The sequence below is a fragment of the Antechinus flavipes genome, chromosome 2 (genome assembly GCF_016432865.1).
Source record: "Antechinus flavipes isolate AdamAnt ecotype Samford, QLD, Australia chromosome 2, AdamAnt_v2, whole genome shotgun sequence".
Classification (NCBI taxonomy): Eukaryota; Metazoa; Chordata; class Mammalia; order Dasyuromorphia; family Dasyuridae; genus Antechinus; species Antechinus flavipes.
In genome coordinates, this window is record NC_067399.1 from 272,442,817 (window position 1) to 272,514,905 (window position 72,089).

Sequence of the window (72,089 nt, forward strand, 5' to 3'; positions counted from 1 at the left end):
TGAATTTTGGTTTTGTTATTTTTATTTATTTGTTTATCTTATTATTTTAAATTTATTTCACAAGTTCTGAATGGGGAGGCAAGATCAGATGGCAATTTATCTGAAAAGGATCAGAGTATTTTCATAGAGCCAAATTCAATCAGAATCAATAGTGTAATGTGGGAATCAAAAAACCTGATTTGGTTCCTATTAATGTTATTAGCAATATCAGGAAAGTTGATTAACCTAATTTTTAAAATTATAATTTAAATACTATAACTTAAATTATTATAATTTAAAATTTTATAATTTCTCCAATCTATGCAAATATATTTTAAATGCAAATAATTACAAGCAGATATGATGATTTTACTTTGAAATAAGAATTTTCATCTTATTATCTCTACTTCCTTTGCCTTATAGCTTAGAGTAGCAGGCATGGAGTCAGAAAGACTTGAGTTCAAATCAGACCTCAGATACTTACTAGCTGTGTGACCTTGGGCAAGTCACTTCATTCTATTTGTCTTAGTTTCCTTATCTGTAAAATGAGAAAAAAATGGCAAACCACTCCAGTAGTTTTACCACAAAACCCCCAAATGAAGTCACCTGCTTTTAATGTTTTAGGCAGATACCAGACATATGTCAGGAGATGCTACTGTTGAAACTTTCAATACAAAAGATTCTTAGATGGAAGGTTCCAGAAAAGAGATAGATGGAGAGTGTCTAGGACAGAGGTAGACAGCACACCTTAGCCTTGTGTGCTATTCCTACTTATGACTAGTTCTTATAACAGGCCGCTAGAGGGCAGTGTATTAAGTCGGACTAAGCTCTCTGAGTTCAAATCTAGCCTCAGACATTTATGAGCTATGTGACCCTAAACAAGTCACTTTACACTGCTTGTCTCAGTTTCCTCATCTGTAAAATGCGATGGAGAAGGAAATGGCAAGCCATTCCAGTATTTTTGCCATAAAAACCCAGATGGGGTCACAAAGAGTAGGACACCGCGGAAATGACTAAACAACAAGAAGTTCATTTAATCTTGAGACTGGCCTTTAAAAAAGGGACTGACTGCATAAGAAGTAGAGGCTGCATACTACAGAAAAGAGAAACAGAAAAAAAAAATCAGTCTACAAAAAGACAATGTTTGTTCATCTCTGCAAACTCTAGAAGATAATACATCACATATCCAGCATCTGATGAAGAAGACCAGGTAGAGTAGTTTCTAAACTAATTAGGAGCTGGAGCTGATGATCGGCAAGAGGGAGTAAATTAAACCCTTCTTGGAACTGTAAGATATGGACTAAAAAGGTGGGGGAGAGGGGAAGTATGGGAGAGAGGAGATGGGTGAAGGATCCACTTTCATTTCCCTGAATACTTTTCTCTCAGAATGTTGGTGGGAAGGCCAGCCCTTGTTAGTAATCTTATTATGAATGACCTTTCAGATTCTTAGAGAGGTGGGACTTGCCAAGGGCAAGAACTGCTGGCCTTTCTGGTTAACTACAAGTTTTTTTTTTCCTTTTTTTTTCTATGTCAAGGTAGGATAGAGTAAATCTGGTAGCATGCTGGTTTCTGGGAAGTTGAGACTTGCTGGAGAGAGAGGCATTGTCCTGTCTATTCAATCAAGAACAAGTCTTTGTATTTTCTTTGTCAGATAGAATACATTCTGTTTTATAGTTCTATAGTTCATATTACTAGCCTATATGCTTATGTAGGAAGGAAGGGGACTTTTTCTTGTTTTGGAGACATGTTTCCAGAGGAACTTCTTAGTAGGGATATGAATAAAGAGAAATGATTGTTTTAGAAGCCCCCAAGATAGAATCTGGTCTATGTAAATCCAGAACTCCACTTCTGAGATACTCATTCTTCCAAACAAAGAAGACTTTTGAGGTTTATTCTCTCATTGCAGTATAACTCTTATGATTCTTTTAAACATGGCCAGGCCAAACAGAGACACCTTAGTAAAATGGAAAAAGCACTGAATTTAGAATCAGAGGACCTCAGTTCAAATCTGAACCCTGGCATTTAAACCAGGGTTTAAGGCATAACTTTTGTGTGACCTAATTTCTGCTTCAAGTCAGATCACCTAACTTCTGAGGTCCCTTTCAGTTTTAAACCTATGATGCTGAGAACAGAAGCTAAATAGCCCCAGACAGTGAAAATGAATGTATCTTCTTAGAATGAAAAAGTCCCCAGTGTTTATTAAGTGTTGATTCCTGAATGCACTATATCCGAGAAGCAGAAATAGGGAAGTTTCCCCTGGGTATTAGTCAACAACCATTTATTAAATGTCCACTATGTGTCAAGCAGCAACCTTACAATTGAATATCCTGAATTTTCTCCACACTGACCTGGCTTTCTGTCATTATCCTGGGAATAGATGGGTCCTTTCCAAATGAGAAGTTTCACTTGCAAACTTAGGATCAAAAACCAATTTTCTCTACTGAAAGTCCAGAGATGGATTTGTTGTGGGAAGTGAGATATAACCCAGTTTTAGTTCCTAGCAACCTCTCTCTAGGCTACATATACTGCCATCTAATAAACCCCACAAATATTTATTAAGGATCTACTGTGGCCAAACACTGAGCTGAGTTCTAGGTGAGAAAGAAAATTTAGCTAAGATACACTTCCTGCCTTTCTGGAACTTAGAGTGCCATCATACATGGACCATCGTGGGCTTAGAATAGAACTTCCTAGCCAAGAACTGTAAGGTTCTGATATTTCCCCTTCTGTTCCTCCCTCTATGGTCAAAGGGAAAACAATTGGAGGAAATCTTTTTTTCCTTCATGGTTAACATGGGCTATGGGACTATGCATAGTCTGAAAGAAAGGGGGTCTCCTTGGGGAAAAGCTGAGAAAACCCATTCCTTTTGCCCTAGACAGAGGGTCTTAACCTTTTTTGTGTCTTGGACCCCTCTGGCAGCCCAGTGGAGCCAATGGTCCCCTTCTCAGAATCATGTTGTATTGGGGGTGTTTTTTTTTACTTCATAATGAAAGGAAATGGTTGATTTTTTAGTTAGAAGTTAGTGAAAATAAAGGTAATGGGTTTTTTCTCAACCACATTGATGGGCCCCCCTGAAATCTGTCTTATGGACTCCAGGTTAAGAACTCCTGTCTTAGACTATCTAGATCAGCTCTGACTCCCTTGAATGAAATCTTTCAGAATATATACATATATATCTGTATGTATATAAGTTTGTATTTCTATTATATATTATATTTGTTTTAACATATACATTTTAAAACAAGTGTGTATGCTTGCATATCTATATATAAACACCTATTTTGATCCTCATAACAACCTTGTGAGGTAGATGCTTTTATTATTCCCCTGCTATATATGAGAATAGCAAACATTTCTCTCAAGGGCTTAAATTTAACAGGTCCTTACCTGATCTAACTGGATTAAGTTTCTTTAGCTCACATTTTAGATGTGAACTCCTTGAGGGTAGGAACTCTGTTTTTGCCTTTGTTTGTACCCCCAATATGCTAAAGCATATTGTCTGATCCATAGTTGAGCTTAATAAATGCTTTTTGATTAACTCACTGAAATGTAGAACAATTTCCTCCTTCATGGTTAAGATCTTGCCCACTACCTGCTTTGTTTCCTGCAGCCTCTATGCCAGGCATCTGGGTTCCATGAAATGAGGCACTGGAAACAGAAAAAGCATTGAAGGCTGACTACCATCAGTGGCAAGAGTGTTTATCCCCCAGAGTTGCTTCCCATAATTCTCAAAGTCTTCAAGTTATGCAGAGGGAAGATTTGTTATCCATTTACCAAAAGCCAAAAGTCTTTAACTGACAGGAGTTTTCACTATTGTTGCTGTTTGGAGTTGGCTTGGCAGATGTAAACAGGGTCATTTGGGGCCACCGAGGGTGGATGTTTAGTTTGAAAGCACTGAGGTTAAGAGTGAAAGCATGTGACTCCAACAGAGCAAGGGACAGAGGAGCCTTTGTGTATTCCATGTGTCCTGAGGCTAAACAGAGGGAGACAGAGGAGAGAGAGAGAGAGAGAGAGAGAGAGAGAGAGAGAGAGAGAGAGAGAGAGAGAGAAGAGAGAGAGAAAAGAGAAGGAGGAGAGACAGAAGGGGGGGGGGGGAGAGAGAGAGAGAGAGAAACGAGAGAGAGAAGAGAGAAAGAAGAGAGACAGAGAGGAGGAGAGAGAGACCGAAGGGGGAGAGAGAGGGAGAGACAGAGAGAAACAGAGACCAAAAGACAGAGATAGAGGCAAAGAAAGAGAGAGACAGGGAGAAAGAAAGGGAGAAGGATTGGGGGGAAGCGAAGGAGAGGGAAAGGAGGGAGAGAGAGAAAGGGAGAGAGAGAGAGAGAAGGGGAGAGGAGAGACAGAAAGGAGAGAGAGAGAGAGAGAGAGAGAGAGAGAGAGAGAGAGAGAGAGAGAGAAAGAGAGAGAGAGATAGGGACACAGATTTCAAAGATGAAAAGGAAAGGAGGAAAGACTTAAAATGACTATCAGAAGAGATTAACTCTTCAGCCAGAGCTAAAAAGCCTTCTGTGAGAGAGCTGGTATTCCTGCCTGCAACACTTTAGAGCAAAGAGCTCTTAGATTTTGAAGGAGACAACGAAACACATTGCAAATTGAAGGAGGCAAGAAGTGGGAAAGAGGCAGGACAGAGAGAGGCAAAAACAAAAATCAGAACTTTGTCCCAGAGGAATTAAATAATGTAAGAGCTTCGCCATCCCAATAACCTACCTGGGAAAAAGAATTGAGTGTTGGGGCCTTCTCATTCTTGTCCCTCCTCCCCATCCTCCCCCAAGGAAGATGTCTCGAGGAAAATATCTGGGAGGTAGGGGTAGAGAGTGTTGGTATAGAGTTTCCACCTCCTCTGTCCTGTTTTAAGTTGGAATTGTCCCCTGAATGGCAGCTTCTGCATTTTCCTAGGAGTAGAAGAAACCAAGTAGGCTATAATCCCCTTGTCTCCCATTTACTATCCATACAATTCAGAGATATTTCATGACCTCCAAAGGCAGTTAGTTTATTCCAAGTGCTTCTCCTTAGCCCAGAAATCAGCTTATGTGAGCCAGTACATTCTTATTTCTGCCCGGAACCCTACTTCAGGTCCTCAGTATCTCTTGCCTTGACAACTGCAATAACTCCTAATTGGTTGTGTGTCTCTCTCAAACCTCTCCCCACATTAACCCATCCCTACTCAGCTGCCAAAAGGGTTTTTCTAAAGCTTAAGATTTGATCATATCCCCCACATCCCTGCTCAGCGAGCTTCAGTCTCACCTATATTCCAAATTCAAGTGTAGTATCCTCTGACATTTAAAGCTCTCCACAACCAGGATCCAATCTTTTTACACTTTATTTTCCCTCTCTGCCTTCTCCAATCCCTCAATACTGGCTTACTCACAATCCCTCAAACAACACTGAGCACTGGCTAGCTCTCCTGCAGGCTTATGCTGGAGCCAGCTGGAACCAGATCACAAGAGACAATTGTTAAGTTTTCAATGTGAGCATTTCCACCTAGGGAATGGAAGTTCTACAAATCAGGGTTGATTTATTGCTTTGTTGATTATCTAGACTTAATAAAATGATAGTGCATATTTAATTCAAATGAGTAACAGACATAACATTTTCACCAGAGAGCTGGTTGTTTAAAAACAAACAAACAAACAAACAAACAAACAAACAAAACTATTTACTGGCATACCCCTGGCCATACCTGCAATGGTTTCACTTTTACAGACAACTTGTATTTTCCTTGGCTTCCTTCAAAATTTAGATCAAATAATCCTACCTTCTTTTGTAGGAAAAACCTTTCTTTATCATCCTTTCCCCAGTATCCTCCTTTCCCTTTTCCCCTTCTTTCTCTTCCTCCCTCCCCTCTTTTCTGCACAACAGCTACAAATGCCTTTCCTCTTGAGACTGCTCTCAATTTTGCTATCTATATCTTGTATGTAGCTGGTTATTTCACATTATCTTCCTCATTAGATTGTGAGCTCCTTGAGAACCTTTTATTTTTAACTTTTCTTTCTATCCTTAGCACTGAGCATAATACATAGCCCATTTCTATGGGCTTAGTAATTGTTGCTTGACCCTAATTCTTACTAACAACAAAGTTAGAAACGACTTGTTAGAACTAAAAGGAATAAGAAAGGAGACATAGGTCTGGGCCTCCATTCAAAGTCCAGTTCCAAGGACCTGTCTGTTTTGTTCCAGCTTAAGGGTTAGCTAGAAAATATTGTGGGCCAACATGACAAATATGAAAATATGTTTTCATTGATTGCATATGTATAACCTATATCAAATTGCTTACCATCCCAGGGATCGGGGAGATGAGAGATAAAGGGAGAAAATTTGGAACTCAAAAAGATTTTAAATGAATGTTAAAAATTGTCTCTCTGTAGGAAATGATGAGTTGGTGGATTTAAAAAAATATGGAAAGACTTGTACTTTAGAAGAATTATACTATCTATCTTCAGAGAAACAAGTGTAGTAAACCTTACATGGATATTTTTTTAGGACCTATGATTTCATAGGTACAAAGATCTCCCAGATTAGAAAACTTTTTCTACCAATCAATGCAAGCTGCACCTATTCTTCAACTTTTAGACGAAAGCAATGGTATTTAACTCAAATACAAACGGAGACATTAATCAATACATAAGGATCCCTGTGCAGAATACTGACTTCTTTTAAAATGTAATGCTATTTAGGTTTTATTGTATTTGATCTCTTTTTTAAGTATTTCTCAATTACTTTTTAATCTGATTTGAACCTCACTCAAGAGGGCTGTCCATTTATGCTGCCCTGCCCTTGGCCCATGTGTTTGTGCCTCTGCTCTAAAACACTTAGAAGTTAAGTGCCTTGTCCGTGATCTCAATCAATATGTATCAGAGGTAAGGCTTGAATCCAACTCTTCCTAGCTCCCAGACCCACTACTTCCTACTTCTCAAATCAAAGGCTGTTTGATATAGACATTTCCAAGAAGCTACTGATGTGATTGCTTACCACTGGAATAATAGCATGTCCCAAATCCTTCCAACTTTGAAATTTGAAAGAGAGCAATGAGGTGGCACTGTGGATGGAGCATTGGGCTCTGGAGTCAAGAAGACCTGATTTTAAATTCATTCTCAGATAGCTCTGTGACCCTGGGCACAAGAAAGAAAGGAAAGGGAAAAGAAAGAAGGAAAGAAGGAAAGAAGGAAGAAAGGAAGGAAGGAAGGAAAGAAGTAAGGAAGGAAGGAAGAGAGAAAGGAGGAAGGGAGGGAGGGAGAGAGGGAGGGAGGGAAAGAAGAAGGAAAGGAATTAACTGATAATGATGGAGGAAAGTGTATAGGTGGAAGGCTGTAAGAGAAGATGCTTCCCCACCCACAATCCTTTAGGATTATCTCCTAGAATCCTGAATAAAAATGTAGTATCTGAATTCTGGAACCCCAACATGCCAGTACCAGTAGGGTTTAAGAGTAACTACAGAGCTTATTTGAGATTTAGATAGATAGATAGGTAGGTAGATAGGTAAATAGATAGATGGATAACTGGATGGATAGATGGATGGATGGATGGATAAATTTATAGATTTGTTGTTCAATTGTTTCAACTGGGAGCAACTCTTAGTGACCCCATTTGGAGATTTCTTGATAAAGATACTGGAGAAGTTTGCCATTTCCTTCTTCAGTCCATTCTATAGATGAGGAAACTGAAGCAAACAGTGTTATATGACTTGCCCAGAATCACACACTTAGGAAGTATCTGAAGCCATATTTGAACTCAAGTCTTCCTGACTCTAGAGTCAATACTCTATCCACTATGACAATTAGCTGCCTTTAAAATGGTATAGATAAATCAATACATATATATATATATATATATATATATATGTATATATGTGTGTATTGATTTATATGTAGTTTTTATATTGATTTATCTAAACACATATGTATATATATACATATTTTAAAGATATGCACATGTGTATATATAACATTATATATATATATATATATATACACATATATATGTATGTGTATATATATATAAAATTTATATTGTCCCCCATCCCCATCTCTAGGAAAATATAAAATTCTAGATAATAGGGTATGCTTGGATTTTGTCTAGCATAATAGTAGGTGTTGAACACAATCTGGTTGAATTTCATTGAATGGAATGCTGATGATCCAGTCTTAGAGGTAGATTTTTTTCTATAGTTAACTGGTCCACAAATTATCAAATTTTCTTTTGCATTTAGCAGGATCCTCAAAATAATGTGTCTAGTAGCAATAAGCAATGAAGAATAGCACGAGTGCTAGAAACATTTGGTATTTTGAGTTTTTCTTCCGATTCTTACAGCTTTCCCACCAGATGTTGGCCATGTATGGATTTTGTGTGAGCATGGCTACCATTCACTAGGTGTGTGTTCATCAACCATGAATATAGAGACTCATGCTTGAGGGCACTTGGTAAATGTAATGATGGATTTTAAATGAGGTTGTCACTGTGTGATGCCCTGAACCTATGCAAGAAATGTGTCCCTAAACCTTAAAGTCAGACTTTTCTGGTCTACTAGCTTTATATCTATGCAGGGAGGATAGAAGTGCTTTTGTTAGTGGTAACCAGGGTTCTTTTGCCATTCATTCTGCAACTGTTCCTCTAACATAAAGTCATCATTCCTTATGTCTCTGATCTCTTCTCTCTTTGTATCACTTCCTATAAGACAAATCTCCTGAATCTAGGAATCTTAGTTAGCTCACTGGTCCTTTTTCTATCTGTCCCAGTAGATGGACATCTAAGACATATATCTGGATACTTTACAGAAATGGAGCTCTGACTACAAATATCCTGGGCTGATGTCCCTTCCCCTAGGCCCCACCAATGTTCAAGGTAATTTTAGAAATATTTAACTCATTTGTAACATGAAGAATTTGGATTCTATGTTCTCTAAGGTGTCTCTTTGAACCCTAAATCCTATTATCCTTATGGTCTTAGGCAATGACTCCAGATGTGCTGGAGGAATTCTTTGTCTGAGTTCATTAATAAAACAATCCTTTAGGCTGGTCAAACAACTTCTGGGATTACATCATTAATTAATCCATACAACACTCTATTAATCCATACAACAATCCAACCAGTTAACAGGATTCAAACATTTTTGTTTTATGGGGAAAACGCAGGTGTAGAATTCTGACTCATAGATCAGAGATCTCAGGATCAAAGGATCTCAGAGTTTTCTTACCTTTCCACTGTATCCTTGGTAAGTGGTTATCGATAACCTGATGATTCTCATCTCTCAACAAAAAAGATGGTAGACCATAGATTTCAGATGAGACATACATTATCAAACTTTGCCAATGGGTTGATTTGTTTTGCTTCACTATTCTGATTTGTCATTAAGTAAGGTTCTTTGGGGGAAAGGAGGAATCATTGAAGAGTGACAATGGTGTAAAGGAAAAAAAAGAGTATCAATAAAGAAAAAAGGGTGTTTAGTAGTACAAGTTCTCAAACTATACTAAAAATTAGTAACCATTAAAATGACTTGGTATTGGTGAAAAAAAATAGAACCTTGTCAACAAAAAAATAGATATACAATACACAGAAAGAAACAAACAAAATAACATGATGCTTTTGATCAACCAAAAAAGCCCAGTTAGCAAAATCAGGACACTGACAAAAAAACTTCTGGAAAAACGAAACAGCTCCCTAATAGAAATTAGATTTGGACCAATATCTCACATCTTATACCAAGATAGTCTCCAAATATATTCATAATTTAGACATAAAAGGTGACATTGCAAGATAATTGGAGAAACAAGGAAAAAAAATACCTTTCATTTCTATTAATAGGGGAAGACTTCATGACCAAACAAGGGATAGAAAGTATCACAGAAGATAAAACAGCCAATTTAGATAAAGTTAAAAAGTTTTGGCACATACAAAACTAATACTATCAAAATTAGAAGGGAAGTGGGGGGAGGGGTAGATTTATGTAGGAAGTTTCTCTGATAAAAGTCTCATATCTAATGTATTTAAAGAACAGAACCAAGTTTATAAGACTAAGAACCACTCTCCAATAGAGAAGAGAACAAGAGAAGAGGCAGTTTTAAAAGAAAGAAATCCAAGCTATCAACAACCATATGAAAGAAAAAGTGATTCAAATCACTAATAGAAAAATGAAAATTAAAGCAATTCTGAGATTTCACCTCCAAACCATCAGATTTTCAAAGATGACAAAAAAGGAAAACGATAAATGTTAGAATAGCTGCGGGAAAGCAGTCACCTTGATCTTCTGTGGGTAGAATTGTGAATCATCTAGCCATTCTGGAAAGCAATTTGGAATTATGCCCCAAAAGATGTTAAATCAAGCATATCCTTTGACCTGGCAATAGCATTATTAGACCTATACTCCAGAGAATTCAAAGAAAGAAGAAAACGGCTCATATATAAGAAAATATTTTAACGATATTTTTAGAATAGAAGATCTTTTTATGATAGCAAAGAATTAGAAGTTAAGAGGGTGCTCACCTACTGGAGAAAGACTAACAAATTATTTTCCCTGCTTCTGACTTTTTGGACTCCAAAACCCATACCTTGGCTATTTTTTTCTCCTGGATCATTCTCCAGTACTTGGAATTTCCTTTCTTTGGAAGATCCATCCACCCTTGAAACCATCTCATCCTGGAATATCCCTCCAGCTCCCTTCTCCCACTCATGATTCTTAGGGTTTTTATTCTATTTAACGGCCATTTATCTTTCAGTCTTTTCCTGGCTCTTCCCATGACTTAACACTATGCCCTAGATGGGTGCACTTCCCCCTCCATTTCTGCTCTCAGTGATATGTTATCTTCCCTCATTTGCAAAACATATTTTTCTTTCCCAGTGCTTAGTACCATGATGGGCATACAGCAAGCTCTCAATAAATGCTTGTTTTTTTGTTTTGCCTTGCCTTGCCTTGTGGTATGGGGATGTATTGTAATGTATTATTACTGTGTCATAAGAAATTATGAAATCAACCGTTTCAGGGAAAACTGAGAAAACCTCTATGAACTGATGCAGAGTGAAGTGGGAAGAACTAGAACCAATTTGCACAATGACAACAACATTATAAAGGGAAAAAAAACAACTTTGAATGATCAGAACTCTGGTCAATGCAATGACAAACCACTATTCCAGAAGGCCAAAGTTGAATCTCCATCTCCTGCTGTGGAGAAGAACTTGAAATGCAGGATGAAATGCACATTTTTGAATGTGGCTAATGTGGAAGTCTATTCTGCTGAACTGTGTAATTTTGTCACGTGGATTTTTCTTTTTCTTTTATTGTTCAATTAAGAAAGGGGTAATAGAAGGGAGGGAAAAATAAACACTTATAAAAATTGTAATAAAAAAGTGAGAGTAAGAGAGAGAGAGAGAGAGAGAGAGAGAGAGAGAGAGAGAGAGAGAGAAATTGTGAAAATCATATAGTCATCCAGGTTCTGCTTAAAAACCTCTGGTGTTTAGAAAGAAACCTCTTCTTGAGGCAGTCCATTCCACTTTTGGCATATAAGGAACCTATGTCCCCTCTCTGTTGTTATATCATTTAGACACTAGGCCTAATGTCTAAATGTGTTTTCCTTTACACCATTGTCTGCTTCATGTAGAAAAGGGAGTTGAACTGGATGACCTTTAAAATCCCCTTTACTTCTTGATTTATGATTCTATGATCCTCTCTGGGACTCAGTTTCCATTTTTGTAGAATGAGGGGATTAAATTAGAAAGCTTTTTAAGCTTCCTTACAGCTCTCAACTTATGATTCTGTGATCATCTCTGAACCTCAGGTTCCCGATCTGTAAAATGGATGTGGTGGATTAAATAGCTTCTAAGATCCCTCACAGCTCCCAAACTATAAATAATTCCTACTTTGACAGTTACAGATGAAGGAAATTGAGGCCCAGAGAGGGGAAGTGACTTCCCACAGCAGAAGAGCCAGAATTTGAATCCAAGATCTCTGAGTCCAGAGTCAATGTTAGGGCCCCTCCTCTGATTCAAGCAGAAGACTCAGGGCCATGGACCAAGGCTTACTAGACTAAATATAGGTTCTAGCTAAAGAATGGTAATTTTTGACCCTGCCTCCATCATGACCTTGTTATATGGCCACTCTATTCTTTATCAGTAGAATGGGGTTGCTGACCTTTATCTCAAGTTTAACTTGATAAGTAATGAAAAGTATCTTCCAAATCAGCACTTAAGTCAATATTTACTTCCCTGGTGCCTGCTAAGCAATGTCCATCTACAGGAAAAGCAGGCTCCCTGGAATACAATTTAGGCCAATGAACCTAATGTTTACTTCAGAACCAACCTAGAACAGAATGTTGTTTGTCCTTTTGGTCTCAAAGATGACCAATGACATCACGAGGGTGATATCTTAATTTGTAGGTGGGTTGGATTTCTGTGAGGCAGAGCAATGCAAAGCCACCAGCTTCACTCTCTCCTCCAGTCCCCAAAGTCCAGTGGTAAGACAAAGGTCAAGACAATGGAGTGACAAAGTGCCAGGGAGTGATAAAGGGATAGTTTGTTCACTAAAAGCCAGGATGAATCTTTTAAGACTAAAGCATGCTTGACAAAGGTCAAATATGGTGGATAATGTTGGTATGATTCTATCAAGTTTGAAGCCCACATCCTTTCTTTCTGTAAATAAGTAGCAGCAAAAGTAGGAAGGGACAAAATAATGTTATTAGGTAGTTTTTACTTAGTTGTTTAGGGAGAATGTTTTTTGTAAGTAGAGTTTATTTGGATACTTTTGGGGAGAAGTATCTTGTATCAAAACAAAATTTCACAATATACATTTAAAAAGGAAAAAAAAGAATGTTCTGCTAAACTAACGTTATTTCCTTTTTTAAAATTTCCAAGTAGAAATTGAAGATCAAAGGAATATACTTAATAATAACTAGCATTTATGTATCACTTTAAAGTTTGCAAAGCCCTTTACAAATATTATCTCATTTTGTCTTCACAATAATAAGAGCTTTTGTTCTCTCCATTTTAAGTATCTGAGGCTAGATTTGAACTCAGGCCTTCCTAACTCTTTACTGTTCTATCCATTGTGCCACCTAGCTATCTGTAAAATATAATGTAATGAACAGCAAGTTGACAAATGAGATCACATAGTAGAGTTGTAGTACTTGGGTTCATGTCTGGCTCCGATGTTTACTGTCTTTGGGACTTCTAAAAGGTGATTTCACTTCACTAGACCTCAGTTTCCTCATTTAGAAAATTAGTGGTTTGGACTAGATGACCTAAATCTGTGAACTTTATACTCACTAATGTTCCTTCATACATTCTTTTTCTCTCTCTTTCTACATACATAAAAGATATATATGCATGTAGATATAAATATATAGATCAGAGAGAAGAGGGAATCCCTATACATGATAAATTCCATTTTAAAAATGTTTGTGAGTTTTGATGGTATTTTATTTTTCCAAATATATGCAAAGATAATTTTCAACATTCACCTTTGCAAAACATTGCGTTCCAAATTTTTCTCCCTCACTTCCCCCAGCCCTCTCCCCAAGACAGCAAGCAATATGATATAGGTTAAATTTGTGCAATTCTTCTAAATATATTTCCATATTCATCATGCTGCACAAGATAAATCAGATCAAAAGGGGGAAAAACATGGAAAAGGGGGGGGAAGCAAGCAAACAACGACAACAAAGGTGAAAATGCTAAACTTTGATCCACATTCAGCCTCCATAGTTCTCTCTCTGGATGCGGATGGCACCTTCCATCACAAGTCTATTGGAAATGCTTTGAATTACCTCACTGTTGAAAAGAGCCAAGTCTAGATGAAACATTCTTACAGAAGTGTATGGGGCTGCTCATGGACGACTAGCACCTTTGGTGTGACTTGCTGAGCCCTTTTCAGGTTATTCATCCATCTTTGCTCATGCAAGTTTCACCCAACTTTCACCTGTGGCCCCAAAAAGCTGTAGCATGAGCAGCAGCTCATAAAACCAAAACCCCAATAAAACCATCTTAAACCAGGTTAGGGGAACTGATAGGTCTCAAACCCATCAGTGAGTTACAGGGATGTCTATTCCAAGTATGTGAAGACTTCCTTTATTGGAATGGGCAAAGAACAGTTTGTTCCAACAGCCGTGAAGGCTGCTGAAACAGGTGCTGTGGAGGATTTGGAGTTTAGTCAGACAGCAAGACGCCAAGGCCATCCACTGCATCCTTGGTCACCACCAGTCATCTCGGCTTTGCTTCTGCCACTGGACTGATGACTCAGAAAGCGAGTGAAGCTGACAACTTTGGGCAACTCTGCTTCACATAAATCCAATTCACAAGCAAGTCAAGACATCACCCCATGATGTCATTGGTCCTCTTCAAAAACAAAGGTTGAACAACATCAACAAAGCCTTACAAATGTTCCTAAATGTAGGTATCATTACTTGGATTGCATCAAACTCAGGAACACCACAGAACCTCCTAACTGATTTACAAAATCACTCAAAAGGGTTTAATCTAAGTATTCTCATAGGAAAAAACAGGAGGATAAGAAATAGGTATTGTCCAGACTGTGCTATATCATTGGATGGACAGTACATAGTGCCAGTCCCTCCCCACCCCTCTCTCTCAGTCTCTCTCTCAGTCTCTCTTTCTCTCTCTCTCTCTCACACACACACAATATATATATGTAGATATAAGCGTTTTCATATACCATCACTTCCCCAATTGAGGAGATTTAATTAATTTCCAATTCTTATGGCAGTCTATTCTTGCTCACCATGTTCTTGTGTGTATGAGATATATTTATATATCTATATCTCCATGAAAAAAAAAAAGAATAGGCTGAGAGACAGAACCAATTAAGAATTGTGCATGAGAAGCATTTTAGGGAAAATCTTTAGTAAAATACATGACCTAAAAAAAAAAAAAAAAAAAAAAAGGATTATATAGTATGAGGATCAACCCATCGGCAGCCCATGTGCTCTATTGGTGTCCATGAAATATCAAAAGATCTAGAGGGAACCCTTCCATCTACCCCACTTACTACAGCACTTTGGGCAGACTCTCAGAAGGATGATTTATGGTAAATCCTAGTCACACAAAATGAGATGTAGATAGGTTACAATCTGAACTGATGGAGGCAATTCCCACATTATTGATGACATGAAAAATCCATGAAAATTCTGAAACATCCATTCTGGACAAGACTGAGAGAGACACATAGTATAAATGTATAAATAAGATGTTTGCATGGTATAGTTAAGTGGGTTTAGAAGAGTTTGCCTTTGAAGAGTATGTGGGGAAGGTTTTGCTTTTATCTTTGTAGTCACAGGTCCTAGTATAGTACCTGAAATAATAGGCATTTAATATATACTTGTTTATTGATTGACATAAAACTGGCAAAGAAGTCTTTACAGCACCAGTACTTAATCCTCCAAGGTATCCATGGATTAGGGTCTATGAAGTTGGATAGAAAAAAAAATTATATCCTTATTTTCACTAACCTTTGTATTTTCTTCAGTTGTGAATTTATATATATATATATATGCATATTTGTGTGCATATATAAGCATTTATGTATATATGTGTATGTACATACATATATATGTGTGTATATATGTATGTACATATACATATATACACATATACACACACTTATACATATAAATATTGAGGAAGCTAGGTAGTGATATGGATAGAATACCAGGACCTGAGTTCAAATTTGACCTCAGACATTTGCTGACTATGTAACTGTGAATAAATCACTTACTGCCAATTGCTTCAAAAAAATTCTGAGAAAGGATCCGTATACATCACTAGACTGCCAAAGGAGTCCATGACCAAAAAATCCCCCACCACATTAAGAACTATTATTTTAACTGCTTGTCCTACCTTCTGTCCTTGACCCTATTCCGACCCTTTTATCACTGACTTGACTGAAAGCATAGATAGCACACCTATTGAATTTGTGGATAACATGAAGCCAAATAGGAAAGTTAACATATTAGATGGCAGAATCAGGATCAGAAAAGATTAGCAGGCTGGAAAGTGAGGATGAATCAAGTTAATAAGATCAATTTTTATGTGTCTGTGACTTCTTTGGTGTAAGCAGGATGAGGATATTCCCACCACTGATAACGTTCTGCAATTTGTGAATCTGAGATTAGTTGCCAGGGTCACTGAGAAGACAGATGATATGCCCAGAATCACACAGCCAGGATGTATCAGAGGAAGAATCTGACTTTATGTTTTTCCTATGTAGGATAGCTCCCTATTCACAACAAAACTTACTGGAGATGAGTTAAAACTCCATTCTTGAGCTCAAAAAAATCAACCAGGTAGTACCAAGAGAGGGAAAATGTATATTCACTTTAAAAAAAAAAAAGATCTATGAGTTATAATGGACAAAAAATTCAATATGAATTAGTGGTAAAAAAACTAATGTGATCCTGCATTAGTAGAAATAATAATGTTCATGGTGAGTCTTTGGTGTCCAACCGGTCACCCAACTTTCGCCTGTGGCTCCAAGAAGCACAGCAGCCACACTCCAGAGAAAATTATCTTGGCAGGCAGGCTGAATCAGGCTGGGGGCAACTGACAGACCTCAAACCCTTCAGTGAATTAGGGGATGTCTATCAAGAGCATGTGAAGACTTCCCCTAAAGAGGAATAGGTGGATGAGAACAATCTGTGCTAACGGCCACAAAGGCAGTTGAAGCAGGTGCTGTGCAGCACTGACAGCTTGGTCAAACATTGAAGACTCCCAGGTCAAACACCGCATCCCAGACCTTCACCAGTTATCTTGGCCTTTGTCTTGCCCTGAACTTCGGTGACTCAGGAAGAGAGTGAGGTTAACTACTTTGTGCAACTCTGCTTCCCTTAAATCCAATTCACAGGCAAGTCAAGACATCACCCCATGATGTCATCGGTCCTCCTCAAAAACAAAGGTGAACAACAACAAAGATGCTCTTGCTAAGGGTGGGAATGAATGTCTTGGTCAGGTGAACAGTACCTGAAACACAGTAGTATGTGTTTGTTAAACCAGCAGGACGTTTTTTAGAGCAAGGTACTTGCTCTAAATTCCCCCAGCTCAGCTCCTGTTTGAGAAATTGCATCTGGTTCTAGGTACCATGTTTTAGAAGAGATATGGACAGACAGCAGAGCTTGTTGAGGATAGCTGGGATAGGGAGGATGCTCAAAATCACAGCAGATGAGGAATAATAGAAGTACCTGAGGCTGTTTATCCTGAGCAAGAAACTTGGTTGAGGAGCTGTCTTGCACTATTTGAAGGGCTGTCATATGGAAGAAGGATTAGACTTGTTCCACTTGGCCCCAGAGGAAAGATCTAAGATTACTAAGGTGCAAATGATATTACAGCTTACTAAAAATGAGAGCTGTCCAAAGTTAGGATGGGCTAACTTGGAGTATAGCAAGTTTCTCCATTACTAGAGGTTTGCAAGGGAAGGCTGGGATGTTCTATATAGGGTTCCCATATTTGGTTAGGGGTTAGACTAAATGAGCCCCAAAGTCTCTTCCAAGAGTCTATGATTCTATGGAATACAGAGTGGTCAGAAAATAACCAGGTTTTACTGGGTTAAAGGCAGTTATTTTGCATTAAAAATAGACTAGGCTTGGTTTCCTCAAAGAATTGGGCAAATGCGTTGTAATTTACAAATGGAAACACAAACAGAGGTGGCAGCCCCTATTGGACCAAGTCATTTCAAAACCCAAATTAAAAAAAAAAAATCATTTCATATCCCTTGGTTTCTTCAACTGGAAATCAGGAAGTTGGGCTGATGACTTAGCTCTTATGAAATGGACAATCCAGTAAAGTTGTTCTTCATATTAGGATCCAGATTTAGAACAGAAAGCCCTCATTATATGGAGGTCAAGTGTGATTAAGTTATTTGCCCTTGATCACATAAATGATAAATGGCAGTCAGGATTTGAAACCAGTTCTCTGGCTCCAAATCTAGAGTTCTTTCCACTGAACTGAAAATTTACTAAGTTACGATGGCTCGGGAGCTATAGGGTCCAGCCCAAAGGCAGTGAGGAAGAACCTTAGAACCACCATCCTATCCACAACTGCTAAGAGTAATGTTTGGTTTTCCCCCCCTTGGGAGCCCTCTGACACCAGATTTTAAATGTTTTTTCAGAGCAGAAAAGATTAGTAAAAATAGCAACTGTCTCTCCCAAGTCATCTGACAACAAACACACCCCCTCAAACCTTACTATGGTGAAAGGAAGGAATCTGACACCATCAGTTTGATTGTGGCTAGTGCTGACGAGGTCACCCTTTGGACCCGGCTCTCCCTCCCCTGCTGCCTTGGTGAGAAATCACACAGCGGTCAGAAGGTCAAGACTCCAATTTTAGTGAGGGGGATCTAGGACTCAGAAATGAGTGCTAAAAGGAATTTTCCAACTTCACCTAATCGTTACACCACAGATCCTAGAAGAGGTCTCAGAAGTCACCTCAATCAACATTTGCCTTTTACAGGTGAGGAAACTGAGGTCAGAAGGAGCATCACGGGAAGCATTTGAGTCCCAGTTCTCTTAGGTTTAGCACTCTTGTTCTTTCAACTTTGCCACCTCTGCTGATGAGAAAATGAAGGTCCAGAACTGAAGTAACTCCTGTAAGATCACAGAGTGAATTAGCATCCAAGTCTGACCTTGAATCCAGGCCTACACAACATGCTTCTTCCCCACCCTAAGAGCTGTCTTCTTGTTGTTTTGTTTTGTTTTTTCACAACATTGAAAAAAATCAGATTTCATGTGCAGGTGTTTCTATTGGGCTTATATCCCAAAGAAATACTAAAGAAGGGAAAGGGACCTGTATGTGCCAAAATGTTTGTAGCAGCCCTATTTGTAGTGGCTAGAAACTGGAAAATGAATGGATGCCCATCAATTGGAGAATGGCTGGGTAAATTGTGGTATATGAATGTTATGGAATATTATTGTTCTGTAAGAAATGACCAGCAGGATGAATACAGAGAGAACTGGCGAGACTTACATGAACTGATGCTAAGTGAAATGAGCAGAACCAGGAGATCATTATACACTTCGACAACGATATTGTATGAGGACATATTTTGATGGAAGTGGATTTCTTTGACAAAGAGACCGGAGTTTCAATTGATAAATGACGGACAAAAGCAGCTACACCCAAAGAAAGAACACTGGGAAACGAATGTGAACTATCTGCATTTTTGTTTTTCTTCCCGGATTATTTATACCTTCTGAATCCAATTCTCCCTACGCAACAAGAGAACTGTTCGGTTCTGCAAACATATATTGTATCTAGGATATACTGCAACATATCCAACATATAAAGAACTGCTTGCCATCTAGGGGAGGGGGTGGAGGGAGGGAGGGGAAAAAAAAATCGGAACAGAAATGAGTGTCAATATAATGTAATTATTAAATAAAAAATTAAAAAAAAAAGATTTCATGTGCAGCATGATAATTGTGGAAATATGTATAGAAGAATTGCATATGTTGAACATATATTGGATTATCTGCCATCTAAGGAAAAATGAGGGGAAAGGAAAGAAAAAAAAATTTGGAACACAAGATTTTGCAAGAGTGAATGTTGAAAACTATCTATAAATGTGTTTTGAAAATAAAAAACTTTATACATTTGAACAAAAATAAAAATTATTTTTCTAAGCTTTCCAAAAGAAGAAAAACAATCAGAAATATTCTCATTGCCAAGAAAGCAAAAGGAATACCAACTTCCTCAAGCTGCCTACAAAGAGGCAGCTGAGAATTGACTTTGTCACCCTGGCCATCACTCATATTATACCACTGCTATTACTTTAAAATAAATAAAACACAAACAACACAATGGAAAAGAGGACATCCTTGCTTTAAATGATTTTATTAAAAATTGTACCAGTTGTTGAAAAAAGACTCCATATATATACACATATATATATGCATGAGAAGAACATAAAGCCCAGTATACTGTACAGATACAAAACAGGCCCTCTTCCCCCAATTCCCCTCCCCTATTCCCCTTCTCTCCCTCTCTTCCCCTGCCAAGTCCCAGGAGGCAAAGGGCAGAGTCCTGGAGATCCATCAGCAGGGGAACAAAATGCTACATTCTCACTGGGTCTCCATCCACAGCAGAGAAATGGGGCCCGTGCCTCGTGGGGACAGCCTCGTTGGTGTGGACTGAGGGGGAAGGAAGAGGGGAAAGGCAGGAGGTTACTCAGCTGGCCAGCTTCTGAGAGCAAGGGCCCTTCGGCTCGAGCAGATGAGGTCTGCCCGCCGTGGAGAGAGGCTGTGTGGAGCATGTGCCCCAGGGCCTGCTATCTCCAGGGGGCACTGAGCACCAAGGGGCCAGCACCAGTTAAAAAACCTCTGCCCAGAGTGGGCAAACAGCCCGGGAAGCAGCAAAACCATGGCATTCGAAGCGAACGAGGAAGTCAGTCACATCCACGAGGGAAGGCTCTGGGAAGCTGCTAGAGTTGCAGCCCCCATCCAATCCTAAATACCCACTGCCACTCCCGGTGCCTGGGAATCCAGAGGGCCCTACATAGGGAACAAACTGTCTTAAGGCCCTCAGAGGGATGGAGGGAGATTCAAACCACCTCCCTCCTATCCTCCTGAGAACTGGGATCCTACCCTGTCCGCCCTGACTCAAGGAAGTTCCAGGGCAGCCCTTCTAACAGGATTTGCAGCAAACATCAGACATGTGCCCTAAGCCATCCCTTTCCCATTTCTTCTTACTCTTCCCCCAATTAAAAAAATAAACAACTCCCCCTAAAGGCAGCAAATCTCATGAAACTAAAGGCATAGAAATGGCTTTCCTAATTCTCACTTCCCAGAAAGTAGCCATAGTGAAGGGCCAGACCCTTCCCTGACAGCTGGCAGGAGCACCAAGTCTGTCTGTGTCCCTTTCTCACATATATGTACACACATACACACATACACACAACACATATTCCAGTGCATTCAACGGAATGGGGCCGGGGAAGAGTTCTGGTGGCTGCAACAGGCCAGTGGGGTTGCACTGTGTCCTCCCAGTGCTTAGAAGCCACAGTTGTCTGCTCTGAACACAAACAGACACCTCTAGGGGACTGGTTTGTAGGTCATTGGGAGGTGATTTTTTTCCACTTTGGATTGAGCAAGACTAGGAGGCTGCAGAGAGGTCAACTCCCTAGAGACCCAAGAGTGGGAGGCTCACACAGACACTTATTTCTGCTTCTCCGATCCAGGGGGGAAGAAGGGGAGGGTATGTTTCAGACACCCCCTCCCCCTTTCTTTTCAGATCCAACCAACTCATCTGAGAAAGGGAGTCCCAGAGTTTGGCCCCAGGCTGCCATAGGAACCATCCCACTCCCACTTCTGGCTGAGCTATTCCAGCAGCTCCAGACCCCCTTTAACTCTGGGACACCAGGCTCCCCAGAGCCAGGAGACTGCTCTGCTATAGAAAAGGGGGCTTGCCTCTGCCACACACCCCCCCCCGAAAAAATTCTAAGATGAATAATATGGTTTTGCCCTCCTCTCAGAGCCCTACTCCGGCCTTCAGCTGGTTACAGGTCACTTCTCAAGCTGCCTTCCCTCCCCCTCTCTTTCCAGCCTTCAGCAGGTTACAGGTCACTTCTCTGCCTTGCTCCCCTTCCACCTCCTCACCCCAGGAGGCAGCCAGGCCACTGGGGGAAGGGAGTGTCTCAGGGGCCTGACCTAGGAACCATTCCAGCCTTTTCACACAGCAGGAGGTGGGAAAAGCAAGGAACAGAATCCTAAACAACACAAAATCAGCCCTTTCCACCACCACCACCACCCTCCCCAGTCCCCTCCATTTCGTTTTAAAATTTTGCCCAGTCTTGCCTGAGGACTCAGTTCCTGACCTCACATCGGCTAGCAATTTGGGGGTGGGAGGGGGGAGAAAGAGAGGTTGTAGAGGAGGGTGGGCTGGGTAGGGTGAATTCAGGGAGTCGGTCGGTGAAGAGTTGGGATGGGGGTGGGAGTGCCTGCTGTGGCGTGAGCAGCCCCTGCTCCAGTCACCAGGACTCTATGGCTCAGCTTGAGAGAGAAACCACAAGAAACCAAGCACTGATCCCACACATATGGGATAGAGTGAAGAAGGGGAAAGCTTCTGCAAGACAGGAAAGTACGGATTTTAAAACCTTCAAATCCCAGTTTTAAGGGCCTCGGGTAGAAATGAGGCATAAGGACAAAGCCACCCCACTTTTTCCTACCCTCCAGCATGGAAGATTAGGGGTAGGCTGGTTAATTTAGATTGCCTGTAAAACTATAGTCAGAGCACTCGGCATTATGGCCTTGATACACAGAAGGAAGAAGATGCACGTCATCCATGACACACCTGGGAAAAGATGCCAGAATATACTGGAAACATTCAAAGGAAGAGTAGTGTTGGTCAAGAGATGGGCAGGCAGAAAGAACCCTTCCAGAAGTCCATTTGTGAGACACTTATTTATAAGCCCTGCATCCCAGTCCCCTGACTCACTTCCCTAGGAGATTTCTCTTTGTTCATCACAAGCTAACTTTCTTAGCAGAAAAAATACAGTGTGTACCCTGAGATGAGATTCAGGCTATGGTAGGGTAGACGTTGGGATGAGACACCATCAAATCCAAGCAGAAGGGAGCAAAAGCCAGGGAGCTTCACGGTCTTAGGCTCAACAAAAGCATCAAGTCAGCAGCCTGCCCCAGAGACCGACTCCCTCCGCTCAAAGGACTAATTACCTACCGTCTCCCTCAACCCCACTAGTCCTGAGGGTGATCTGGCGCTGAAAGTGGAGACAGAGAGCAGCTCATCTTCCATTTCTGATGGGAGCCTTCTCTAATGGGAACATCTTCCACGAACCATGCTCCTTTAGCACCAAATGGTTTTCCTTCTTAGAGATTTATTTTCCCCAAAGTATAATTTAAATTCTAAATAGTTGATTAATGTGTTTCCTGTTCCCTCTCCAAACTAGACCTCTCTCAAGAGATGCCAGGCAGTCACTCTGATTGTTTTCTTTGGTGGGGACGAGGAGAGAAAGAGATGGACAAATACAGAAGATTTATACCCAGGGGAAGCTGGAAAAAAACAAGGAGCCCCTGAAACACGGCCTTGAACTCAGCTCCATCTTTTGTCCCTTCCCCTAAAAAATAAACCCCAACAAGAACAATAAAAACCACAGTTTGGCAGATAAAAGCCACTAGCCACTCCAACCCCTAATGCCTTGCTTTTTCCCACCTAGCATTAGGTACAAAGAATGATGGAAAATTCCACAGAAACAGGAATTTCACCTTCTGAAAGGCATGAAACTTCTTTCTCACTAAAAAAAATGGGCCACCTGTCTAGTGCCTCAGATAACAAGAATTTCCAACCAGGGCTCTCCTTTACCAATAGGGTAGCTTTCCAAAAAGAAGCTGACAGTCCTCCCCCTCTCCCTTCCTTCCCCACAAAGGAAGCTGATGCAATAAGCTGACTGACCACTCCACTTATTTCAAGATGAAGGTCAATTTGCTTTTGACTGACTCTAGTCCCTCAAAGAAAATGTTCTTATCAATTCTGGCTAATTCACTGCCAAATCAGATCCAAAGTCGGCTTATAAGTTTGGTTCATTCGGTAGCAGTTTCCTGTGGCTGTGGGTCCAATTTGACTCCTGGGAATGCCACAGTAGCCTTACCCACCCGCCCCCCAGTCCTTGAGAGGGATACTAGAAATCCTGAGGCAATTATACGTGGGATTATATCCTCGGGGCTGCCACTGGTCAGGGTGGAACCTGGATTTGTCAATGACTGATGAACTTGCTAACTAACCCTTTAGTGCCTGGTGGCTGTATGTCCAAGATGGAAGCCCATAGTGAGTAAATTTCCTTTACACTTAAATGATAGTGTCCAGAGCAGTGCTACCATCCAGCACTGGTCTGCACTAGGCTCAGCAAACCTATTTTCTCTTCACTCTGAGGGAAAAAATTCACAGCCACAATCTGCAGTAAGGAGCTGTTGGGAAGGGAATCAGGAGAAGCTGGGCAAGGTGACCCACCCAGGGCTGATGTCAGCACATCTGGTTTGTTTTTTCTCACACAAACCCAATCTCCGAGCTTGGGCAAGAATGGATGCCCAACAACAGCCTCGGAGAAGAGGTGGTTCTTGTGAGCGGGGAGGAGTCAAACCCAGCTCTTTCTTCATTAGTCAGCACTGTCCTTCCTTCCCAGAAAGGCATCTTCAGCACCCGCTGCCTCAAAGGTCCATTTGCCAGGAGCCAGCAGAAGGTCTCATCAACACAGCTACACCAGCTTTTCCTTCAACAGTGTTTGACCAAGGCTTCCCAGCCTGGGGGATGGCTGGGAGCAGAACAAATGTCCCTTCTTGAGTTGGTCTTATGTACATAAAGATAGTAAAACAAACAAACAAAATCCCAGAAACAAACAGACAAAAAATGTCAAAATAATAATAATAAAAATAACTTCACAAGACACAGTGCCAGTTTTCCTGGAGTTCTCCCCGGTGTCCTGCTCCAGGCGTGGGGTGGGATTCTCCCTGTGGTCCACACACAGAGAGGGACAGCAACGTCTCACCTAGGGCCTGCCCCATTCCTGTTCTCCTCTCTGTTCAAGGCCAAATTGTGAAGGAAGAGGAGGATCTGCCACCACACATGGTTTCGGTTCTGTTGGTGCTGGAAGACAAAAAAAAAAAATACATACATACATACATACATATATAGAGAGAGGGGGGGGAGAGAGAGAGAGAGAGAGAGAGAGAGAGAGAGAGAGGAAGAGACAGAGAGAGAGAGAGAGAAAGAGAGAGAGAGAGAAAAAAAGAGAGAGAGAGAGAGATATCCACCTAAGTCCCACTCAGACTTCTTATCAACTCTAATAAAAGTTCAGTTCCACATTTCTGGGGGCAGCATTTTAATCCTATCAGCACAGCAAACTGAAAGAATAAAAAAAGAGAGAGGGGAGAAAGGAGTGATAGGGAAGAGAAAGTTAAGTTCTCCAAAAACAATTGTCATTCTAACATTAAAAAGAAAAGACCAGACTCTTTAGGCATTGTGCACAAGAGGATTAAACTTCTTTCCCCCTCCTGCTTGCAGGATTTTACAGAGTTTAGCCAAGAGCTGCTTTTAATCAGATTGGCTCCTGAGCCTCTCAAACCCCAGCTGCACTAACAACAAACTTTTTTCAGAAAGAAAGGGAAAAAAAGTGCCCCTTTCCCCCCAAAGTAACACAGAGAACAAGGGAGTGGGGAGGGAGAAGGGAGGGAGTCTCCATCTGCAAGTGATTTGACACTGTGAAGGTCAAAGGGTTAATCTTCAATTTAAACCACACTGCTGAGGCAGCAAAATTCTGATTTCATCCAGTGCAAATACACACACACACACACACACACACACACACACACACACACACACACACACTTGTGCACCCTCCCGCTCCCCCTGCTTTCCCTTCCCAGCATCTCCAGCTCAGTCCTGCCCTTTTTATAGCTATTCTTGACAGTAAGCCATAAATAATCCCTCTTGGAGCCCTTTTCTACTGACTGGAGCCAATTAAACCTTAAGCAAGAGCATACTTGAAAACAAAACAAAAACAAAGCATGCACACTACACTCCCGGAGGTTATCCCAGGTCCTACTGTTAGGCAGAGCACCGGAGGCAAAGTTCAGAGGTCAGTGGTCTCTAAGATGCCCGCTGGTTTCCTACCCAAACAGGTAACATTTCTCGGGGCTCCCCCACTTCCGATCATCCACTGGCCAGGAGGGGCTTTGTTCTGGAAGATAAGTCTCCCCTCTTTACCCAGCCAGTAAGGCCCAGAGGACCGGGCTGGGGGAGTGTGCCCCGGAGGGAGGATGTGGTGGGAAGCCCCCATCAGAACCTGCAATGAGGAGCCCTATGGACTGGAGCTTTGCTGATGGCCCAGACATCTGAAGAGAAATTTCATAAAACGTTTCCCCAGGAGCCCTGAACCTCCTCTTTAACGGAGGCTTCAACCATAGGACCGGGCAACTTGGGGATGAGTCAGATGGCCCGAAAATCACATAGTGAGTCAGTTCCAGCCAAACTGGGAACTGACCCCAAGTTTCCTGACTCCCAGGCCAATAGCAATAGCAATCCCATCTCAACCAAGCTCCCCAGCCCGTTCCCTCAGTGTCTTCCTCAGGTTCTTCCCCCCTTTGGCTGTGGCCCCAGACAGGAGGCCTTCTAGGGACCAAGATGAACAAAGAGATGCCTTTGGGAGAGTTCTTAGAGTCCCACGGACAGGAGCATTCCTCTCCCCTCCCCACAGGGATAATCAGCAGGAAAGGGGGGTTAGCAATCATACTTAGGAACCCAAGGGGAAACAGGGATGAGCCAACGAAGGAGGCCTGCAGATATGTGCCAGGGGGAGACTGACAGACTTCCTCCTGTTTTGTAAACAAAGACATTAAATGAGGAAACACGCGCTGGGCTTAAAATCTGGTTAGAGTAAAGCAGCGTGGAAAAAGGACTCAGATGCAAACCTGACTATTCAGGCAGGCAGCAGCCCAGCAGAGCCCTCCTGGCCCCTTCCCCCAGCTGCGAGGGAAGACAGGTGCTAAATCTGGGGAGTGCGCAAGCAAGGAGGCAAGAGGAAAAGCTGCTCCTCAAGTGGGTCGGGTTGCCAGGCTGGAATCTCTGCCTCTCCCCCAGTGAAGGCTTCCCCCATTTCCCTGCACACAAACAACGCCCACCTCCAAGGAAACGATAAAGCTGGATCCCCCTGTTTCCACCACCCTACCCCCTTTTATTATCAGAGCAGACCACCTGGTCCCTCTTCTCACTGAGAATGAAGAACATGGCAGGAAACCAACTCAAAACCACAGCAGAGACAGCAGGGTACGGGGGGAGAGGTCTGGCTCTGCAGACACATAACCTGGCTTCAAATCCCTCTGGGAAGTTCCCTCCCTAGGTCCCGGTTTACTCATTCATGAAACAAGGGGGTTTTAGGACTGGATGGCCTCTCACAGGAATAGAGCTAAAAACCTAGGACCTGCTGGCCAAGCAGCTCCAAGATCTTGGCTCTAGAATGCCACCTAAAACATTTATCAAGAACCCCACTACAGTATCTTCCAACAAGTGATCAAAAGCCTTTATCAAAGGCCTATGTTCTAAACATTATGTTGTTAATGCAGTCTAAAATCACATAAAGCCTTTATGAAGGCTGCTCGTTATACTTCTAGGTAACTTCCCAACAATAAGAGGATTTTCTTCTACTCAATTAAGCCTGTCCATTCTATTCAACCAAATCTGTCCCATCTCCAACACTGCTCTTTGCCCTCCTGTCAGATGACCTTCCAAGTGACAGCCTTTCAAATTTTTGAAGATGGCTGCCGTGGATCCGAGTGAGTGTTCTCTTTCCAGGGTAGACACCCCCCCTCTAACCACAAAGTCCTGGCCTTCATGTCCCCCATCGTTGTGGATTCCAAATCCCTCGGGTTTTCAATGATGTGTCAATAAGTCCCAGCCTAAGCATCACTTGGTCATTGGATTTCAGTGGCTCAGAGTAAACGTAAATAGCAATTGTTTCTGTTCTAGCCAAAAACTCCAGGTCTTCTCCCATCAAGATCGATTCTTTAACTTAATTTAATTTTTTGAGATAATATATTTTTATTTAAGATTGATCCTTTTGTAAAGGCCATTTTTTTGCCTTAATTCTTACCTAGCCTTTAATTATCGAATGGATGTTGCCTCACACAAACTGAGATCCAGGAAAGGCTTTAGCTTGAAAAGGCCAAGGTCTCCCACTAGATGGGCAGTCCTTTCTAGTCATCCTGACCTACATCTTTCCTGGAGGAATGAGGCGGATGACTTGGTCCAGCTCTGTCCCACTTAAATCCAATTCACCTCCAAGTCAAGACATCATCCTGCTGGTGCCATTGGTCCTCTTTGAAAACAAAGGACAAACAACAACAGCATCATGAGTTCAGAGGATCACAGATTTAGAGCTGAAAGGCTCAGAGGCCATTCAGTCCAACCATCTTCATCTTCTAGTGAGCAAGCTGAGACCCAAGGGTAACAGAGTCACACAGGTAGTGAGTGCCAAAGGTAGCGTTGGCACCTAGGTTAATAAATGAACGAATAAATGAAAAAATCATTCACTAAATACTTATGTGCCAAATGATATATTAAGAGTTGTGAATAGAAATACAAAAAGCAACTCAGTTCCTGTCTTCAAAGAGCTTGCATTCTATCAGGGAAGACCAGAATACAAGGAAGTGCAGTTGAAGGTGGGGAAAAGTGTTTTGTACTAGAAAGTTACAAAGATAATAGGTGGAATCATAGGACAATTGAGTAAAATGTTCTTTACAAAAATGGCAATTTGATTACTGAACCCATGGAAAGCAGGGAGGGTGCAAACACTGAAGGAGGATGGCATCATGGAAGTGGATAGCAGAGGATCTGGTGGGGAAGAACCTACATAAATCCTCACCAATAAGAACACAAGACCCCAAGGTGAGAGCTGGAGTGCTTGGTTGAAGGCAAGCGTGGAATGCAGAAGCAGAAGATGGTCTGACCACTGTACCAAGCTTCCTTCCAGTTCACCCTGTTCTTTCTAAAATGTGGCACCCAGACTGGAGTGCAAAACCCTAGATGTAATCTGAACAAGACAGTATACAGTGAAATTTCCTATGTTCTAAACATTATGTTGTTGTTAATGCAATCTAAAATCACATAACCTTTTTTTGGCTGCCATTTAGAGAGCTATTGCATTGAGCTTGGGGTCTACTAAAACCCCAGAATCAGGAGTGCTTAATTCTAGAGTCTATTTTTAAAATACATTTTGATGACTCCATTTCATTATGATTGGTTTTCTTTTCAATCCCATGCATTTTATTATTTTTGCATTTAAGAACATTCTCCTGAGAAGGGGGGGGGGGGGGGGGGAGGGGGGAGGTCACACAGGATTCACTAGACTTTCACACAAAGATAAGGTAAAGAACTAAGAATTTCTGAGGGATAATCTTTATATGATTTTCTAGCTATACCTTGCCCATCTCAGTTTTCCCAAAGTGATATTCTCTCTCTCTCTCTCTCTCTCTCATATATATATATATATATATATATATATATTAGATTTCATCCTATTCTTTTCAGCCCACTCTTTGAATTCTAATTCTACTTGTAAAAGGATATGCTATCTTACCACATCTATATCTTCACAAATATGACAAGTAAGTCTCTATGGCTTCAATATTTCTCACATTGTCAATAAGGAGCCTATTAATCTGTCTGCCAAAAACACTGATTAACTACTAAGGATCAGGTATTCCATGGGATCAGTGTTTTGCTGAAAAGCAAAAAGTGAAACAGTACCAACCTTCCAAGAGCCCACATTCTATTGGGGAAACCAAAATGCATATCAAAATGCTGGAGACAATGCTCACCGATGGACAGAAATACCAGCATTCCCCATTCCCCCACCTTAATCAGTCCCTGAGGAATTGTTCCAGTTTCCTGTTAAATTGTAGTGGTTCAGTCATGTTCAACTCTGTAACCTCATTTTGGGGTTTTCTTGGCAAAGATATTGGAGTGTTTGGGCAGCTCTTTTTCTAGCTCACTTTTACAGACGAGAAGCCGAAGCAGAATTAAGTGACTTTCCCAGAATCACACTGCTAGTAAATGCCTGAGTCTAGATTTAAGAAGATGAGTCTTTGTGACTCCAGGCCCAGAACTCTATCCACCGTGGGTCCTACCTTACCATCCTGTTAAGTAAGTATATACAAAGCAGATTCGAGGTGATAGAGAAGGGGGTGGGGGAAGGAACTTGGCAATTAGTGGGGTTAGGAAAGGCTTCCTTCTTAATGGTACAGAAGCTGAATTCTGACTTATAAAGCAACAGGAGCTCTTGGGAACCAAAGTATTTATAAGTTCATTTCTGGAAAATAGTGGCAATGTTGTATGTGTGGACACAGAATTAGATAAGGAACTGAAACTGCTGCCCATCAGGGAAACTGAGCTGATTCAGGAAAGGGAGGATCTACAGGGCAAGACCCTAAATTGCTTACTTGGCTTCACAAAAGCCAATGTAGTGGACAAACTAGATAGATTTAGAGCTGGAAGGGAACTGAGAGGCCAGCTAGTCCAATCAGCCATCCTAATTTTACAGATAAGGAAACCAAAGCTCAGTGAGGTGATGGGAGACTTGGCTGAGATCATGTCAGTAATAAGCGGCAAGAGCTGGGACTTGAAACCAGGTCCTTTACTCTAAAACTAATACCTGGGCACTCTACTGTATTTATTCTTCTCAGATAGATATTCATGTACTTCTTGGACAGATGCAGCATATAACAATGAGCTGGGCCCAGAACTGAGTAGTCAGAAAAGATCAATTGCTTGATCATTTGCACTGTAGTGCAATGAGGAAGTAGAGAAAGAAAATTAAATCTTTATTTTCATTCATCTCTAATTTCTTTAAAAAAGAAAAATTATTCTGAGAAGGGAACCATAGATGCTTGATCAGCTGTCAAAGGGGTCTAATTAAGAACTCTTGACCAAGTGAATGATCTGAAATCTGAAGTTCAAATCCAACCTCACTTAGTGGATGTAAGATCCTGAACAAGTGACTTAACCTCCTTCAGCCTTGATTTCCTCACTGTAAATCAATCAATAAACATTCATTAAGCTTACTATGTTCCAGGTACTTGGTAAGTTCAGGGAATACAAAAAGAGAAAAAAGACAAAATTATCTCAAGCAGCTTACACTCTAATGGAAGAGACAACATGCAAACAAATATATACAAAATAAATAGGAAATAAATATATACAAGATAAATTGAAAATAATAAATAGGAAAAGCTTTGGAATCAAGAGGAGTAATAAATAATAGCACTTACTTGCCAGGGTTGTTATGAGGAATAAGAGATATCCATATAATGCTTTGCAAAACTTAAAAAGAGCTTTAAAAATGCTAGCAAAGAAATGAACTGTGCTGTGTTTCCAATGGTTTGCAAAAGTGCCTGCTAACACAAAAGCCAATCTTTTTAACGCCATCAACCTTTCAGGAATATTGTACATGGCAGGGGTCATCACAGAATGCCAGAATCTCGGGAGTGAAATTATCTTACCCAAAGGGAAATGGAAAAGCACAGAGTGGAGCATAAATTAGATGCAGCATGTTACCAAGAACAATCTGGGCCTCAGTTTTTTCATGTGCAAAATGAAAAAGTAAGACTAGATGATCTCTTAATTCCTTTCTAGCATTACTACATCTATGATCTTATATATGAAAAAATGGCAACATATACCTTATCTAGGGCAAGGATAGCCAAAAAAGGAGATAAGCCTGTCAGATGGAAGGAGAACCAGAAGATAAAGCATCTACTATGTTCATTATGCTGGTTCCCTCTAAAATATTAAAAGATAACAGGAAAGTCAATAAGATCATAAGCTCTTTGAAGGCAAGGACAGTGCCATTTTAGTCTTTGTATCCCTAAGGACCAATATAGTCTCTGGCATATAGCAGAAGCAAAATGGTGGGTGACTGACTTCATCATATTAAACAGAGCCTTTATGGGAATTTATGAAATTTATGGGAAAAGATAGAAAAAAATGCATAGATACCAGATGAGTTGTAGAGGAAGTTCTTATCCTGATAGAATCCAGATTCCAAAGTAGATAGTTAGAGTACTACAGAACCAAAAATCTCCTACCATGATCCACCTGGGAGCCAATCCAAAGGTAGACCTTCAAGTGAGAGAGAAAATACCAGGGTTTAATCTGTGCATCAAACTGAAAGCATCCCCATCAGCTGGGAAACAGCTGAATAAGCTAAGATATACGAAGGTAACGGAATATAATTGTTCTGTAAGAAATGATGAGCAGGCTGATTTCAGAAAAGCCTAAAAAGATTTATATGAATTGATGCTGAATGTAGTGAATAGAATTCAGAGAACATTGTACACAATAACTACAAGATTATGAGATGATCAACTATAACAGACTTAGCTCTTCTCAGCAATTCAGTGATTTTAGTTAATTCCAATAGATCTGGGCTCTTCTCAGCAATTCAGTGATTTTAGTTAATTCCAATAGATCTGGGCTCTTCTCAGCAATTCAGTGATTTTAGTTAATTCCAATAGATCTGGAATGGAAAATGCCACCCGCATGCAGAGAAAAAACTATGTATACTGAATGAGGATTGAAAAATAGTATTTTCTCCTTTTTTTTTTTTTTCTTTCTTTTTCCTCTTTTGGTCTGATTTTTCTTGCATAACATGAAATATGGAAATATGATTACAAGGAGAGCCCATATTTAACCTGTATCAGATTGCTTGCTGTCTTGGGAAGGGGGGAAAGTAAGGGAGGGAGAGAGAAAAATTAGAACAAAGTTTTACAAGAATGTATGTTGAAAACTGTCTTTACATGTATTTGGAAAAATAAGATACTATTGAAAAAAAAACCTTACTCCATCCAAGATCATAAAATCATATATTTAGAACTTAAAGGGACCTTATAGGCTCATCTAGGGTAATATCCCTTCTCCCCTTTTTTTAAAATTGAGGAAACTGAGGTCCAAAAACTGAAATTGCTTATATCACATAGATAGAAAGTGATTGCAGGATTAGAATCCAAGTCCTTTGACTCCAAATCCAAGATACTTTCCATTCAAATATGCTGCTATCTTGAGAGATGACAATCTTTGTGGTGGACCCTAAATACAAAACTTTGTATTTATTGAACTAAACTGAGATTAGAGCCTTGATTTTACAAAGGAAAGAAATTTAGTGTAGAGGAAAGAATAATAGAGAATGAATCTAAAGATTGGGAACCATGGTCTCCTTCACAATAAATTGAGAAGGGTGTACTCGATGATTTCTAACATCCTCCAGCTCTAAAGTCTATAATCCTCATCCTGATTCAGCCACAGACTACTTATGTAATTAATGACTGGTAGATCATTGTATCTGGGTGTCCATTTCTTCATGTGCAAAATGAAATCACTGGCCTAGGTTTCCTCCAACTCTAACATTCACATTTATTATTCATGTATTCTTAAGACTTAATTCTTAATATTCTGACTCAGAATTCTGTCCACCTAGCCCCTCCCTGGAGGGTGGGACCTGAAAGAATCCTGGAGACCACACTAAATCATCCAGGAAGCATCTGCACACCACTGCATCAACAGCCCTATGTGACAAACCCAGAATGGGAATTGTGAAATATGCACATAACCCTCACATGAGCCCTCGAGGCACAGCTAGACACAGACATACACACATATCCCACTCCATCTTCCCTTGTCATTAAGCTGCCCCCAAAGGGCTTTTCCTAAAAGGAAACCAAGCTACCTCAAGTTGAGAAAAATCAAAGAAGATCTTGATTACAAGAAACAAGTTTTTTTTTGTTTTTTTTTTTTAAGTTTGAAACAAAGAGGTTTGACTAGTAAGGAAAGAAAAACTGTTTGGAGGGAAGGCAGTGGGAGAAACACGGGAAGAAGGAAGGAAACCAATTTTTTCTGAAAAGAACACGGGGAGCTCAACAACACCAAAACACTGGAGCGTCAGATTTATTGTTCAAGATTCCTTCAGGGGCAAGGGGGACTGGGAGAGTCTGTACTTGGCATCCAGCTATCAAGATGACCCCTTGTACAACCTGCTGCAGATCCCGACTCACCAAATGGACCTTGGCCTAGAAAAGGAACTAATGTCTAAGGAGCTCTTTCAGAGTTTCAGGCTACATGTAGGGACATTCCCAAGGATGCAAGCTAGAATGGGCCCCACAGTGTAAACTCACACCTCTGCATCCTCAGCCTTACTGCCTTCCTACTGAAACTATCCTCAATTTATCCTGTATATAGTTTGCACATAGTTATTTTCATATTGTCTCTCCATTAGACTCCTTGAGAACTGGGATTGTTTGGGTTTTTTTTTTCTTTCTTTGTAAACCCAGAGTTTAATTATAATGAATGCTAGCTGACTGGTTGAGTGCTTTTACATCAATATTCAATAGAATACTAATGGACAAGTTTAGGTACTGAGGAAAAGTTTATGCATCAATAATTGTTATTATTGTTATTACTGGCCCTTATAATGAAAGGCAGTAGATAGTAGTAGATGGAGTTGGACTCAGAGCCCTGATGGATATATATGCCAGCTGTGTAATTTCAAGACTTAACTTCTCAATGCTCCAAGTAGCTCTAAGAAGTAGTAATTCATTTCAGTCATGCTTGACTGTTCATGACTCCATTTGGGTTTTTCTTGGCAAAGATACTGGAGTGATTTGTCATTTCCTCCTCCAGCTCATTTTACAGATGAGGAAACTGAGGTAATCAGGGTTAAGTGACTTGCCCAGGATCACATAGCTAGGAAATATCTGAGGTTGGATTTGAACTAGGCCCAGTGTTCTCTCCATTGTACCAATCTGGCTACCCCCAACTCCCTTAGAACAACAGTTGCCAAGCAGATATTGCTCTGCTTTGGGAGAGGAAATTCCTCATCAGGAGAACTCCTTATGCCTCTGAAGTCACAGGTATGGTCCAAAAAAAACACTTAATAAGAACTGTTCTTCAAATAAAGCTTTTTCAGCTTACAAAATGTTTTACATTCATCCCCTCATTTATTCTTCACAACAATTTTATGAAGCAGCTAACCTAAGTATTTTGTATTCTCTATTACTCTATTATCTCCATTTTTCCTTTGAAGAAATTAAGGCCATATGAAGTTGTCAAGGTCACATAATTTTTAAATAGCAGAACTAGGTCCTTTCCAAACTATGAATCTGTTTGAAGTGACCCCCCCCAAAAAACACAGCTAATGACTGGAACAGAACCATCACAAAAATGGGTAGTTACTGTATTCAAGAGAGCATTACCAGTAATGGAGTAGATAGACATTCTAGGCCAGCGACGAGTTCACTTTCCCTTCTACTCTGAAGCCTGTCTGTATTATTTAGAGCAGAGATTCTGGGATCCAAGCAATCAATCCATAGATTTCAATTTCAATATATATATAAATATATATATGTGTGTGTGTGTGTGTGTGTGTATTTATATCTTTAGTTCATTTGATCTAACAAAGTTGAATTATACAATCTAAACCTTGCCCTGACGTACAAGGTTTCTTTCTAAGGGAATAGACTTTACCCTGAGCTCAGGATCTTAGTTCCCAATTTGATTACCAGAGTCTCTATTTCTCCTCTCTCTACCAAACAATTTGTATCTATTTTACCTTCATTTAAGTTCCCACTGCATTCATAAGCTAATTGTTAGTTCAAAGAAATGCAAAAAAAGAAGAATGAACAACCAGTGTGGCTCACTTTAAGAAAATTCAATCTATGAAATTACAAAATTACAAAATAAATAAGGCAAGGTAGGTAAAGGAACTGCCTGGAGATTAAGTGAACTGACCAAGATCATCCAGTTGGTGTGTGCCAGAAGTAAAATCTGAACTCTATTCATTCAAACTAAGTCCAGTTTTCTATTCTTCACAAGATGCTGTTTTTCTAAGGCTGTTAACTCTCTAAGCCTACAAGCTGCAAAACAGTTGCAGAATCTGCATTATTAGAAGGAACTTCCTTAAAAAGGAGCTCTCTCTCCCAGGGAAAATATAGATCCAGAAGAAAGTGGGGGAGGGAGGGAGGCTTATAAAGCATATTATATAAACTATAGAACATGGCGGCAAGATCAGATATTATTATTATTATTCCTTAGGTGCAGGGGTAATTTCATGAGTATCGAAGCTTCCTCCTGCCCTGTCACCAATACCCTCACCTCTCTAAACCTCAGGATTGTTGACTATTCCATTTAAGTCAAACAGCATGAAATGGAAATTAATTGGATCTTATGTTCCATGGTCAGAGGAATAGTAACCAAAATTAGGGAAATGAAAAGTCCTACTATGCCCTGCACCCTAGGTAGTAAGAGAAATGATTATTAATAACCAATGATTTGGGGAGATCTAGAGTTCCCCTCTTTGTCAATTGTTCTCATTTCAAAAGCTCCATCTCTGAAGATTGAGCTAACTTTCTCCTCTATTCAACCTTATGCAATCTTACAAGATATCTCTAATCTAATATGAATTCCAATCAATTAAGCTTAGGTGGCAATAGATTGTCAAGATTGCCTAAGGCCTGGGTATAGTATATATCTCTGACCAAGAATGACAAGATATTACTCTCAGCCTCTTGTTCATTCTCTCATTAATTGTTAATCAATAAGAATTGATTGCCACCCTCAGGAATACCCCTCTTTTAAGGACATATAAGATGTGAGGTCACTGCCATCATTGTCTTCAGCATTCGAGAGTGTCACTGACCTTATATTAAAAATACTGACATTGGTAACAAAATTACTAATTATCCAGAAATTACATCTCTCAAACTTTTTAAACTTCACAATGAACAATGTGACATTGGACACTCCACAATCTGGAGTATTGTGGTCATTTCTGTGCATGACCTTTTAGGAATTTCATTGATAAGCTGGGAACATCCAGAGGGTAAAGGAATCAAGACCATACAAAACAGGAAATTATATATAATTTATTTATAATAAAATTTACACAAAAATGTGTGTCTATATATGTATATGTAGATACACACATATATGTGTGTGTGAGTATGTATATATACTATTATACATAATAACAGGCTAAATTAAAAGGAATTGAGAATGGTTAGCCTGGAGAAATAAAGACCTGGAGGGGAGAAAGGTATAATATAATTTAGGGAGGGTGGGGTATGATAGCTGCCTTCAAAGATTTGAATAGCTGTCATTTGGAAGATATTCTGATTAGTCCCAGATGATAGGATCAGGAACACTCCAAGGAAGTCACAAACAAGCAAATTTAGGCTTAATATAAGGAAAATTTTCCTAATGCTAAGAATTATCCAAAAGTGGAATGAGCTACTTAAAAAGGCAATTGGCTACCTCCCTTTTCAGTGGAGAGCATCAAACAAAGGCCATATGACCACTTAACAAATAGTTTGCAAAAGATATTGTTTAGATATAATAGGTTGAACTACCTCTAAATCTGAGATGCTGAATTCCATTTCATAATATCATCTATTTATAAAGCACTTGATCGTTAGCAGTTTCTTTAACTGTTAACATCTTTAACTGTTTCCATGTGTCTTATTCACTCATCATAATGGTTCTGTGAGGTTGGAAGAAAGGATGCTATTTCTAGTCTAATTCAGAGTTATCCAAGTTTTCTAACCAACATAGTGCTCTCTTCACTATGTAATAAGCAGACTGTTCCATCTTTGCCAAAGAATTAATCAGAAAATATTTAAGGGAACTTGCTTCCTCATCAATAACTGCTTGATAAAGAGCATGGAAACAAGAGTATATTAGTTAGGAAGGAGCCATGGCCCAGTGAAGATAAAATCAGAAAATGAGATAAAACATGTCTGAAGCTATAATGCAAATAAATGGGAAACATGATTCCCATCTGAAGAGTCAGATTAATGTTTCAGGAATGGGTCTATACTTTCTCATTCTATTATTCTTCATCTATATGAACCTTAGCCGAAGGCTGAAGACAAGGTCCTTGTAGCCATGATAGTGTGAGAGAAATCTCAGAGGAAAATCCAATTCAAAAATAAAATCCCAGATTTGTTGCTTTTGACATGAGTGATTTTAGGAAAGTCACTTAACTTCTCAGTCTTAATTTCCCCATTTATAAACTGAGAGAGTTTGACCAAAGCTCTGAGGTCAGCTCTAAATCTGTGACTCTCTATTCTACCTGTATAAACAGAATGGGAGTTCCTTGATGGGCAGGGACTATTTAATATATCCCCTTTATTATTAATATTATGTTTTATCTAATATCAATATTTAATATTATATATTAATAAATGATGATTAATTATATTTGGGGAATAGGGACTTTGTTGTTGCTCAGTCCTTTTCACTCATGTCTCACTCTTCATGACCTCATTTGGAGTTTTCTTGGCAAAGATACAGGAGTGCTTTGCCTTTTCCTTCTCCAACTCATTTTACAGATGAGGAAACTGAGGCACACAGGGTGAAGTGACTTACCCAGGATCACAGAGGTAATAAATGCCTGAGGTTGGATTTGAACTTATATCTTCATGACTCTAGTGATCTCTCCATCACACACTTAGCTGCATAGTAGCTAAATGATGGTTTTCTTCCTTTTCTTTCTACCTACCTGTAATATGGACTAGAGGAAATGGAGTCCAAAGTGAGAATAGGCTTTTATCTTCATTTTTGCAGAGAAATTCCCTCAACATGGGAAAAGGCACTGGTTCTGGAGGACTCAGGTTCAAATTCAGCCTTTAATACTTACTACCTGTGCAACTCTGAGGAAATAATGTATTATTGTCTCTAGCCCACAATTTTTTCCAACTAGACCAGAGCTCTTTCAGCTCTCTATCTGTGACCCCACTGAAAGGGGCCTTAGGCTACAAGGTCCACTCTGTTCCTCTGTCAGATCTCCTAGCTGTTCCCCTCTCCTCCCTGACACCAAGATTGGAGGGTGAATTCAGTAGACTGTTCTAGGGGAGACCGAAGCCCACGGATACAGGCCAGCCAGATTGACAGAACACTGCCTAAAACTTCGGTTCTTCCACTCTAGGGGAAGAAACAATATAAAAACAGAAAATAAAAGAAAGCAAATCACCTTGCCAAAAGCTGTGTCCTTCGACGGCTGTGTCTACAGGAAGTGGAAGCCACTCGCCACCATGGCAACGCCAATCGTCTCACGGAGGGGAGAGGGCAGCCCTGGGACAGCCCGTTCTCATGCCCAGCGGCAGCGTGCTTCCCTTCTTACCCAACCCAGAAGGCTGACTTCAGTGGCTGGGGGTGGCTATGAGGAAGGGAAGGTGAAGAGGCTGGGGGAGAGGGGAAAAGACCCGGATCTATTACTCTCACTCCCCCAAATCTACAGGCTGTGCCTTGCCCTCCTCGTCGCCTTGTCACAGTGCTGGTCTAAGTAACGGAACTATTTGGGTACAAGACTCAGGGCAGAAGCCATAGTCCCGTGCCCAGTTTCTCTAAAAGCCCCTTTAACGCCTCACTTCCCTTTGGTCTACAATAGGAGAAGTGAAGAAAACTCTTGGGAGCCTGGCACAGAACGGTGATACTCCCCTAAGACAAGGGGGCATAGGATCAGAGATTAGAGCCAGAGGCACCTAGCTTAACTCCTTCGTTTTACAGACAGGGAAACAGGAGTTAAGTGATATGCAGTAAAGGATTGGAACCTGGATCCTCTGACTTTATGGGATTGGGGTGGGAGGGGTTATTTGGATCCAAAAGGCTGTGGAGAGGTCCGGCTCTGCTCCTGCCCGTGGCCCTGTAACTAGGTGGTTCCTCCCCCAGTGGGGCTTTCCTTCCTGGATACTGCAAACCTAAGCAGAGGACGAGGCTCTAGTTCCGTCCCTCTACACTTTGTTCTGGTTACAGTAGGAAGAGCGAGGGGATTTTATTTCTGGCCCCCAGGAACACGAGTTAAAATCCAAGCCAAAGCCTTACCTCTGTCCCCACTGAGCCCACCCATACACACACACACACACACACACACACACACACACACACACACACACACACACACACGGTGGGGAAAGACAAACTGGCCCCTTCTCCTGGAGCACTGGAGGAGGAGCTGTCAGGTGCAAGAGCCTGTGGGGAACTCGGCCCCTTGTCAGCCACACAGATGACTCAGAGGCTAAATATAGCCATAGATATAAACAGAGCCAGCCACAGAGCAAACACAGGGCCCAGAAGATCGGGCTCTCACGCACAGCTCCCTGCCCACCCACCCCCTCCCCCCATTCCTGCCCAGCATCCCCCTGCCCCCGCGCCCCAGGCAGGCTTTCCACTGCAGTGTCGGCGAGGTGCTCTCCCCAGGGACTCCTCCTCCTCCTCCTCCAGTCTCTGAGTCTCCTGTCCCCCCAGCCCAGGACCACCCCCTCTCAGAGGGAAAGCTACAGTGAAAGCCGAAGTCTTGGTTTAGAAAAACCACCTTCCAACAACGGGAGCACTCTGTTCTGGGCAGAAAAGTCACAGATAAGTCTAACACACCACATAACCAACAGCTCAGGATAGCTTCACTCTCTTAAAAAATGTTTCATTTAAGTCCTTTCCTTTTTTCATATATTCTGCTCTTCCTCACCACCTCCCTAACATTAGAATCTTCTCTTGTATCAAACAGGATGATCAAGCAAAACTAAAATGCTGATCATGTTTATGTCTTATCCCACAGCCGTAGTCAGCCACCTTCACCATCAATCACCTGTCACCTGCAAGATTTCTCCTCCAAAGGGCCTAACCTTTATATAAACTAGAGGCCAGGTCTCTGCCACAAACTCTGGCAAAAAAAAAAGTACCTGTCTTCCAACTGATGTAATGATGCTTTGGCTTACAGCATAGGGGAAACCAGGATAAATCCAGAATTAATTTTCTAAGGACCTAATAATGAGCATAATGAGGATTTCTAAGTCAGATTGGTCAGGGTGCAATGAACGCCCCGGTGCAAACCAAAGAACAGTTTCTAGGTGCCTGACTCCTATCCCTTCTAGGTTTGCTCAGCCAGCTGTCTTGAAGCCAAAGGTGCCTTAACTTCATGTCCCAAGGCTCAAAGAGGCCCAGCAGCCTCCTCTTCTTCAGGCAGATGATTGAGACCCACTCACCATCAGCCCTGTGCATCACGGCTGAGCCAAACAAGTCCTCCCTCACGCCATGAGGGGATGGGCAAGGGAACTGGTCCTGTTCTGTAGGAAGCAAAATCCTCTCTGAGGAGGTTTGAGCAAAGTGTTCATGGAAGTGGCCAGATTATGTTCCCACCTTCTTCCAGAGAACAAAGATCACATGGACTCGGAGAATAACATGGTCAGCCCTAAGTAGCCAAACCCTGGACCTCAGAGATAGCACTTTGTCAATTCAGGAATGAATCAGGGAGTCAGAGTCTAAACTTCTGAGTTTAAACAGTGGAATTAATAGGATAGATAGGGCTTATGGGTGGATGAGTGTAATACTACGTTCTGCCTCCAACTGCCTTGGAAACCCAAAAAGCCATTAGCAGGCACTCTTCTGACTTTGATTTTCTGTCTCCCAGTCATTTTCTGTCTCTGACCTCAGTGTCCATTCCAAAATGACCACCAGCACAACTGTACCAATCCCCAGAGAGCAATGCAGCTTGGGAAATAAGCCAAGTCTTCAACTGAAAAGCTATCAGAGATTCTGGCTGGCACAATCTCCTGACAAGCATTTATTAAGTGCCTATTATAAGCCAGGCATGTGCTTGACACTGGGAAGAAAAAAAAAAAGTAGTTCCCGCCTTTAAGAAGTTTATAGTCTGTTTCAGGCAATTTCCACTTTGGGGTTCTATTTGGTGACACGTTAAGAGCTCTATACCCTCCATGCAGTCCCATTTTTCAGTACTACAGATCCATCCCTAGTTTCATCAGTCCTTTTTACCTCAACCCCCAGGTCCCCACAATAGGAAGGTTTCCCTGATTTTAGAGAAAAAACATCTGAGGAAATAAAAACTAGGACTATTCCCAGTCTGACAGACTAATCACAGTAGCAGAGTGAAAGAATCTCATAATCTGAGGAAGTAGGAGGAAAGTGGTTACATCTCCTTCACCCTTCCTATGGACCCTAACACACAACCTCTCTTTGGCTCTGACTGTATCATTCAACCCTGATTTATTCCATCAAGGGCTGTAAATGAGGCATTTAGAGTGAGAAGGAACCTTAGTTGGGGTTCATCTAGTGACAGAGGAAGAAAAATGGTCTCTGTAAGTTAAATCACATTACTTGTAGGTAGGTATTAAGAAAATAGCAATCCATCAAACCCAAGGTCATCTGAAACTAAATTCAGAGCTCTTTCAACTATACTGAAGCCTCCTTAAAAAGAAATCCTGGAAAAGAAAATTCTGGTCAGGGCTTATGTTCAAATACCACCTATGACCCTCACTTCCTATGTGACTTTGTAGAACTAGATGGCCTCAGAAGTCTCTTCCAACTTTCTACGACCCTATGATTCCCAGAGCCTGGTCCCAATCTTCAAGAGAGAAAGCTTGGCCAAAGCCACAGGTTATCTCTTGGCTCTGTCTTAGGAAGGGACAAATAGAACATAAGAGAAAGAAAACAACTCAAGGGAATAAGCAGAAGACTGAGGTCCTAGTCCTAAATCCCTTCTCCACTGTGGGTTTTTACTTCCCAGCCCGCAAAGGATAGAGTGAAAAGAAGAATGGGCCAAAGGAATAAAGACAATAGTGCTTTGTAGATGCGAGATGCCACTCAGTGGTTGATGTAAGAAAACATTGCAAAAAGTGACTTACTTTCTAAAGTCAATTTCTAAAAGCCCAAAGAGAGAGAACATTTGTGGCCATTTTGTTTTTGCTTATTAGACCCGCTGGTTCCCCAACAGTACTAGTGGCAGAAAGAGAGCCTGGTGTTGGAGCTGGGAGTAAGGGAGGAGAGAAGGGAAGAGGGAAGGAAGAGAAGGAAGGAAGGAAAGAAGGAAGGAAAGAAGGGAGGGAGGGAGGAGAAAAAAGAGGAAAAGAGGAAAGAAAAAGGAGAGAAGAAAAAAGAGGGAAAGGGAGAGGGGAGAGAGGGGAAGGGAGGGAAGCAGGAAGAAAAAAAGAAAAAAGAAAAAGAAATGCTAGGGAAAATTTTTAAAGAGAAAAGAACTGAGGACCTGGTTTTTACATAATGTTGGAGCAAAGAAAACAGGTTGGAAAGACAGAATTTAAAATCACTCCAAAGCCACTGGCAGAGAAGAAGAAGGATCAGTCAGGGTCCATCCACTGAACACTCAGCATTTACTTCCCTGGAAGACTATGCTCCAGCTCCCTCCCCATCCCCCTGCTTCCCTGGCTGAGATGGCCAGGGCCCTGGGAGGTCAGCAACCCAGACTGAGATTGAATAGTGAGCGCCTCTGGCTCAGAGCCTAAGTAGGACTGGGAAGTTGACTCTGTGCTCTTAAAGGGGCCACTCTAAACTCCTGGGTCACCTTTTCTTGCTTAGCACTCAGAGTTGGGAGATTGAGGTTTGGGGGCTGGAAGAACTCTAGTTGCAGCCAAGTTCTGGGAAGAGGAGATTCCCTACTTACCTTTTCTTAGATGAACTTGTAAGGGGAAATCTCCCTAGGTGAAAATGTGTTAATGTAGCACCAAGGTGTCAGAGAACTGTGCAAAAGTGGAGCTACGAAGGGGTGGGGGTCTCTGTCTCACATTCAGATCCCACATCTGACTAGCTCTACAGGAATGCCCTGGAGAGATAACTGACCAGACAGCTCCCACCACTGGAGACCCAGGAAGTTGTCGGATACACTGACCACAAAAGAATTCCTTCCAGTGAGAGGAGGGCCACTGTATAGCCCCAGATTTCTCCGTCTTTAGCTCCCTTCAGCTCTAAAAATGTGACTGCAGAGAAGGAACAGTTTTGAACAGCTCCTCCCTGTGCCAAACCACTGGGTAAGATCCAGTAATGTAGACAGTAGATTGGGGGAGAGGGGTAAAAATGGAAAGGGAGGCCAGGAGAGAATTAGGCCAAGTTGGAAGTAGGTCAAGGACCCAGAGTGTGAGCCAAAAAGGAAGCTCTTGGGGCCAAGGGATAGAGCAACTTGGGATCCCTGGGGTAGAAACAAGGGGACAGGGCCTCTGGGCCAGGGTCAGCGTTCCACGCCACCTTTGTTGATGTAACCCTTACTCAGCCCCTACAGAATCCTTTCGCTACCCAATACAATATCACTGGTGTCCTTACCTATCCCCACCCCTAGTAAAGGCCCAACGACAGAATCAGAAAAATTCATGGTCCACACTGACAACCCATTTTTTATCTCATTTTCTCCCCTTGCCCCCATATTCTAATCAGGTCTAAACTCACACAACTCTCTGCCTGGGAAATTACTACCGCCAAGTAGACACAAGAACGATATCCCAAAATCCAGCTACTGTTCAGTGCTGACCCCAAAGTGGGGTGGGACTAGCGACAGGCTCTACTCCTAGTCAGTCCCTCCCTTTGAGACCTCTGAAATCATTAATTTAACCTTGTGTCTCAGAGGGAATTATCCTGTAGTCTTGGGGGTGGTTGGAAACCACACAGCCACCACTGACTTAACTTAAAATCAATTAAGATTGTACACCTCAAAGATTGGTTAAAGTAATTTCCAAGTGACTTAAATTCACAGTGTTGTATCTTCTGCTAGAGAATCAGCCTGAGAATCTCCCTGCCGGGACAGCACTCCAAAATGTTAGCCAGGGGAAGAAGGGTTAAGTGTTCTGGCTGGACAGAGCAGCTCAGAAAGGCCCAGTGCCGGTGGAGGGAGGGGAGGGCAGTCCCGGGCCCTGCACAGCTCCTCCTGCACGAGCCAGCCAGCCGCCGCCGCCTTTGTTGACTAACTCTGCCACATGCTTAGCTGACACGCGATGCTCCACTGTGGCGCTGCCAGGGCTGGGCGGCCGGGCTGCCACCGGGCACCCCAAGCCTCAGGCCAGGAGGGATTCTCAGAGGTACTATTTTCTCCTGAGTCCCTGGCCCTGGTTCCCAGACACAGACATCAGATCAGGCGGCCTCCCCAGCTGGAAAGTGTCAAATTACAACCGGTTCCACAGCTTCCCCCTCCCAAGCTGGAGCCCCACTGCCTGCATTAACCTTCCCTCTGCTTCGTGAATGCATGAGCAGGCGATGGGGATTGAGCATCCACGCCAATCCACAGGGGTGACGGTGCTGGGGCAAGGAGATAGGGTGGGGGGGATCGGGGACCAAACTGCTGCCCAGCCCTTCTGCAGCTCCCATCTCACGTTAACCCCCTTCTGCCTCCCCATCAAGGTGAGCCTCTTCCTAATTCTCACCTCTAGGACATTCCCCCGAAACGGGCCCAACTCCTCCTCAGGAACTATGACAAAGCCCACCTCAAAAAAGACCCCAAGAGTCTGACGGAAGGACGTCCCAAGTGTGGATGAGAATTTCAAATGAGAGAAAGGTAATACACAGCTCTTATGGTCTTGGCACCCACTGCAGCTCAGCAGTCATCACCTGGTACCTACCCGTTGCAGGTGGAGTCTGTGGAATTGGTCCGCAATGCACTGAAGCTTTCGGGCAATCTGCACCTCAGCTCGATGCTCCCACTGCTCCTCGGGAGGCTCCGCTCCAAGCCTCAGGCTTGAAGGAAAATTGGCTGGGAGGGGAAGTCGATATCCAGCGTTGCCTGCAAAGAGAGAAGCTCCACGTGGGCCAGCATTTCACACAGTAGCCAGAGGCCTTCTCGGGGCCGCAACTGAAAATGCCCAGGAAAATGCCCAGGCGTGCAGTAAGCATCAGTTCCGAGTGTAAGTCTAGAAGGATCTCACTGGCTATCTGGTCCCACATTTTCTTTTTGAAAGTAAGGCTCAAAAAAGTTAAATGATTTGACATGCTGGAGGCTTGATCAAAAACCAAAGAATATAAACCTCAGCTCTGGCACGACACCATAGTAGACATAGTCTCTCATCTATTTGCTCAAGTTGATTAATTTAAAATTTACACAAAGAGAAGAGATTTTGTTTCTTAACAATAACAACAACCCAACAATGAATGCCAACTAAGCACTATTTTGGATTGTAGAGTAAGAAATAAGGGGGAAAAAACCTCAGTACCTGCTCTGAGATACAAAAATAACTATGGTGTATGGGCAAGGAGAAGGAGTGGTGGGGATTAGGAGTATAAGAAAGACAAACATTACTTTAAGAGTTAAGAAGAGAAAAATGATCATGCTTAGTTGGGAGGTAGGAATAGGAAAAGGAAAGGGGGAGCGAAAGAAAGACAGAGAAAGAGAGTGAGAGGAGAAAGACACAGAAAGACAGACAGGGAGAGGGAGAGAGAGAGAGTCAGAGAGACACAGAGAGAGAGAGAGAGGAGTAATAAGAAAAGCTTCCTTTAGAGTGGTATCTGAGCTAAGCTTTAAAGAATGGAGAAAAAGAGGAAGGGAGGACATTACAGATATATAGATCACTATGAACAAAGATACTGAGGCATGAAACAGTCTAATCCGAACAGAACACAGTAAATGATGGAAGAGGGTAAAATTAGTCTAGAAGAACAGGAAAGTCCATTCAAAAAAGCAGACTGGTAACAAATGAGTGTTATTTTTAAGGCTGTATGTTACCATAATTAGATTCTCATTCCCCTTCAGGGTGAAGCTCCTCTCTGAAAGGAATTTTTAAACTCTCCAAGGTATTTGGTTCTAATAGATTAAGGGACTAAAGAAAGGGCCAAAAGGAGGAGTTGCAGAGGATAAGCCCTGGAACCTCCCCAGCAAGATTCAGGCACTATCTCCAAGACGTAAAAGAGAGCATCTCAGGCCATAGGAAGAACAAAGTCCTTCTGCAGGCAGCCTTGGCTGGAACTGCTGGGATGCCCTTTGAATGCAGATACTATGAGCATCTCACAAATCAGAGACACTCCACTCCTTCCCCTCTTTTTCTAATTGCTCAGGAGAATTCTGCACAGGATTACTTTGCTTTATCACTGCAACACAATTCCTTCTAGTAGTCACCTTGGGTCCTGTGCCTCATTCCATATATGTAACATAACTTCAAACCCTGGTTTCCTTTCTTCTCTTTAAACTAATAAATGGGTTTTATGCCTAATTTCACTCCTTATGCCTGCCCCTCAAGCTCTTTAAATATAGGTGATGGGAATGGGATATGCCCAGACTTAAACCACCCTGTTCTGAAGGACTAGTCCCTCTCTGGGCACCCAGCCAGGACTTGGCAATTTTCTCCAGTTCTCCTTCCAACTACAAGTAGTCTTCCATAAAAGCTGGGAGCCAACCTTGGCCCCTAGGAACATTCTCTTCCAGAGGGAACTAGAAAGTAGCATCAGACCAAGTGATAACACCAGAGGGAGTGAGTAAGCACTTTTAGGTCTTCCCCATCACCACCCTTTCCTTACCACCACAGTTCACTGATAAGTAGGCAATGGCCTTCCTCTAGCTCACCTCCTGGATAAAATGCCAACACCAAAATAGGAAGACTGTCCACTCCTTTTCTTTCCCCAAAAGCCCTTCCTCTTGATGTGTGGTGAGGAGGAGAGATACAACTAGAGCTAAATCTGGGTTGTCCCAAATCTGCAAAGGAAAAAAAGCCTGTCTACTGAGCAGAGTAACATTTAATCAGAGCCAAAAAGAACTTTAAATACACACAAAAAAAGAGAGAATATTAATACTGGAAAAAGAACTCAAGAGTCACCCAATACAATCCCCTCTTGTACCAGAATAGTGGTATTCTTGAAATAGTAAGAGAAAATATGCTCTAAATTCCCCTAACATTGTAAGTGCTCAATAATTATTTTAGTGACTAAATAAATGGGCGGGCAAAATAATCTAGCTTTGTGAGGATTGGCAACTGATCCAGCAAAAAAGAAATGAACTCCATCCATGAAAGAAATGAGGATTCACAAGGGTGAGGAGAGAAGACTCAATATCCCTGTTGTCCCCTATAATATCTTTATTAGAAGGGATATATTCCCCTCTATCCTGAACTTAGGAGAAAAGAAATCAGGAAAGAAAAGGCATTCAAACTCACCATAAAAGAGTCGGTGGGGTTCTTCGGTAACTCCACAAGGCAGCATGACACCCTGGCTTGGGGAGGCTGGACTGAGGGTCTGAGTGGCCTTGTCTTCCTGTCCAACTGAGCGAAGCCCTGGGCCACAGCAGTGGGTAAGAGGGAAAAGCTGCAGCCCATCCAGCATATAGTCAGGCTGGCTCTGGGCAAACAGAGCAGGAGAGGTCAGGCCCCCTGGCTGAGCACCAGGCTCTGAGTCCTCCGGGTGGAACACGTCGTCCTCCAGCTCTTCCACATAATGAGGAGACTCCATCTCTCCTGCAAAAAATAATAAAAATAAAAAATAAAGCAGTCAAGTCTGGAGTGCCACTTTCCACCCCCCTTGGATGATTAATGCCCCTGCTCCCCAAGCTCCTCCCTAACCAATGGAAGATAAGGTCAAGGACTGCTGGCATACAGCCTTGGCACAAAAGACCTAGAAGTAAGGACAAAAAACTCCCCCCAAACTACCTGGGCAAAACCCAACCCACCTGGCCCCTCTACCAGGTTGCCCACAGCCTCCTGTACCTTTGGCTTTCTTTCCCAAACAGGCCTGTCTGTGGAGTTTAGACTGAGTGTTCTTGGCAAGGGCTATTCTGGCTGTTATGAGACTTGCTTACAGAGTCTGGGTGCTGCTATGGGGTATTTAGGAAATGGTAAACAATGAAAGTAAGGGGGCGGGGTGGGGGGGAGGTTGTAAGACACCCAAGTCATTCACCTGCCCCAGCACTGCAAGGTTACCCAAGCAGGCTCCACACACAGTGTTCTCTACAAGTGAAAAAGAAGCATAATCCTTGCCCTAGGGAGCTCACTACCACATTCAGGCAGAGCTAACTCCTGGCTGAGCAACAACAACTACAACAAAAGCCAACAATAACCTTGCAGCCCTGCTTCCAGCTCCAGAACCTGCTCAAGTCCCTCCCAGCTGCTTCACTTTCCCCTCTGTCCCGCCCCCCACTTGCTCAACACTCACCAATAGGCACCAGAGGGTGGTTTTGGTGGTGGGGAGATTTCTGGGAGAGCCCAAGTCACAACAAGATGCTCTGAATCTGGAGAATTAGTGAACTGAGCAGCTATGGCTCTCCAGAAGTCCACTGAGAGGGTGAGCTTATCATCCAGAGTACCCAGTCTACTACAACTCCCAAAATCCCTACCTGGAAGGGTTCCCATGCCTGTCCCTTGTGGAACCCGGGAGTAGTGTATTCTACCTGCTAGGAGGAAGTCAAACTCATTCCCTTCTCTCTAGCATCACTCCACCTTCCACTCCCTCTGCCATTTGGGTAACTAAGAAGTACCTCTTACTTTAGAAGAGAGACAGCTTAGAGAAGACTGAGTCCTGGGATGACCCACTCCCCAACTCCCACTCAGTACCTCACATTTGTCTACCCTAATGTCCAAGTATGTCTTAGCTTTACCAGTGCCCAAAAGCAGAAGTCACCTCCCTCTCCAACAGAGTGCCATGGCACAAAACTTGTCAAAGATGGCAACAAAAACAGAACTCAGGACTCCTGTTTCCCAGCTCACGGCTTGCTTTCAAATACAATCCAAGTTGAACTATTTTTCTATAGTATCTGAATAGATCACACCTAAATTTGCAGATCAAATCCATCACTCTCACACTTTCTGTCTCTGTCTCTCTCTCTTTTACACACACACACACACACAGAGCCATTCCTATGGACCAGAACTCATATTTTCTAACTGAACTGACCTGAGTCTACTCTACCAGAGTTAGGTATGATGGTTACCTGTTGTCCAAAAGAATGACAGCTTTCTGCTGATAACACTAACCTCAATGAGAAAGGTCTCTTTTAAAGCAGTTGGGATCCCACAAACATAGGCAAAAGACAGAAACTTTTTTTTACTCCTTTGAATCTTGTCAGCTTGTAGCCTCCAGGCAAAGCCCTAATTCTAAATTGTCGGGGTTGGGTGGGTGGGGGAGGTGTAGCCCGAGTGCGTAGGATCAGTAATCCCCGGGAGACCCTTTCCATTCTCTATAGGAATTGCAGAACTGCCTCTTTTCCCCACCCCCCAACAGATCTGACTTTCCTCCGTGATTCAGTTCCAGACTCCTCTGCTAGTACAGGCTAGCCCAGAAGAGTTGTGGTACACTGTTTGGGGGAGGGGTGGAATAGGAGGCAAGTGGTCCCTGAAAAAACTTGGGATCAATTGATGGAAGAGAAGCTCCTGGAGCTGAGGATGTGGGCCATAACCCAGAGGGCTCTATTTTCCTCAGGAAGTCACTGCCAGGTAAGACATTATTCCAAAGGGAAATCCAAGCCTTTCTGGACCTGCCCAAATCTTTTTCAACGGTGACAGTGGTTTCCAAAAGTTGGGTTTGGCCCCAGAGGGCACAGACAGAAACCAGGCCCCCGGAGTCCCTGGCGCTGCCAGAAACCAGGGGTCATGTGTATACTACAGAGCTGGGTCCACAGTACCGCCTAACTCCAGGAAAGAGCCTCAGTTCTAGGGCTATGATGCCAGGGCTCAGAGCCAAAGCCCAGTGATGAGCGCTTGGGGCTCCGTGCCCAGACTGAGATGGGAAGGAGGTAAAGAAGCCAAGATGTAAAGGAGAGTCCTACCCCCGCGGGAAGCAGTACACCCCAAAACTCTTCGCTACCGTCCCTGCTCTGGAGCAGGACTCAGAAAAAAGGCTAGGGCACCTCCTCAGTCCCACAGGCACTGCACCCCAAGCTCCCTTAGTCATTGCAAGCTGAGCCTCTCCTCCAGCGATGCCCTGGGGCAGAGCACACCCCAAGCGGCTCCACGGAAGCCCCGCGCTCCCAGATCACCGGGGTGGGGGGCAGCTCCGTAACTCCCCCCCCTCCAAGCACCGCCCCCAAACACTGGTCAGCACGGCAAGCCTCCCCTGCCGCGGGGCACGGATCCCCGGGGGCCGCTCCGCTCCCCACGCGGGGCACTTACTGCAGCCCGCTCCCTGCCACGCGGCGCCATCTGCCCCCCCACGGGGCGCTGCACCCCGCTCGGCCGGTCAGCCCCCCAACCCCGGGGGCTTACCTGGCGAAGGGGCGCAGGCGGCAGGCGCGCGCGCAAGGAGATTAGCCTCCGCCGCCGCCCGCGCGGTATTGTTTCCAAAATACCCCCGCTCTCTGGCATCCCGCAAACAGCTGACGAAGCCCCGCCCCTCGACGACGACCTGACCAATGGCAAGCGAAGCTCCGGGTCCTGGGCTGGGCAGCAGGCAGGGACAGTCGAAAATGTGTGAACCTTCCAGGAGATGCTCGGCAAGGGAGCGGGGCAAAATTCTGAATCACCACAGAAGCGAAGGGTTGTCTCCCCGGCCTCTGCCTCCTGTCTGCCACTCCTTCTTTTGGGACCCAGAAAGCAGAAAGCAAGCCCAAAAAGTGTTCCTATGAGACCCATGGTTTTTCCTGATCGGACTAAGTAATTATCTGGGGGAGGGGAAAATAGCTTCAATTTGCATCCCCTACGATAGCGAATCGGAGCAAAAGCTTCCTGTTGACAAATGATGTGGGTCCTCATGGTCCCGTGCCCCCATGACACAGTATTGTCCTGTCCTCCGGTGGCGACTCGGCGCCAAAAACTGTGACCTCACAACCAAAAAGTGTCAGGGATGGGGAACCCAGTCAGTTCAAACAGCGGTCCTAATTTACACCCAAGTTTCACCTGGTGGGCGCCAAAGGAGAGAAAGGGAGGAAGAGGAGAGGGAAGGAGGAGACAGGAGGGGAGAGGAGATGGACTGTCTCACCTTGGAACTGGGGTGACGATGGAAGTCACTATGATTATGACTAGGAAGATGCGGAATTAAGCGTCCTCTCTGGGATCCCGGGGCTGCAGGGGCAGTGTGGCTACCTGCGGAGCAAAGGAAGACACGTCCGTGTCCATGTCACATCTCCAGGAAGCCGTGGGAGGAGTCACTGACTGGGGACCGTGGGCCGCAGATTTAGCCAGCCTGGGAGTTTGGGGGTGTGGGGACCATACCGGCTCTAGCCGGTCCTGAAGGGCACGGCAAACATTCCCCTTGATGGGGATGGGATGGTTTGGTGAAACACTTCACTTCCTTCATTTTTGTCCCGAATCCATACATTTTCTGCCCTTGCCCATGCTTTGGAGGAACTTTGCTGTTCCTGGGAACTCCCCCTCCATCTTGCCTGGAAGGGCCATCTTCACTGATGAATGGTGACTTCCCTCCCTCCCAGAGAAGTGTCACCAAGAGCCCCACCGAAGTTTGCAGCGTCACCGTAGCTGCACTTCCCTCCTAGTAATGGAAGGAGAACAGGATCTGGAGTTGGGGAATATGGATCTGAATCCTGCCCCCACCGCAGTCACTTATTTCAGGCAGGCAAGCAGGGTTTTGCCACACGTTATCAGAATGAGGAAGTTGGACAAGATGACCATTGTGAGCTGGTGATCCGGTGAAGGGGAGACTGCAATTCCTTTCTTATCCTTTACCAATATAGTTTGACATGATGGGAAGAATGCTAAGGATGAAGTAAGAGGTTCAAATCCTACTTTTGATGCTTGTTCACTGTGTGACCTTGAACAAACTACTTCACCTTCCTGAAGCTATTTCCTTATCTGTAAAAATAGAGGCTTGATCTAAATGGCCTCTCAGGTCTCATCTTACCGATCTCTGATCCTAGATCTGCCCCACCCTGTTTAGAAGAGGCTAAGTTCTCTCTCATGAACTCAACAAATCACCCCCAAGGATTAGTAGGGGCCAAGCACTAGTAGCAGTAGAGGCCAAACAAACAACCTCTGCTTGGGAGATTGGAAGGGGGGAGATTCTAGGGGGAAGAAGAAAAGGTAGAGAAAGAAGGATGATCAGGACATCCCCCTTGTCCTTCCTAAAGGTTAATATTCACCTTGGCAATAATAACAACTCATACGTATTCATTTTCCAAAGTACTGCTGCACCACAAAATTTGGTAACACGAGTATAATTAGCCTTGTTTTACAAATGAAGAAACTGAGGCTCAAAGATCAAGGTGCACCACAGACAAATATTGCTTTTATTCCATTTAGTTCAACAAACACTTACCATACACTTTCTACATACCAAATATTGTGCTAAGTACTGAGGATAAAAAGACAAAAACAAGACACAGTAAGCAGAACATAGAGATTCATTCTTGGAGTCAGAAAGAACTGGATTCAAATCCTTCCTATGAAACCTGCCAAATGTGTGACTCTGAGAAAATCATTTACTAATTTCTCAGTGCTTCAGGTAATTCTATTTGCAATGTGTTAACCATACTTTGTAAGAAGCTCTTAGGAGATGTGGATAGATGTGACCTTGTGTTAGGACCAAATCTGAAGAGAAGAAGAGAGTCCAGAAAGGGGCCTGCACTACTACTGAGAGAGTAGGAAGGGAGACAAGTACCAGGAGTACCATAAGGCTGAGAGATCTTGTCTTCATTCTGAGAAAGAGGTATTGCTATGAAGTTTTTTTCTTTATTTCTTTTTTTTTTATTAAAGTTTTTTATTTACAAAGCATATGCATGGGTAATTTTTCAACAATGACCCTTCATCAAATTTTCCCCTCCTTCCCCCCACCTCCTCCCCTAGATGGCAGGTAGTCCAATACATTAAATATATTAAATTCAATATATATATACATATTTATACAGTTATCTTGCTGCACAAGAAAAATCAGATCAAGAAAGAAGAAAAAACTGCAAAAGAAAACAAAATGTAAGCAAACAACAATAGAGAGAATGAGAAGTTATGTTGTGGTCTACACTCAACTTCCACAGTCTTCTCTCCAGGTATAGATGGCTTTCTTTATCTGAACAAGTGGAATTGGTTTGAATCTTCTCATTGTTGAAGAGAGCCACATCCATCAGACTAGATCGTTGTATAGTCTTCTTGTTACCGTGTATAATGATCTCCTGGTTTTGCTCATTTCACTCAGCATCAATTCATGTTAAGTCTCTCCAGGCCTCCCTGAAATCATCCTGCTGGTCATTTCTTACAGAACAATAATATTCCATAACATTCTTATACCATAACTTATTCAGCCATTCCCCAGCTGATGGGCATTCAATCAGTTTCCAGTTTCTGGCCACTACAAAAAGGTTGCCACAAACATTCTTGCACATACAGGTCCCTTTCCCTCCTTTAAGATCTCTTTGGGATATAAGCCCAGTAGAAACACTTATGCAGTCATTTTCAGTCCTGTCCAACTCTTTGTGACCCCATTTGAGCTTTCTTGGTAAAGATATTGGAATAGTTGGCCATTTCCTTCTCCAGCTCATTTTGCAAAGGAGGAAACTGAGCTAAATAGATTAAGTGACTTGCCCAGGGTAAGTAAGGTAAAACGTCTGAGTTAGATTTGAACTCAGTTTTTCCTGAGTTGCATATCAAGCAGTCCACTGTACTACCTCGCTGCCCTCCAGAAAGGGGGTACCAGAATTAAATTAGGGCTATCTGCTCCCCTCTTGATATTGCTGGTCTAGGGCTACAAGTTTAAAGGGTCAAAACAAAAGCCTTTTCCCTGATTACCATAGCTTAGCTTACATTTGCTATTTTGCTATAATACCAGCTATGAAAGACCATCATAAATAAAGAGTAACAAGTAATTGTAAACAAGTAAATGATTGACAGGAAGCAGAAATCAAAGAAATTTTGCAGCCTATAATGTACCAGAAAATACACAAGAGTGAATGAACTCTTTAGTGGGAATAAATGAGACTCAGGGCAACTCAAGATCAAGGAGACACAGGTCAGTCTCAGATGAGAGAGAAAGTTCCGAGTCATGACTACATGATAACACTTATTTAGGATAGTATATAGTCTGAGAAGACACTCCTGACCTCTAGAAGCCTGAGTGGGAGATGTAGCCAATCTTGCTCTGAGAAAGTCCAAAGTTATTGCTACATATGTTGTTTCAGAGCAGTTGTTTATCTGTCTGTACAAGGAAATCCTCATTTGGAGTTCTCTACCTCTTGAATTTGGATAAATAGGTGATACAATCGATACAGTACTGGGCCTGGAGACAGAAAGACTCAGCTACCTGAATTCAAATGTGATTTCGGACACATATTAGCTGTGTGACCTGGGCAAGTCATTTCTTCCTGTTTGCCTCAGTTTCCCATCTATAAAATGAGTTGGATAAAGAAATGGGAAACCTCTCAGGATCTTTGCTTAAAAAGAAAAAAGAAAAAGAAAAATCAAATGGGGTCAAAAAGAGTTTGAAATGACTTGAACACACTCCCTTGAATTCACAGATATGGTTTAAAAAAAAAAAAATGGTCCCAGCCACATATGTAACAAGAATCATAGGAGTGAGAGGCGGGAAATGTCTGATTTTCTGGACTGAGTATATCCAAAGCACACGTCCCTCAGCACTCACCTATTTCTTATTCTGATGCTTTTTTCTAGACAAGTGGTTTTTGAGTCCCAGGAGCAATATACAAGTCTGGAGTGGGGGAAAAGAGGGGAAGGAGAGAGGAGAGCTGGGTCAAGTCCCCTATAATGCTTACATTCTACAAGGAGTCAATAATATATGTCCAGACTAGATAATTTTTAAAATGTACAAAATGAATTTAATATGTTGGGGAGGATGGGATTCTAAACCTGAGATTTGGAAGGATGAAGGGAGATTGCATCTCCAAAATTTACAGGTGAGTGAGAAGTGCTTTTAAGCATGAGGGGAAACTTTTTCAAAGGCACAAAAATAGGTGAGAATATGCTACTTATAAAGAGCATTAAGTAAGCATGCTTAACCTGAAGATAGAGTGTTTGAGGAGGATTAATATGAAATCAGGTTGGAGTCAGACCTGAAGGGCATTACACCCAGAGGCATTTGTTCTTTGGCCTAGAGACAACAGGGAGCCACTGATGCTTCTTGAGCAGAAAAATTACCATCTGTACTTTAGGAATATTTAATTGGGCTGTTCTATGAAAAATGAATTGGAGAGGTGAGGGTATGGAAGCCAAAGGCAATTGCAACTGTCCAGGACAGTGAGAAATAAGAAAAGTCCTGAATATCTGCACAGAGAGAATATCAAATAATCTATTACTCTAAAGGTACATTCCAGTATTAAGATTATAGTTCAGGGTCAAAACCACTTTACCCAGATCCACCTTTATGGAAGGGATCTTTAACCTGGGGTCTGTGATTTTGTTTTGTTTTGTTTTAATATTTTGAAAACTGCCTTTCAATAATACTAATTTTCTTTGTAATATGATATATCTTATTTTACCCATTTACAAATGTTATTCTGAAAAAAAATCAAATGAAGGTGGCCTAGCTGTACCTGATCTAAAATTATATTATAAAACAGCAATCACCAAAACCATTTGGTATTGGCTAAGAAATAGATTAGTTGATCAGTGAAATAGGTTAGGTTCACAAGACAAAGTAATCAACTATAGCAATCTCGTGTTTGACAAACCCAAAGATCCTAACTTTTGGGACAAGAATTCATTATTTGACAAAAACTGCTGGGAAAACTGGAAATTAGTATGGCAGAAATTAGGCATAGACCCACACTTAACACCGTACATCAAGATAAGATCAAAATGGGTCCATGAGTTAGGCATAAAGAATGAGATTATAAATAAATTAGAGGAACATAGGCTAGTTTATCTCTCAGACTTGTGGAGGAGGAAGCAATTTGTGACCAAAGATGAAGTAGAGATCATTATTGATCACAAAATAGAAAATTTTGATTATTTCAAATTAAAAGGCCTTTGTACAAACAAAACTAATACAAACAAGATTAGAAGGGAAGCAACAAACTGGGAAAACATTTTCACAGTTAAAGGTTCTGATAAAGGCCTCATTTCCAAAATATATAGAGAATTGACTCTAATTTGTAAGAAATCAAGCCATTCTCCAATTGATAAATGGTCAAAGAATATGAACAGACAATTTTCACACGATGAAATTAAAACTATTTCCACTCATATGAAAGAGTTCCAAATCACTATTGATCAGAGAAATGCAAATTAAGACAACTCTGAGATACCACTACACACCTGTCAGATTGGCTAAAATGACAGGAAAAAATAATGACGAATGTTGAAGGGGATGCAGGGAAAACTGGGACATTGATGCATTGTTGATGGAGTTGTGAACGAATCCAACCATTCTGGAGAACAATCTGGAATTATGCCCAAAAAGTTATCAAACTGTGCATACCCTTTGATGCAGCAGTGCTACTACTGGAAAATATTTGATGCCCATCAATTGGAGAATGGTTGGCTAAATTGTGGTATATGAATGTTATGGAATATTATTGTTCTATAAGAAATGACCAGCAGGATGAATACAGAGAGGCTTGGAGAGATTTACATGAATGATGTTGAGTGAAATGAGCAGAACCAGGAGATCATTATATACCTCAACAACGATACTGTTTGAGGATGTATTCTGATGGAAGTGGATCTCTTTGACAAAGAGAAGATCTAACTCAGTTTCAGTTATCAATGATGGACAGAAGCAGCTACACCCAAAGAAAGAACACTGGGAAATGAATGTAAACTTTGCATTTTTGTTTTTCTTCCCAGGTTATTTTTACCTTCTGAATCCAATTCTTCCTGTACAACAAGAAAACTTCGGTTCTGCAAACATATATTGTATCTAGGATATACTGTGACATATTTAACATGTATAGGACTGCTTGCCATCTGGGGGAGGGGGTGGAGAGAGGGAGGGATAAAGTCGGAACAGAAGTGAGTGCAAGGGATAATGTAAAGAAATTTTTTTCAAAATAAAAAAAATTAAATTAAATTAAATTAACAAATTTTATTCTGAGAAGAGATCCATAGGCTTCATCCGACGGCCAGAGGGGACCATAACACACATACACAAAAAGGTTAAAAACTCTTGCTCAAGGACAATAATAGAAAATGGTGACATTGCATGGCATCCAAAATCATTGCTGAGAGTGTTTTCCATCCTGCCCCATCACACTGACTTTTTGTCTTCTTTTTTTCCTTTCTCCTTTGTTCTTTTGCTTTCTTTAAGGGCAGCTAGATGGTGCAGTAGAGAGGGCACTGGAGTCAGAAGGATTTGTGTTCAAATTTGCCTTTGACATTTAACTCTCTGTGAGACCCTGGGTAAGTCACTTAGCCCTGATTGCCTACACAAACAAACAAAAATATAAATTTAGGACCATAGAAATCATTCATTCTAGTTCCTTCATTTTAAACATCAGATTGTTAACAAACATTTTTTTTTTAATTTTTAATTGCATTTTATTTTTTTAAGTACATGCAAATATAGTTTTCAACATTCACCTTTCCAAAATCTTGTGTTCCAGAATTTTCTCCCTCTCTATTCCCTCCCCAAGAAAACAAGCAAACCTCAGACAGTTAATACTAAGTAGCTATGTGACTCTGGACAAGTCTCTTAATCCCAATTGCTTTGCAAAAAAAAAAAAAAAAAGACAGAAAGCAATCTCATATGGGTTAAATGTGTAATTCTTCCAAACATATTCCATCAGATTCCAGGGAGTGGAGTATGGAGACTAAATGTGGATCACAACATAGTATTTTCACCTTTTGTTGTTGTTGTTTGCTTGCTTGTCTTTTTTCTTTCTCTTTTTTTTCCCCTTTTGATCTGATTTTTCTTGTGCAGCATGATAAATGTGAAAATATGTTTAGAAGAATTACACATGAATAACCTATAGGGCAAGGGGGAAAGAGAGGATTGAAGAAAAATTTGGAACAAAAGGCTTTTCAGGAGTGAATGTTGAAAACTATCTTTGCATGTATTTGGAAAAATAAAAAGCTATTATTAAAAAAAGAAAGAAAAGAAAGGAAGGAAGGAAAGAAGGAAGGAAGGAAGGAAGGAAGGAAAGAAGGAAGGAAGGAAGAAAGAAAGAAAAAAGAAAGGAAGGAAGGAAGGAAGGAAGGAAGAAAAAAGAAAGAAAGAAAGAAAAGAAAAGAAAGAAAGAAAGAAGCTTTGGGATAGCTAGGTGGCACAGTGGATAGAGCACCAGCCCAGAAGTCAGAAGGACCTGAGTTCAAATCTTACCTCAGACACTTAACACTTCCTAACTGTGTGACCCTGGGCAAGTCATTTAACCCCAATTGCCTCAGCAAAAAAAGAAAAAAAAAAAAAGCCCCTATGGTCTGAGCCTCTAAAATAAATAATTAAAGGACACACACACACACACACACACACACACAAGTCTATCAGAATTGTCTTGGATCATCTCATTTTAACAAACATTTGTTAAGTGCCTAATATGTGTTGGGCACATAGTTAACCCAACAAAGAGATGTGATTTGTCTAAGGTCTTACAGGTAACAAATACCACAACTGAGCTTCTAACACAGTATTCTGACTTAAAATCAGATACAATTTTCACTAAAATCAGACTTTCTTCTTTATACCTTGTTTTACCTCTCACCCCTGTCAATGGCACTTATATTGTATTGTTAATTGTGTCCAGCTCTTCATGATCTATGGGGTTTTCTTGGCAAAGATACTACAATGGTTTTCCATTTCCTTCTCCGGTGATTAAGGCAAACAGAGATTACATGACTTGCTCAAAGTCATACATCTGGTGAATGTATGAAGCTGGGCTTCAACTCAGGTCTTCCTGACTTTAGACCCAGTGCTCTACCCATTGAGACACCAGCTGTTTGGATGGCACTCAGAGGAATTGCTTAATCTTCTTAATAATGCTCAAAACTGATAGCTCCTGATAGCTCTAAAAGAAACTGAATGTGGACTAAGGCATCCAGAAGTCCAGAGCTATTAAGAGTAACAGGAAAAACTTCCAGAAAGTCCAAGGTGGTCATTTTACCCAACTTCCTTGGTCCCTTCTTCTACCACTAAGAATCTTTTACATTTTTAGAGTGATATCAGCACTAAAGCTAGACAAACTATTAGAGGAGCCCTCTGTAGAGATCTGGGACTGGGTCTATAACTAGGTTAGGGCAACTAGGTTTTTTCATGTCACTGACACAGGAGGAACACACTTCCTCTCCGGGTCTGTCCTTTAGCCCAACATCTCTGTGCAGTTCAGTCCTCCACCAACCTTCCACCACTTGCTACCATCCAAGGTACCCCAGCCAGAATTCCTGGTTAGAGCTCCAGATGTGGGATGCCTGTGGAATAAGGACAGAACAAATTCCGCTGACATCTCTACCAAGATATTTTGCCCTCCGCTTCTTCCCCAGGCCGCTTTTGCCAGTTCAGTTCTGGAGAGCATCCCATGCCCTGAGCAGGGATGCTTGACTTTGCCTCCTTTCAGTTCTTCAGCCTCTGTGAAAATCAGTAGAAAGAGACAAAGCTATTTGACTCAGGAAGCAGCATCTGGAATTCCCCCTCCCTCAGCCACGTCAACATCATCCAAAGGTGTTCTCTCCATTGCAGCGAATCAGGCAGACCCAGCTGTGCTTAGGACCCTGCTGGAGTGGAGGGCTCGGGTGTTGCTCTTCCCTGACTGACAGGAGCCCCCTAGTAACAGATGTGCTCAGAGCTTTTGACTGGGCTTAGGAGGAAAGGCAACCTAGCTACAGCAGCGGCAACAACCAGTGATATTAGAGAATCTCCTGACGGGCCTTTCCCTCTCCCCCCCTCCACCCCTCAATTTGCTTTTTTCCTTGGTAAGAGAAGCTGGCTTCGGAGGGCAGGGTCCCCTCACACACTCCCTCCTTCCAGAAGTCAAACCTGCTCTATCAGTGTGACCTCTCCTCCAGAGGCCCAGGAGGGGATGCAAAGAGTTAAGCTCCCTCTACTTTGTGAAATCCCTAAACTAGGATTGGGGGAAATGAGCCGGGAGCCTTTACCATTGTTTCACCTGGCTATAGGATTTCTCTCTAACACAAGGCATCAGCTTTAAACCCCCAGTAACTGGATCTCACCAGGAAAGGAGGTTTTTAAAAACCCAGCTGACAGCTGAATAATAGGAATTACCAGGCAGGCCGCCCTGGGGTTACCGAGGTTTGTAACTCAACCTCAAGGGAGGGCTTAGATTGGAAGCTGATTTATGGGAAAATCAGAAGTCATAGAGGGAGAGCCTTGAGTACCTGACCCCTTACCACTGGATAAGTGGCCTTGAGAGTCCCTGGGGCAACGTGCTAGTCTGGAAGAAAGAACCAGGCTCCAAAAGATTATTCTCTCTTTGGCCTCTGGCTTTCTGTGTGACCTTATGAGGTTGCTTTTAAGCACTTTGTGCCTCAGTGTGCCTATCTGTAAATCGGGCATATCCTCCGTTGCAGGGATCCAGGCAGAACAAGTTGTGCTTGGGACCCTGCTGGATTAGAGAGGTTGGGTGTTACTTTTCCATGACTCTTGATTTTCAGAGGTAGTGTGTATATTAATGAATTCCAGAGGAGACAGGAAAGAGCAGACTCAGGAATTAGAGTATATGAGTTCAAATATCCCTATGTAATCTTGAGTAACTAAGTTGTTTCTCCTTGCTGAAGGACTGGTAGTGCTTTCTAAATGCTGGTGCCCTGGACAAAGTCCCAATGGGTCCATCCTAGTTACTGCTTTAAATAAGACTACCCACTTGCCAATTTATGGACAGATAGAATTTAATTGGGGGATGGGAGGTGAGAGGAGATTAAAAAGAAAATTTGGTAAGTTAATAGCTTGGAATAAAAGAGGAAATTATTTAATAGAACCTATGACAAAGCCTTGGGGAGCATAAAATATCAGGTAAAATATCTGGTTTAGATCAGAGTCCTAAACTGGTATCACTTGGGCTTTATCCCAAAGTATCAAAATGTAGTTAATTCATTAAAATGCAAAACTACTTTAAAAAAATCACTTTTTTTTCATGGTATCCCAGAGTCTAGAACCAGTGTCTCTGACCCTGTGTCTCTGTGTCCCCTATATAGGGCAGTTTCTCTACCCAAAGTGCCTTGTGTTCTGAGGTCAGAGGTCAGGGACTTTCCCAGCTTTTTCTTTAACTCTCCACACCCCTTCTCCCATTGACTGCTCACCCCTGGCTGTTTTATGATGCTTTTGCTTTGGGTATCAGAATGCTTACTATTGACTCTCAGAAAGAGAAAGTTTATGTGCTCCATCGATTAAATATCACATTATATACAGGGTATTATTTGAGGGATGGTTGTATTTGTTAAATGAATGGATGAATGAATGAATGAATCCACATTAACAAATGCAGATTAATTCTGTACTGGGCAGAAGGAACAGGAGGAAAAGGAAATTTTCTTTCTTTCTTTTTTGAGAGGTACATGCTGCTACCATTATTTATAATTTTTTAAATTTAATAAAAAATAGAAAAACAGAAAAGAAAAATAAACCAAAATGAAACAAAACAGAACATTGTCATGTGCTCAGCAGAATGTCATGGAGGATTCAAATTATAACAGTGAATTTCCAGTTCAAGAAAGGAAAAATAATAGTAAAAGAAATTATATTCATGAGTGTCCATCTTTTCTTTACTTCTTTGTATATTGTTCTTTTATTCTCTGCTGTGAACCTTTTTTACTTTGTTCTTTTTCCACCCTTTCATCCCCCCACCTCCTCCAAATAGGCTATAGTTAAGCACAGTTATATTTAATAGATATACCCACATACCGCCCACACACATTTATCTATATATACACATACATAGAGCAACATGCATACGTATCTACATATACTCAAATATACACATATGCATGCATTTGCCCATATGTAAACATGCATCTAAAACTATATTAGTATGGCTGATATATAATATAAATTTCTCTCTTAAGTGAATCTTCAAGCTTGAGTGTGTTTAAGATCAATGACCACTAGTTGTACTTTTTTTTCCTAATAAATTCGATTATTGATCTGTCATGATATTTATGCACATCGCTTTTTTCCTCTCTCTGCTAAGTTTTCTACTTTTAATTTTGCTCCTTAACTTGTCTTGCTGTTATTTAACCTTCCCCCACTCATGGATCCTCCTTTATCTTCTTCCTCCCCCACCTTTACATCCCCCACTGCTTTTACTTCCCCCTTTATTTCTTTATAGATTTTGGAGGCTACTATACTCTTCATGGTGTGTGTGTGTATACATATATATATATATATATGAGCCCTCCTTCCCCCTCTAATGCCTCTGTGTCTACTCTTCCTTTGCACTTCATTTGTTTATATCTTTCTTTGAGTTACCCAATTCCTGATGTCAATCATAAATGTATGTATACATTTCCATGTAGAAAACATAAACAATTTGTCTATGTTAATTTCCTTAAAATTAATCTTGCATATTGGCTCTTATATATGAAATTTTCCAATGAATTGATAGAAAGTCCTGAAAATCTGAAAGTTCATTGAATGTCTAGTTTTAAAATTGAATATTATAGATAATTTTGTTGGATACAATATTTTTGCTGCAGGCCTAATTCTTTTGATTGTGAGTATATATGATTCTAGGACCTTCGGACTTTTATTGTGACTGCTGATGAATCCTATACAATTCTAAGTGTAGCTCCAGCTTATTTAAATTGCTTTTTTCTTATTTTTTGTAAAATTTTCTCTTTGATCTGGGGTTTTTGAAATTTGGCAATAATATTCCTATGTGCTTTCCACAAAGAATTTCTTTGAAGTGGAGATTGATGGATTTTTTTCTATTTCTACTTTTCCCTTATGATCTATCACTCCAAGACAATTTTTTAAGATTATTTCTTGCATTAATGTGTCAAGGTTCTTTTTTGGTCACAGTTCTCAGGTAGTCCAAGTATTCTTATATTTTCTCTTTTTGATCTGTTCTCCAGATCTGCTATTTTTCTTGTTTCACATTCTGTTCTGTTTTTTCATTCTTTGTATTCTGTTTTGTTATTTCTTGGTCTCTTATAGCTTCACTTATTTCCCTTTGCCCATTTCTAATTTTCAAAGAGTTATTTTCATTTTTAAGATTCTATATTTCCTTTTCTTGTTGGATAACTTTTTTTCATAACCTTCTTGTTTTTCTTGGATAGTTTTTATTTTAATTTTTTTAGTTTTTCCTCAATGTCTCTCATTTGATTTTTAAATTCTCTTTTGAGTTCTTCTATAAATTCTCTCTGCTCAGGGAACCATTTAATGCTATCCTTTGGGATAGATGAAGCTCTTTTTACTTCAGTGTCCTCCTCTGAAGATGAACCCTGTCTTCCTTATTGCCATAGTAAGTTTCTAAGATTGGTTTCTTTATTCTTTGCCCATTTTTTAAAAATGAGAAGCATTAGTGTAAGCACCTCTAATTGGGAATTAGAGGGTTGGTGCTTCTGCCTTCACCTCAGCTTCCCCTCTGACTAGGAACCCCCAAACTTAGACCTTTCCCCTTCTGCAAGTGCTTGCAGCCAGCAGCGTCCAGGGCCCAGTCTCAGCAGTACAGCTGGGCGTTGTACTCCTAATCAGCCAAAATTCTCTCAGTCTTCTTGAACTCAGACCCCCAACTCCTTCAACTGTCGGGAGATTCTGTGGTTCCTGCAGAGGTTTTGGCCATACCCAGCTCACCCCAGGGCTCTCCACAGGGGTCCCCATTTGATGTTTTTGTGGATCTAGTCTGGATGTGTTTGCCCTTCACATGGATTAATCCCAGCCTGAGGTTTTTCTTCTGATCTTCTTGAGTAATACCAGATAGACCCCTGTCCCCCTCCCCCCCCCAGTCTTCTTGATCTTATACCAGTCTGTGTTTGCCCTGGGGTACAAATTTGTTCTGTTTGTGGGGAAAATCTGAAGAGCTTGAAATTTACTGACCCACTCTGCCATTTCCCAGAATCCTCTAGAGAAATAAAATCTCCTATTTACAAAATTTATTGAAGTTTTTCCCTGTTTACATCATCTAAATATGGTCCCCAACCAAATATAGTTGAAGACACCCTCCACTGCAGAGATCCAGGTGGACCCAGTTATGCTCAGAATCCTGCCTTTAGAAGTAGAGGGACCATTTTTGCACAATCTTAAAGTCAGGTAATCTCTTCCTTAAGGGGAGATTCTATATATATATATATAATTTTAAAGTTCCCCACCAAAAGCCTAGCATTTTGCTTGGCAAGGTGATAGAGCAATAAATATAGATATAGATATCTTATGTCAATATATAGCTTCAGCATTTCTGAATAGATAGATTATACAATAAATGTATAACTATATTATATATATATGTATATGTATAATGTAACACATATAAAATGTTATTTATTGCTTTTGATATCTTCATTCTGAATATATCTCTTTTCTTACATTACCCAGGAAGCCATCCCTTATAAGGAGATTTTTAACAGGGAAGAGGGGGAAAAAAAAGGCAGTTCAGTAACACCACCAAGAGATCAATTGCATTTGACAATACAGTCAATATTACTTACCCTTAGGCCTCCATCACTGCAGAGAAAGAGAGGAGGTACATTTTCTTGGTTCTTTGCTAAGAAAAGTCAAACTTTGATAAAATTACATAATGTTCATTTTTTCTTTTCTTTTTTGTTCTTTCTATTTACTTAATAAAATTTTATGTAGTAAGTAAATTAATTAATCTGATGTAGTAAAAATAATTACAGTCCATTCTGGCTGGGCCTGTTCTCTCCCATTATCTCTAATATGATATAGCTCTTATATAACACAAGAGAAGTTGATTTTCTCCATTTTGAAGTACTAAAAGATTTAGTCAAAATACATTTTCTCACTCTCTCCCTTGAATTATGCTTAATCATTATATTAGATAGTTTCGTGGAAGCTTAAAGAGCCCTTTCTTTACACTTCCAACTTCCACTACACTGCTTCTTGTCAGTCATAAGAACTCTTGTAATTGCCTACTGAGACAAAGTTGTGAGTATCTACTGAAGGAAACAATCCAAGTTCCTCAGGCTTCTTCTGCTTGCCAGAATTGAAGTGTAAAGACAATTTCCAGAGCTCTGGATTATGGGAAGATACCCTTTTCTCCCACAGGGGGAAAACTGGGAGCTCTTAGCTTCTTAAGTAAGCATATGTCTGGGATGAAACAACCTCCCATTTGTGTTTTGATGCCTTGGGAGACTATGAATGACAATGGGCATCGTCCTCCTTTCTAGGTAATGGCCACGGAAGCAATTTTGGTGAAAGCAGTAGTAGAGACAATCTGACCGAGAAGGAAAAATAGATCACAGAAAGAAAAGAACTTAGTGTTTGGGTTGCACTCAGTGGGATAATAGTGGGATAATGTCTAAAATAGTTAATAAGCAGTTCTTAATAATGAGAATTAATAGGCCAATAAGCACAACCAAGTTGTTTGCAAATATTCCAACTAAACTTGAATATGAACTCTCAACTAAATATAGTAATTACTTGATTATTTCATGCTTAACATTTCCCTTTCTGTATGGGAGTGCTTTTTTCTTCTTCCTCCTCCTCCTCCTCGTCCTCCTCCTTCTTCTCTTTCTCCTCCTCCTCCTCCTTTTCCTTCTCCTTTTTCTCCTCCTTTTTTGCCTTCTTTTTCTCCTCCTTCTTCTTCTTCCTCCACTTCTTCTCATTCCTTTCTCTCTTTTCCCCTCTTTCTTTTATTTTCTCTCTCTCATTCTCCCTTTCTCTGTCTCTCTTCCCTCCTCCCCCCACAGCAAACAAAGGAAATCAATCAGACTCTTCCTTTCTAGTTCCTAAAATTCTGTGATTCTGTGGTCCTGGGATGTTCAGTGGAATGCTAAATGCCTGATAGGACATTTGATTTTTATAAGATTGGTCACAGCTAAACCATCCAGCACTACGATATTCTCTTAGTCTCCACTTGCATAAATTAGAAAAAAAGCAGGAAGAGGGATTGGTGGAGAAAGGAAGCCACTTACCTGGAGGGTTAGGGGCTAAACAGGAACAGATTTCGCAAAGTATTATGAGATCAAAAATCTAGAGCTGGAAAAGACTTCCAAGACCAGTTAGTTCAATTTTCTCATTTTACACATGAATCCCAGAGAGACCATATGGCTTGGCTACAAAACATCATAAATGATAGAGGCAGGATTGCTATTTAGGTCTAAATTCAGTACTTCTTCAATCATTTCTAAAACCCTCATTTTATAGATGGGTTCCAGAGTAAGTAAACAATTTGTCCAAGGTCACATAGTGGCAAGCAGAATTTGAACTCAAACCCTATGACTCCAAATTCAACATTCTTTCCATTGATTTTCAAGCAACTTGGCCTCTATAGAAAGAAAAAGAAAGGGGCTATTGCCTCATTCCACATTTAAACACTCTGGCACTAGGCCTGATCCCTGCTTTGGAAAACGAGCAACTTCATTTTTAGAAAACTTCTCCCTAAAATCATCTGTGGGGAAAGTATTTTTTATGGCTAATCAATGTGGTATCACTAAAAGATCAGTAGCTAAAGAGTTAGAAAATCTGAATTCTGGTTTTAAAGTTGTCACTAGTTAGACTTATATCACAGGATCATAGGATCAGAAATTAAGAGTTAGAGACTTTAGAAGTCATGTAGAAAACTACTTTCATTTTATAGAGAAGGAAACTGAATAGAGATACACTGGTAAATGTTTAATAGCCAGCTTTTCAAAAGTAAACAAGATGTCCTTTTATATTTAATTTGCATTATTAACGTTATTAACATTTTCTCCACTACTTTCTTAATTCCACTCAATCAGCAAAACAATGATCCAAGCCCTGACTTGCAGCATTTGCCAGTATTTGAGGTATAAATGCTCATTCTGAAAATATAACAATTGGCTCTTGGGAAATGTTCCAATTGGTCCCAACATCCCTAAACTGAAAATCAAATATGTAAGTTAAATATATCCCAAGTTACACAGAGAGTTAGGAGTACCCAATTACAGGGTATTGTGAATAGAGCCCTGAGCCTGGAGTCAGACACTTACTAACTAAATGATCTTGTACGAATCACTTGACTCTCTTTGTCTCAGTTTCTTCCTTTGTAAAATGAGCTGGAGAAGAAAATGGCAAAATCATTTTGGTTACTCTGCAAAGAAAACCCTAAATGGGGTCACGTAGAGTCAGATACAACTCAACAACAAAAATCTAGCATTTTTTCTTGAGTAAATCATTATCTTTCTTTGGGCATCCTCATTTATAAATAGCCTTTTTTGTGCAATGGACCCTTTGGGTAGTCTAATGAAGTCTCTGAACTCCTCAGGATATTGCTATTAGAAAAATAAAATAAAAATTTTGAAATACAAAAGAAACCAATCATATTTAAATATATACTCAAAATATTATTTAAAAAAAAACAAATTTATGGACCTCAGGTTAAAATCATATAACACATGATTTCCAAATTCCCTTCCAGTTTGAGGTCTCTACATACTGGAAAACTATTCAACATGGGCAAACACAAATGCTTCAACCTCTGAGTTGATGGAGGAAGAATAAGCTAACACTTAACTAATGTGATTGTGCCATCCTGTTTGCTAGGCTGGTCCCAATTTTCCCCTTTTTAACATGGGAGAATACCCATATGATCTTAGTTTCATAAGCTGCCCCCATTCCCCCAGGGAGGCCCAAAATGGTGGAGGCCCTGAGATAATCTTTTCAGATAAATTTTGAATATTTCTCAGCTTTTAAAACTCCACCCACCACCTGGGCTACAGGAATATTGCATCAGACAGCAGGAAGCAGCCCAACATCATCCATTGGTGGCACATTTTCAGTTTCTACTTCTGTTCTCTCTAGCCCTCAGTCTGACTTTGAGCCTGTTTTGAGGCAACAACAATAGCTGACATTTCTACAGCATTAAGGGAGAGACAGATAGTGTAATAGATGTAGGAGTTGACCTAGAGTCAGAAAGACTCATTGTTGTGAGTTCAAATCTGATCACAGATATGTATTAGCTATATAATCTTGGGCAAGCCACCTAGCCCTGTTTGCCTCAGTTTCCTTAAATAAAAAATGAGCTAGAAAGAAAATGGCAAAGTATGCAGGTCTCTTTGCCAAGGAAACCCAAAATGGGGTCACTAAGAGTCAGACACAATTGAATAACAACATAGCATTTTAAAATATAGGGGCAGCTAGATGGTGCATCAGATAGAGCACTGGTTCTGAAATCAGGAGGACCTGAGTTTGAACACCTCCTAACTGTGTGATCCTAGGCAAGTCACTTAACCCCAATTGCCTTACACACAAAAAACATCATATATATATATGAAATGTTTCCTGTATATTATTTTGTTTGGGATATACAATCATTGAGGCGTAGGGAAATTAAATGACTTACCTATAGTTGTACAGCTAATAAATATTAAGAGGTCTTCCTAGATTCTAAGCCTAGTACATGAACCACCAAACCAAGCTGCTATTCCCTTCCACCACTTGGTTAAGGGACAATTGGAATGCTCTTTTTCTCATATCTGATTTTTTTTTTTTGAGCCATATTTTGATCAAATATGTGTGTTCATTTAATGATAGTGTGGAGTCGTAGATAGAGTCAAGAAGAGGTTGAGTTCACTTCAGTCCTCTGATAATGTTGGCTGTATGACCTTGGGCAAACCATAATCACCTCTAATTGCTCCTAAGACATTCTGAATTGCAGAGAATTACAAATCTGTATTATTAGAGGAATTTTCCTCAAAGTGACTTCTCTACACTATATCTAATTTTCTATGTACTTTTAAGTCTAATCCAATCCAGTTTTAATGAAAAATTAAAAATTTTAAATACTTATTAATTTTAAAATGTATTTAACATTAATTTTAATGTTACAATGTTACTTTTAAATTAATATTAATTTTAATATATCAAAATTTAAAATATATCAACCAGCAAAATAATAAATCAAGTTTAGATCATTTTTAAATGTAACCCCGTCTTTTTCTTCCTCCTCAATAAACAATCACGTAACAAAGATACAGAAAGAAAGAGAAAAAAGTAATTAAGCAAAACTAGAAAACAAATCAACCAGGTTTAACTGTATATACAACATTCCACCCCCAGGTTTGGGACTCTCCATTCTAGGAATGTCCTCCCTTTCCCATTATCCTTCATATGAAGCTGTTCCCACTCAGCATTAAGGGGACAGTTGGTTTCCTTTACTTTGAAATTCTAAAAGATTCAACCAAACTAAAAATTTTTCCTTACCCCCATTACCAAGAATGACAGTTTTTCCTGGCTTATGATAGGTAGGCTAGGTCCTTTTGAAACATTCTATCATAGATTTGAAGCAAGAAAAGATCTTAGAATTCAAACCTCTAATTTTATAGATGAGAAAATGGAAGACCAGAGAAATTAACTTATTTGTCCAGGATCACACAGGCAGTGACAGAAGTGAGGCCCCTCTACTGTGTTGTTCTTCCACAGGAACTTTTTCTACCTGTGTCTATTGCAAAAAAAAAAAAAAAAAAAAAAAAAAAAACTCACTTTGCAGTCTTAGACTTTAACCGAACCTGCTCTTCAGATGATTTATTGATTAATAAGGGTGAAGCCATTTGAAAATCACAAAGCAAACATTAGAACATTAAAATTAGAACATAAAACTTTAGAACATTACTTACAGAGGAAAGAGTACACATATGTGCTTAGTAATTCATTTCCCAACAATCTGGATTTAAATTTCGTTATTTTTTTGCAGAACCTACCCAGCCTTTCATTAACAAAGTTGTTTTCCTCTGTTTTGAAGAAATCTCTAACTCAAAATGAATTCTGACATCATTAGGCTCTGTAAATCGATGTCAGGAAGATAATAAACAACTCACCTACTGACATTGCTCTGCTTACTAAAATCATTCTGAAGATAACAGAATTCCAGAGCTGCAAGGTGCCTCCATCATCATCGAATCCAACTCACAACTAAAAACAATTCTCTCTACAATCTACCAGAAAATAATCATCCAGTCTTGGTTTCAAGTTCTCCACTGAGTAAGAGCCCATGACTTCCCAAAGTGATACATTCTAGTTTGTGATACCTCTAATTGTTAAGAGGGTTTGTCTTACTCAAACCTTAAATTTGCTGCTTTGCCACATCTACTAATTGTTTATATTTCTATCCTATGGGACAAAATAGAACCAGCATCAATCCCCTTTATAGCACCAACTCTTCAAATACTTGAAAAAGCTTTCATCACCCATTTATTATTTTGCTCTCCAGACTTCTGTTGTTGTTTGATTGGTTTTCAGTCATACCCGAGTCTTCATGACTGCCATTTGGAATTTTCTTGGCAGACATACTAGAGTGATTTGCCGTTTCCTTCTCCATCTCATTTTACAGATGAGGAAACTGAGACAGAGTTAAGTGTCTTGCCCAGAGTTACAGAGCTAATAAGTATCTAAGCTTAGATTTGAACTCAAGAAGATGAATCGATTCCAGGCCCAGCACTCTATTCTCCAGGTCACCACCCTGCTGCCCTTTCTCTAGACTCACTATTCTTCCTCTCATCAGTCTTCATATAGCAACCATTCTGGTTGTCTAACTTAACAAGTTCTTCCTAAAATATGCTCCCCCCATATATTGTATCTAGGATATACTGCAACCCATTCAACATGTAAAGGACTCTTGCCATCTGGGGGAAGGGGTGGAGGGAGGGAGGGGAAAAATCGGAACAGAAATGAATGCAAGGGATAATGCTGTAAAAAATTACCCTGGCATGCGTTCTATCAATAAAAAATTATTTAAAAAATAAATAAATAAATAAAATATGCTCCCCCTCCCCAAACTCAACATCATAGTATTCTAGCTGTGCTCTAACTAAAACAGAATATGAAAGAATCCTAATATCCTTATTCTCAGACATGACATTGATTCTTAATTAAGACTGAAACTATATTTGCTTTCTTGGCTATTATATAGTTGATTCATATTGACCCAGCCAAAAGGATTAGGAATGGAAAATACCCTAACAAAGAACTATGAACTCTTACCTTTTATCAGAACAGGTTACTAATTGCTAAATAATAGCACCTTCCAGTTTTATCTTTAAATTCTCTCCAGATGTTTTTGCTTAGATGAGTCTCACATTTATTTAACTCACACATGCAAAAAAGCTCAAATAGAGGGCTCCCCTTCCTCCATGAAAGTAGATAGATGAACAAAATTGACATTATTTCTTACTTATCTGGCACAATTCTTTCTCATAATACAGGAATGCCAACTATTCAGATTTACAGAAGTCCTGCCTAAACAGAAGGACAGAGAGAGTGGGGGAAGGGAGATACTCATAACCTATCTCTAAAATCCCATTTACCAAAAGTAATGATACAAAGCTAATAATTTTTTAAGAGCAGGAAATTCTATTGGTTTTGAATGCTGATTTTTTTTAAACCCATAAACTTTTTGTATTCAGTTTGAAGAGTTGAGCATTTTGTATCTTAAGCATCCAAATGTAGTACTCAATGTCTCATAATTTTTTATACTTTTGAATTTATACTTATCATAGTAAGTCTGAAATATAATTGTTTTGCACACTTATTTCTGTGAATTTAAGCACTTCTTTTTATTTCTCAATAGTATTTTATTTTTCCAAATACACATAAAAATAGTTTTCAACATTCATTTTTGTAAGATTTTGTGTTCTAATTTTTCCCTCCCTTCTTTCCTTCCCCCTTCCCTAAGACAGCAAGGAATCTGATATAGATTAAATATGTGCAAACCTTTTAAGCATATTTCCATATTTGTCATGTTGTGAGCACTTCATTTTAAAAAGAATAAACAAATATTAGACTCAACTAAGGAAAGTTATCCAGAGGAAGTGGAACTGGAAGGATAACAAAACAATTGGAAAAGATCTGCAAAGATGTTCATGACAAACTTTTTTCCCATTATGGATAAATGGGCCAGATTTGGATTCTAAAAATATCTAACATTTATCTAGCACTTTTGAAGTTTACAAAATCCCTTATAGATGTTATCA

General features: G+C 41.0%; 1 protein-coding gene across 1 annotated transcript; it reads right to left on the reverse strand.

Moving 5' to 3' along the window:
• Positions 1–19,778: 19,778 nt before the first annotated feature.
• BMF (Bcl2 modifying factor) lies at positions 19,779–50,560 on the reverse strand. Its single transcript, XM_051977067.1, has 4 exons — positions 50,409–50,560; positions 47,373–47,669; positions 44,856–45,016; positions 19,779–24,555 (listed from the first exon to the last, which is right to left on the reverse strand). Exons 2-4 carry the CDS (start codon positions 47,662–47,664, stop codon positions 24,454–24,456), a joined length of 555 nt encoding a protein of 184 aa, XP_051833027.1. The 5' UTR covers positions 47,665–47,669; positions 50,409–50,560; the 3' UTR covers positions 19,779–24,453.
• Between the last annotated feature and the right edge of the window lie 21,529 nt (positions 50,561–72,089).

Bases quoted from the DNA above. Each gene is read 5' to 3' on its own strand.
- BMF (XM_051977067.1), bottom strand. From the start codon at position 47,664: ATGGAGTCTCCTCATTATGTGGAAGAGCTGGAGGACGACGTGTTCCAC. The intron at 45,017-47,372 runs GTGAGTTTGAAT...CTCTCTTTGCAG, and splicing joins ACCCCACCGACTCTTTTATG to GCAACGCTGGATATCGACTT. The intron at 24,556-44,855 runs GTAGGTACCAGG...TTTGTCTTCCAG, and splicing joins ACAGACTCCACCTGCAACGG to CACCAACAGAACCGAAACCA.